Source organism: Liolophura sinensis, chromosome 1 (genome assembly GCF_032854445.1).
Source record: "Liolophura sinensis isolate JHLJ2023 chromosome 1, CUHK_Ljap_v2, whole genome shotgun sequence".
NCBI lineage: Eukaryota > Metazoa > Mollusca > Polyplacophora > Chitonida > Chitonidae > Liolophura > Liolophura sinensis.
In genome coordinates this window covers 44,417,481-44,489,569 of record NC_088295.1, presented here as the reverse complement: position 1 = coordinate 44,489,569, position 72,089 = coordinate 44,417,481, and the positions used below count along the sequence as shown (strand labels likewise).

The following is a 72,089-nucleotide window of genomic DNA, read 5'->3' as shown; positions in this document are numbered from 1 at the left end:
GTCACACAACACGCAGGATCTAACAAATGCTACAAAGCGAGATATGTACACACCATATGCAGGGCCCTTCCAAGTAAGGATAAATCACAATGTCAAACCTGAAACTATCCCTCTTGTCGTAAAGTCTGCGAGAGGCTTACTGTGTTGAGTGATAACGCTATATATACCTTGACACGCGCTGGTTTCAGAATGTGTACCTTTCTGTAACAGGATTCGAGTATTTAATTCGAGGTTGAGCATCTAATTCACTTTAATCACATTCACAGGGCTCAGTACACGGAAATGTTGTTAACTGGATTCCATGATTTGCCTTAACCCTTTGCTGCATGCTGTCCAATTTATTGGACAGTAAAAACAATTCGTGAAATGCCTATCTGTAAGCAAAGTCCTTTTTATCACATGAAGTACTGTTTTCTGGACGTATGTAGTTCTATTTTACCCACCACTCACTAAAAAAACAAGCCCTTATCTTCAAATTTATAGGTTTTATTTAGTAACTAAGTCTTCCTTCATCGTTTAATGCCTTCCTTGTTAGTTCCACACTGTTTCGAGTTAAAATATCATCGATTGTATTGAATGTCCAAAATTTTGAACAGTATGCATTGGCAATGATTCTGGTAAATTTCAGATGTCCAGTATTTGGGACACTGTGAATCACGGGAAGCAATTTTGAAACATGAATTCTAGAATGTATTTTGACTAAAACTCCATGTGTTGCTTAGCCTACTATTATTATTAAAATGTCATTTCGCAGGCCAAGATCACAGTATATGTCTGCTGATGAGGCAATACGTCTTTTGGTGAATGATACCGCGAGTGATATCCCGAGTGGCAGCGAAGATGAAAACCTCTCAGACGTCGATAATAATGACATTTCAACGGAGGGTGGACAGATCGAAACTGACGGGGACAATAGCAGCGAAATGGATGATCGCGAGGATGATGATCAGTCACAGACCATCATCAAGCAACGGAAGTATGTTCATGAAACAATACATTTTTTCCAAATATTTAAATCGTTATTTCATTAAACTTGTTGATGTGCTTATTTGCATGCTGATTTTACCTGTTTCTCTTTGTAGAACGGCTAATCCCATCTGGCATTGGGTTAAAAAGGACTTGCCGGAACACGTTAATCCAAGCAACAGTTTAGTTCCTCAAGGGCCAGCCCTACAAGCTTCCACTCCACTAGAAATGTTTCTGGTGCACTTTGGCGCAGACACATTTGAACTGTTGACACTAGAGAGCAACCGGTACATGCGACAGCTTGAACGGAATAGAAGTAAACCGATAACAGTCCTGGAAATGAAGATTGTGGTGGGAATCTGCTTTTATATGAGCGTTATGTCTCTTCCAAACCGCCGCATGTATTGGTCGAGGAATACCAGGCAGCCAATTGTTGCAGACGCAATGACTGTAAACAGGTTTGAAGAAATTTTGTCCGTTTTTCATACTAATGACAACGAGTTGATGAAGGAACGGGGAGAACCAGGGTACGACAGACTTCACAAGATTCGGCCACTTTTAGACATCATCGAAAACAATTTCCAAAATTGTGCAGAGCCGGAGGTGTTTGTGTCAGTAGACGAACAAATTATTCCATTCAAAGGACGGCACAGTCTTAAGGTTTACATGATGAAAAAACCAAACAAATGGGGCTACAAAGTTTGGGTACAATCTTCGGGATTGGAGTGGCTCGTGTGATATATTCAAAATACGTAGAAAACTCCATGAATGAGTCCAGTGTGTACCATTCTGATCTCTTTTGTGTGATGGGTAAGTGTGTTTATCTGCGAAGGACCCAGTGTGTAATGGGCAAGCATGTTTACCTGTGAAGGTCCCAAAGAGTGATGGGTAAGTGTGTTTCTCACTGCGAAGGACACAGTGTGTGATGAGTAAATGTGTTTACCTGTGAAGGATCCAATGTGTGATGAGTAAGTGTATTTACCTGCGAAGGACCCAATGTGTGATGGGTACATGTGTTTATCTTCGAAGGACCCAGTGTGTGATGGGTAAGTGTGTTTACCTGTGAAGGACCCAATGTGTGATGGGTAAGTGTGTTTACCTGCGAAGGACCTAATGTGTAATGGGTACATGTGTTTATCTGCGAAGGACCCAGTGTGTGATGGGTAAGTGTGTTTACCTGTGAAGGACCCAATGTGTGATGGGTAAGTGTGTTTATCTGTAAAGAACTCAATGTGTGATAGGTAAGTCTATTTATCTGTAAAGAACTCAATGTGTGATGGGTAGATGTGTTTATCTGCGAAGGACCCAGTGTGTGATGGCTAAGTGTGTTTACCTGTGAAGGACCCAATGTGTGATGGGTAAGTGTGTTTACCTGCGAAGAACCCAATGTGTAATGGGTACATGTGTTTATCTGCGAAGGACACAGTGTGTGATGGGTAAGTGTGTTTACTGGTGAAGGACCCAATGTGTGATGGGTAAGTGTGTTTATCTGTGAAAGACCCAATGTGTGACGGATAAGTCTGTTTATCATTGAAGGACCCAATGTGGGATGCGTAAGTGTATTTATCTGTAAAGAACTCAATGTGTGATGGGTGTGTCTATTGTTTCTGTGAAGATCCCAGTGTGTAACGGATAAGTCTGTTTATCATTGAAGGACCCATTGTGTGGTGGGTAAGTGTGTTTAGCATACATCACAAATAAACCATAATCTTCTGGCATAAGGAGTGCATTTCATAGAAGGAAAAATTTAATATTGATCTTCTAAACAAATGTTATTGATAATTCCTGTGCTCATTAAAGTCTGTCTAATGGAACGAGACCATCAGTTTTACTATTTTGTTTGTTTTTCACTTTTGAACAGGGACTATATTTTTGTAGGTGTATTGGCCGAGTTTTAATGGTGCGGCCACAATCGGAGATTACAGTTACAGGGCTATCATCAACACCTACTTTTCAATGGCTGCTTGTGTTGTGGTCACGTGTGCAACATCTGCTCTTGTGACTGAAACAGGAAAGTTAAATATGGTAACTACGCGGCACTTTGTTACTATGCGTACAGCAATGGTTGCGTCCAAGTTGTGAAACGACATAAATGTATAATCAAGAACTCTGTAAGACCACGCGGAAGCTAAAGGTCACGTGATCTCCTCAGCAGCAGAGAGCGTAGGTGAAGGAAATATCCGCGTAACGTTATAGCATAGGGAAATGCACATTTTTGAATCGCTGTCAGCAATAGTGTATTCGTTGGATTTGTATAATTTTCAACTTTTCAGATAGTATGCTAGGGCGATCAAGTGATATGAAATAACCGGATTTTACACTTCAACATACCTTAGGCAAATTTACATGTGTATTTCATTATCTCATAAAATTCAGCATAAACTGCGATGTTACAGGATGTCATATGTGTTAAATGTTACCTTGCTCCAGTGCTGAGAATTTTACAGGTACAGAATAACAGATATCTGAAATGACTACCATTTTATGTACACTGGATTTGCGCAAACGGTTGTATGTAGTAGGTCTACTTTGTAGATAAGATTGGCATTCGTGTCAAACACAGAAACTCAGTACTGGGTAGACTTTGCAGTAATCCGTTACCGCTGCAAGCAAAATTCCGAGGTTCTGGCGAGATTTTCGCGCACGTCGAATACGGCTTATTTTAACCGATAGGCTACACATTACATGTACTCTACTTTGTTTCGTGTCTCACAGGCTCATGTTCAAAATGCCACCCTGGCCGGTGGGGTAGCGATAGGTAACACAGCGGACCTGATGATTCAGCCATGGGGAGCTTTGCTGATTGGGGCAACGGCGGGGAGTGTTTGCACCCTCAGTTTCCAGTACCTGTCTGTAAGTACTGTATAATGTTGTGGGTTCTAATTATGGACAGGAACGCAACACAGAATGACTCGACTGGTAGATCTATATTGTCGCCAGTGTTGGTCACATATAAAATCGTAATCTGTAGGATGACAACATTACATCCCTCCCAACATTTAGAAATAAAGCATGAGATCTTAGTCATCATAGATCTGCTATTATGCATACGATATAAATCGAAATATCAAAAAAAAAAAAAAAAAAACGGAAATATAACTGTCCGTATAGTCAAGCTCTGACTCTTAGGCTTTGAAGAGCAATGAAATGTTAAGCACTTTATATGCTGTACTTTTTAATAATTAAAGGTACAATTAAAACAACTAAAAGTTCAAATTGTTCATTATTGGAGGGCATCAGTCAGAAATGTCAGTCACGAGGTTATATAGTCTCTGAAATGAACCGGTGGCTGTCGTCTACGACTGGACACTCGTGGTTGCACCGATTCATCATGGCTGTGAGCGGGAGTGGCATCATCAGCAAGGTCGTTGTCGTCATCAAGGTCAATGTCACTGATGTGATTGTTGGTGGTAGTATCTGAACATGTGTTATTAGATCTCAACACTTTCATAAATGATGAGTTTCTGGTGATGGAGTGATCTCCATGTTTAACGGTGATCATTGATCCTTTCACTGCGGTGACTTTATACGGGTTGGAGCTGAACAGAGGTTTAAGTTTACCCTTTTTCTGGTTGCGTAGTAGTACGATATCACCAACACGAATGGTGGCTGGCTTAGCCTGTGCGTGAAGATCAGCATAATACTTCTCTGTTTGGCGCTATCGTCTGTAACCTGGATGTCGGATTGAGAGACGGGTTGGGCAAGTTGTGGTAAAGTTGTGCGGTACGGTCTGTTGAGTAGTAGTTCAGCAGGTGGTTTGTCAGTTGAGCTGTGGGGCGTTGCATGGTAATTCCTTAAGAATTTGTATAGTTCCTGTTTCCATGGCTTTCCTTCAGCTTCAGATGCACGCATGGCTTTCTGTAAGGTCTTGATGAACCTTTCTGCATCACCATTAGCTCTTGCCCAGTACGGCGTGATTCTCCGGTGTTTCATAGCTAGGTAATCGAGGAACTGGTGAAACTCTGTACTATTAAATGGAGGTCCATTGTCAGTTTTCAAAACTGATGGTATACCATGTGTGGCAAATATCTTGTCAAAGGCGGGAATGGTGGATCGCGCAGAGGTGCAAAACGCCTTTTCTACTTCAGGGTAACGGGAGTATTCGTCATAGACAATCAGTAAGTAGTCTCCAGAGGGTAATGGTCCAACGAAATCTGCACAGACGTTTTCCCATGGTGCTTGCGGGAGCGCAGTCATCTTGAGCGGTTCTCCACGGGAAGAGTTTTCAGGGGTTACGGCCTGGCACAGGATGCAGTTATGAATGGTTGTCTCCACGAGTTTATCGATACCAGGGAACCAAACCTTTTGACGAAGCAGTTTCTTTGTTTTGACAATACCTTGATGTCCAACGTGGGCGAGGTCGCACACTCGCTGTTGAAGGCAGGCTGGTATCACAATGCGGGAACCAAACAGGAGGATATTTCCGTCAGAGTTTACTGATAAGTCAGTGTGCACTGTAGCAAAGGACTGAAGCTGTCTTGCTGTAGCGCTGTCAAGCTTTGCGTTAACATTTGGTTTGTAGGCAGATTTCCATTTGTTGCCTTTAACTAAGCCCATTACAGTTCGCAATAGTGGATCGGCCTTCGTGGCGTCTTGAATTTCTGCGGGTGTTAGGGCTTTTGGAACTGCATGCTGCGTTAGAAAGTTTGTGTGTTTCTCAGCCATCTTTTCTTCACAGCTTGGAGCGTCTGGTGACTGAACATGGTGCCTGGACAGAAAATCAGCTGGATTGCCATGTCCTGGGCGATATGTTACGTTGTACGAGTATCCTTGAAGCTTTAAGATCCAGCGTTCAATTCTCGCAGGAGGTTTTGAGCTGGCTTTGTTGAACAATGGAATCAAGGGTTTGTGGTCTGTAACAACGGTAAATGTTCGTCCTTAGAGATAGAGATGATTATGCAGTATTCCCCAGGTAATACCAAGTGCTTCACGCTCTGTTTGACTGTAGCGGTGTTCAACAGGCGTGAGGGATCGACTGCCATAGGAGATTATCTTTGTGTGGGAAGAGTCTTTCTGAGTGAGTATCGCTCCGAGTCCTACGGGACTTGCGTCAACTATGAGTTCAACAGGTTTCGATGGATCATAGTAGGCCATAACACTTTGGTCAGTTAGGGCAGCTTTAATGTCCGTAAATGCCTTCTCTTCTGCTTGGGTCCAGGAGAACACTGCTTTTTGTTTTGTTAGATCGCGCAGTGGCTTCGACAAGGATTGGGGATAAAGCGAGCGCAATATTGTACCATGCCGAGGAAGCTTTTAATTTCAGTTGCATTCGCAGGGCGGGTGGTGTTTTTGATGGCTTGCACTTTCTGTGGATCAGGAGAAAGACCATCTTTTGTGAACACATATCCGAAGAATTCAATCCTCGACTTGCTGAATTCACATTTCTCACGGTTCTGAGTGAGGTTGAGTGCTCGTCTGCGCTGTAAAGTTGACTCAAGTCGTTGATCATGTTCTTGTTGGTCACGTCCATGGAGAAAAACATCATCACTAAGGTTAATAACGCCTGCTAGTCCCTGAAGAGCCATTCTGATGTGGTTCTGGAAGACTTCGGCAGCTGAACACACCCCAAAGTTCAAGCGTTTGTATCTGAAGAGACCCATATGTGTAGAGAACGTTGTGAGGCTGCGGGATTCTGGGTGAAGGTCGATTTGGTGGTAACCAGCATTCAAGTAGAGTTTGGAGAATATCTTAGATCCATTCAGTTCAGATATGATATCATCCAGAGTGGGAGTTATGTGTCGTTCTCGCTGAATTGCTTCATTTGGTGCGCGCATGTCAACACAAATTCTGATCTGAGATGGGTTTTTAGGTTTCTCGACTACATGGATAGGGGACACCCATGGTGTTGGGACCATCACCAACTGGTTCGATAATGTCAAGTTCAAGTAGTCGTTTGAGTGCTGCTGTCGAACGTTCACGCAGATTAAACGGTAGACGTCTGTGTTGGTGAGCGACGGGTTGTACGCTGCCGTCCACGTGTAGTTTGGCTTGAACACCTTTCAATTTACCAAGTCCAGTAAAGCAATCCTTGTACTTAGACACGATTTCATTGGTAAGCGATGTAGGACTGTACTGTATTTCACGAATACACTTTGTGATATTAAGAAGTCCAAGATCCACGCATGTGCTGTAGCTGAGTAGAGTGTCGCAATTTCCTGGTGTGATGTAGAAGGTTGTTTGCATAGATATATTTCCGGCTGTGACAGTTGCTGAAAATTTACCTACTATTTCTAATGACTGACTAGTGTTATAGGCAAATATCTGAGGTAATTTGTCCATATCACGTGCAGGCTGTGGAGTAAGCTGTGTGAATGTTGTCTCACTCAACATGTTTACAGTAGCACCTGTATCGATTACAGCTTGGGGTGTTTTTTCGTTGACACCGACAGTTACTATTGGTTGTTTTGTGAAAATTCCATCACTGTGACCGTACACGCTGAATAAATATTCATTATCTGAACTAGAGTCGGCAAGGTGTGCAGCGCTTCTGACTTGCTTGATAGATTTGCCAGTGTCTTGCTGTTGACGTTTTTCTGTCGGCAAACGGATTCAAAGTTATTAAATTTATGGCAAAATCCACACGCCTTTCCCTTAGCTGGACAGGTTTTTCCTTCTGGGTGGGGATATGCATAGCCACAATATCTACAGTATTTACTGTGAGGCTTGTTGCTGGATGGTTTCGCATTTGTACAAATGGGTTTGCGGGCAGGGGTTGTTCTGTTTTGCTGAGACTTGTTTAATACAGTATTTACAGTCTCTGGGATAGGCTGATTGGACTGTTCAATCCTCTTCGCCTGGCGTTCGGACTGCTCCATAGCTCTAGCTAAATTTAGTATGTCCATCAATTTGAGGTCTGGATCACCCAGAATGCGTCGCCGAATTCTGTTGGAGCTACATCCCTGTATAAGCTGGCCTTTGATTTCTGTGTCTTGATCCGAGAATTCACATCCGAGAGTAAGGGCTAACTGGCGCAGACGTGTAGCGTACGTGTCCATTGTTTCGCCTACGTTCTGCTTAGTGCTGCGAAATAGGTATGTTTCATAGTCAATGTTTCGTCTGGGGTTCAAGTGAGCATTTAGTTTCTCTGCAGCTCCTTCTAGGGTCCTCACCTGTGTCCGGTAACGTATCCAGAATATCACTGATTTCTTTGCCGGCGTAATGGATTAACATGGCTCTTTGGCGCTTTTTATCTGCGATATCCATAGCAACTAAAAGATTTTGGAAACGTCGGACATATTTAGTCCATCGTTGAGCTATTGATGAAGGGTCACTGTGCACGTCGAACGAAGGGAATGTCGGCAGTGACTGGGCCATCGTTATGTTGTTGTTGAAGCCGCGTGTGCTGTGCGTGATAACAGCTGAGTGGAACAAAAGTGACGTAAAATTCACTGGTTTAGAGTGATGTTTCAGTAAAAGGTTAATTCCTGCGTGTTTTCTGAGTCACAAAATGTCTTACTGATAACGATGTGTCCATTCTCGTCGCCAAATATAATGTTGTGGGTTCTAATTATGGACAGAATGACTCGACTGGTAGATCTATATTGTCGCCAGTGTCGGTCACATATAAAATCGTAATCTGTAGGATGACAACATTACGTACTGTATGCACTGTAACAAAATAAACTGTACTCTTCTAGTAAAGAAACACATATACTGAGATGGAAATCCACTTGTGAAATATCCCTTAAAAAAAAGATAAAGACCGCGAAACCCTCATGCATGTATGTTTCGTAAATGTTTCGCTTTAAGGTGCAAAATTATAGCAATCGCTTACCGAACTCTCATTTTTTTAGTTCTTGTTTCAAGCAATTTTTTAAGATCACACCATTCTCCAGTAGCTTTCATGCCGTTTTACAAAAATGTGCACCAACCTGTTATATATATGCAAAAGTGTTTTAAAATGGCAGTGTTGTTAACATTGGCAGTTTTGCGCCATATATAAATCATACTTTGACAGAAGTCGAAACAGAACAAGAAGATATTTCACCTGAAAAGAAGAAAATATATGGAACTAGAGAGGACCATTATGTAAATTTCAGTTTTATTTATTTTATACTTCATTGATTTATTTGCTGTGATTTGGGGTTGGGGTTTGTAATTTCAGACTGTTCCTGGCAAATTGAAGCTTCACGATACCTGTGGTGTGGCCTTTCTGCACGGAGTTACAGGTATTCTAGGTGCAATAGCCGGTGCGGCGGCCGCGGCTTTGGCATCTGAGGAAACCTATGGGAGATACGGGCAAGTGATACATCGTGGTGTTTATTTATTCATTCGTTCTGTCATTATTTAGGACTGCTTAACCCGGAAGAGCTTGCACCGTTATCTGAGATAGGTTTGGTCAGCATGTTGTCCTTATTGTTTAAGAGAACCACAAATCTGTATTCTGATTGCAATACATCAAATATTTGATAATTTTTGAAGAACTTTGTCATCTTTATTATATAGTGCATCTATCTTCTTTCATAATATAATTTTGAGTTTATGCCAGTTTTAAACCCACACTCGAGCTCCGATATGTTTTGTACTGAAATCTGATAGGGACCTTAAGACACAGTATTGAAATACTTCGGCATGTAGGGTAATAAATGAACAGTTGCTGTTCATGTGTGACTTCGAGAGATCTTTTGGATCAATCCTAGGTCGAGTCACACCTAAAACTTTAAAAGAGGAAGTTGTAACTTCCTCGCTTGGCGTTCAGCATGAACGGGATAGTGTCACGACTGGTTGACCCGTATCAGTATAATGGCTCGGGCGGGGCTGCTTACATGCCTTGGTTAAGTCGTCTGAGTGAAGCAGCACTGGATAAAAGAGCGGTGGAAATCCGCCTGCAACGAGGAGGCACAATACATACACCCTAAGGATTCCTTCATCGTCATATGACTGAAAAATTGTTGAGTACGACGTTAAACCCCAAGCACTCACTCACTCGAAAGATCTTTTAATATAGATAACATTTATAGTTCTGTTTTTTCTAAGAAATAAATAATTCACTGAATGACATTTGTGTTTATTTTGTATTGCAGTTTGTACAAAACCTTCCCAGCTTTAACCCCAGCCGACAACACAACAGCTCTCAAATTACTTCAACAAGAATTCCCGGAGTTGGAAGCAGGTCTGGGACGGTCTCCCACCACCCAGGGAGGTTTTCAAATCCTCGCTCTTCTGGTAACAATTGCCATTTCTCTTGGAGCTGGACTCATTACTGGTAAATTACTTTTGACTAACTTATCACCGTTTTTGTACACACATGATGTAGATGTTACATGATAACGTGCAAGTTAGAAAAAATATTTCGTTGTCCATATTTGTCTTAAGGCTTGGCTCGATCAATTATATCCACAGATGATCATACGAATACGACGTTTACTGACGTCATCCATCAAAGAAGGAGACGACAATTTGTTTCATCATCTTATGAAGTAGAAGGATCGCTTCTATATTGATTCCTTTCTCTTTTCTTTTTTGACTTCTGATTTACGCCATACTCAATTTTTCACTTATACCGTGGCGGCTGGTGTATTTTACAGAGGTGGAGGCAACCTATGTGTGCCCGGAGTAAACCCGGAAAATGTATGCCTGGAATAAACCACCGGCCTTTGGCATGTTACATTGGCGAACTTTACTATATGTGGAATGTGTCATGTGATGGAAGGCAATGAAGGGATGTAATGAACTAACGCGAAATCGCAGTGATATTACGTATATGATGATGAAAACGACGTAAGTTGATATCGCAGGCGAAGATGCCTGTATATTTATTTGTTTGGTTGTTTAACGCCATACTCAAGAATTTCTATTTTTACGACAAGGATTACTTTCATAGGCGGAGGAATTCGGAGAGCAAGGCGTAAAGCACCGACGTGACCGAGCTTTGGCAAGCTACCCACGAACATTCCAATATATGACGTAAATATATGCAGAGCATATTGGTGGAAGACAAGTTGTCTGCAACACGTGGCCACACGAGCGTCGTGCACCCCACAAGCAATAAGAGCGAGTAAATGCAAATTCCGTGTCGAAGAACCCGCACCTCCAGTGTCCTGACGGTTTGGGCTTCTTTACGTCTTTCAAGCGTAATTATACGCCCTTTAACTGCATTTTTTTGAAAATGAAAATACAAACAATGTATGGAATATTTGTTCCAGTTTACCCGTATAAGCAAATATGTATCTACCCATGTGTTTTGCAGGCTTCATTCTGCGACTGCCGTTCTTTGACAGTCCGAAAGGAGACGGGTGTTTCAGTGACAGTGACTTCTGGGAGATCCCTGAGGACGGATTCCCAAATTCGGGTGACGTCAACAATAAGAAGGATTCCCCCGATGATGTATATCGCATGGCACATAAAGAGCTGTAGACTACGAGGCTCATGGGATTAATATTTCTGTGCAAATGTATAAAGGACTTAGAACTTCTCAAAACACTTCGGCTTGAGGTTCAGTTTACATTAGCACAATATGAATTCTATACGTTCGCTGAGTATAATATTATCCAAATATGCAAGTATTATCCTTTAAGTGGAGCAAATTGCATACTTTTTTGTTATATTTTTTATCCAACCTGTGTAACTATGATGTCGTTATTAACGTCTAATAAAGCACTATGTCATCATGGTGAGTATGAAAAAAGGTTTTTTTTCTCCACTTTAACAAAACAACTACAGTATTGATTTAACTGATTCGATGAAAGGCATGGCATGGTAATCCGGAAAATACTATATAGCGTTCCCTGCAGGTAGTTCCTGATTGGAGATTTCGCACCGTACTCTATAGGTCACTCCCGACGCGTGTAACTATTTCACTTGGCGCGCAGCGGAACTAAGTGTAGTTCGAAGTCACTATGAAGTTAGACAAGAATTTTGTTCAGTCAAGGATGGCCCCAGGCCAACTCCTGAGCTTCTCCATTTAAAAGCATGCAGTTTCCGTGTAGATTTTCACGGCGATTGAGGCAATAATAACCCACCAAATACGTCTCTTAAGTTTTTAAGTCTCTAGTATTTTAAGCTTGCAGGTAGTTATTTTCCTTACCTTTTCCCCTGTGGATTTTTGACAAACTTCAGCTGGTTATTTTCTTATCCGCTTAAGCGTGAGGCAAAGGCAGGTATATACCTGCATCAGGTTTTTAAATGGAGCACACTCTGACGTTAGTTTTGGGCCATCCTTGGCCCAACTGAATTTTGCCAAATTTAACGTCCAAGCAATCTCGGATTATACTAAGTGGGTAGGTGAAATGCATGGCACTCCTTCATTCAACGACAGTACATGTACAAATCGACAAGTTTGCGTTGCGCAATGGGTTGTCACGACGTTAGCCAAAGTTCGGCATTCGAACTAACGTAACCAGTTTACGTTTGTTTGCATGGTATCGATGAACATGGACGTTGACATACAGTGCTTATTTCAACATCGGTGGTCTTTGCACAGCGCAAAGGAAAGCACAATTTACATTGGCACTTGCTATCACGTATGTATATCTGTTGCAAAAGTGAGAGAAGGCGCGCACGCTTAAGTATCTCTTCTTTTGTCTTCAGTTTATACCACGTGACCATGTTTTTAAAGGGAGGGAGCATGGTTTTGTTATACCCGTCCATCATTGGTTGGACAAACGATTTGCAGTTCTGGTCAAGAACCTTCAAACAACAGTGATTGATATATATGTATTCATTTGATTAGTGTTTAAAGTAAAAGAAAGCTAAAATATAAAGTAATGTTCATTATTCAGACAAATGAGAACTATGCGTAAAAATACTTTCATTTATCTTTTCAGATTTTTTTTAAGAGTGTTGAAGGGTATTTAAATATTTTAAAACTATGGAGTGAGTGAGTGAAAGTTTTAACGTCGCTTTCAACAATATTTCAGTTTTATCGCGACAATAAAACGTCAAATAGTCGATCTACTACGGATAATTCATTTACTATTCAGTCAAAAAGGACACCAGAAGTCACATAACAAACACAGACGGTAGTTTAAAATTACAGCTTTCCTGCCATACCAATGGCAGAGAGAAAGTCAAAAATAGTATCACTTTCTACAGAATTGAAAAGTTCTGAAAGAGACCTCACGTGATAAAAGGAATCTCGTACAGGAGCAAAGTCGCCACAGTCAAGCAATATGTGCTTGACTGTGAACCGTTGATCACAAGCAAAGCAATGAGGAGCATCTTCTCCTTTTAACAAATACCCATGCGTAGCACGTGTGTGACCGATACGACACCTCCTCAAAATGCAAGAGCGGAGACGATGCCGTGAAAGGGAAGGCGCTGGACCAACAAACTGACGAATATCATGCAGTTTGTTGGTTGTCTGGCCATCCCATTGAGCCTGAAACAAGCGCTTGATATAGGAGCAAATAAGTGAACGCAAGTCCGAATATGGAACGTCAGTTTGGGTAGTAACGGAATGCAAAGCCGCCTTCGCGGCTTCATCTGCAGCAGTATTCCCAGGGATACCCATATGCCCGGGCACCCAACAAAAGACAATGATAAAATCTTCATTAAGTCGTTTAAACATCTCCCTGATAGACAGAATGTCTGGATGTACAGGCAAACTAGCCCGAATTGCCTGGAGGCAGGAAAGGGAGTCAGAGCAGATGAGAAATCTGCTACCTCCTAGCTCTGGGATGGACCGAAGTGCGCACAAAATTGCCTTGGCTTCCGCAGTAAATACAGAACAGGAATTTGGAAACCGAGTTGAAACGGTTCTGGGTCCAAGGACAGCGGCAGAAGCCACGCCATCATCATTCTTGGAACCGTCAGTGAATATGCGGTGATAAAATGGATACTTTGAACACATATTACTAAACTCCTGCTGGTATACTAAAGGGTTGGTGGAAGATTTCTTCAGGGAGGAGAGCGAGGTATCAACCTGAGGCTCAGGACATAACCACGGTGGATCTTCCTGGATGCGTATGGGTGTGATAGTATCCAGCCCAAGTCCAGCTGCTTGCACATGTTCCTGGATGCGGACACCCAGTGGAGGAACAATGGATGGCTTCTGAGCATATAAGTCTTCAAATTCCGGATGGAAGACACAATCAAAGGCTGGGTTGGATGGATTGGCTCTAAGCTTGGTGATATACTGTAAGGATAGTTTAGTTCTTCGAAGCTCCAGGAGAGGCTCGTTTGCTTCAACATACAGACTCTCCACAGGAGAGGTACGGAAAGCACCTAAGCACAACCGTAGGGCCTGATGATGTACAGTATTGAGTTTCTTCAACTGGGAGCGTGACGCACCTCCATAAACACTGCAGGCATAGTCTAGCTTAGAACGAATCAGTGCTCGATAGAGCTGAAGTAGGGTTTCATGATCCCCTCCCCATCGATCACTAGAGACAACCTTCAAAATATCAAGCGCCTTTAGGTATCTGGCTCTAAGATAATTAATGTGAGATTTAAATGTAAGGTGCTTATCGAAGATCACCCCGAGGAATTTTGCCTCCGACACAACCTTGATGGGGGATCCATCTAAAAATACCTTGGGGTCTTCATGGGGGAAGTACTTCCGACAAAAGTGTACACAGTTAGTCTTCGACTTGGAGAACTTAAATCCGTTCTCCAGTGCCCAGGCATGGATTTTGTTAAGGCAAATCTGCAGCTGTCTCTCAATAGTCTGCATACCTTTGCCTCGACAAGAGATACCAAGATCGTCCACAAAAAGGGACGCATTCATACTAGGAGATAAAACTCTGGCAAGGCTATTAATCTTAATGCTAAAGAGAGTAACTGATAAAATGCTGCCTTGAGGAACCCCCTGGTCTTGTTCAAAGTAGTCAGATAGGGTAGCCCCAACCCGAACTTGGAAGTGACGATGGTCTAAGAATTTACGAATAAAGTCAGGAAGCCGACCTCTAAGTCCAAATCCATGCATATCTTTCATAATGCCATATTTCCAAGTAGTGTCATATACCTTTTCCAGATCAAAAAAGACAGATACGACATGGTCACGATTAACGATACCGTTCTTAATAAAGCATTCTAGACGAACAAGGTGATCAACAGTACTGCGATTCTTTCGAAATCCACATTGAATGTCGCTTATCAACTCATTAGTCTCCAAAAACCAAACCAAGCGATCGTTAATCATCCTCTCCATAGTCTTGCATACACAACTGGTTGAGGAAATAGGACGATAGTTATTTGGATCGGTAGAATCCTTTCCGGGCTTTGGGATGGGGACAATAATAGCGTTTTGCCATGAGGCAGGAAAATTCCCGGAAATCCAAATGGTATTAAAAATTCAAAGAAGCACCCTGAAGGAAGATTCTGGAAGGTGTCGTAAAAGCTGATAGTGGATATCATCTGGCCCTGGAGTTGAGTCATGGGCCTTGCTAAGGGATGCGGATAGTTCATGTATAGAAAATGTAGCATTGTAGGATTCTTCATTTGAGGATGTAAAATCAAGAGGACTTGCCTCGGTCCGTTCCTTGTTACGCTGGAACTGAGGCAAGTAATTATCTGAAGACGAATGGTGCGCAAAAGAAGCGCCCAACCTATTGGCTATGTCAAGTTTTTCTGTCAAAGAATTATTCCCGTCTTTAAGATGATTGACAGTGACATTGGATCCCTTGCCTTTGATGCGTTGGATCATATTCCAGACTTTTGACATAGGGGTACGATGATTAATCTTAGAAACATAACGTTTCATAGAGTCACGTTTGGACTGTTTGATAGTCCTACGAGCTTTAGCTCAAGTACGCCTAACATCGTCTAAATTACCGGGAGATGGTCTACATCGGTACACGCGCTCAGCACGTTTCCTGAAACGCCTAGCTCGTTTACAGTCCTCCGTGAACCACGGTTTCTTAATACGAGGAACCGCACAAGATTTCGGGATACATTTGGAGGCTACATCGATTAGCTGATCCGAGAATAACTGGATAGGATCAACTGCATCAAGAAAAAGGTCGCTAGTAAGTGTTTCACCACACAGAACAGCAAAGCGGGGCCAGTCTGCTTTATCATAATTAAAGCGTGGAAGGGAGGAAGATACCGGCTCCCCAAGGGTAAGTATGGTGGGGAAGTGGTCGCTTCCGCACAGATCATCATGGACGCTCCAGCTGAATTCCGATCTTAGCCCTGCATCAGCCAGAGCTAAATCAAGGACCGAATAAATTCCCTTTACAGGATGAAGGTAAGTATGTGTGCCATCATTTAAGACGCATAGAGAGTTATTAGATATAAAATCCTCCAATACAGAGCCCTTCTGGTTACGTTTAGAGTAACCCCAGAGAACACTATGGGCATTAAAGTCCCCCAAAAGAAGACACGGTTTAGGTAATTGGTCATATAAATTTTGCAGCTCTTGTTGGTGAAGAGTAGAGGAAGGTGGTATATAAATAGAACAGATTGTTAATACTATACCCAGTGTGATACGCACCGCCACCGCCTGCAAATCGGTGTTCAGTGCCATTCTATTGTGTATTACACCCTGCCTAATCAAAAGAGAAGAACCCCCTGATGCCTTTCCATTCGTAGACGTGGCAACAGCGTGATGAGATACATAACCTCGACATTGATAACTAGGATCAGTCATCAGAGTTTCCTGCAAGCTAAAAGCTACAGGATTGAGGTCTTGAGCTAACATCTGGAGCTCTGCGTGTTACACCTCAATCCTCTACAGTTCCACTGTAAGATCTTTGTAGTAGCCATTATTAATATTTATTTATTCTTTTTCTTTTTTCTGGACTTCTTGTACATCGCTGCCCTACGCTCAGCAAAATCCTCCTGTGACAACGTTATCAACTTCCTCTGCTTTTTAACCTTGTCAACTTTAGAGTCTCGTCGCAATGTGCGATAATACGACCCCAGGGATGTTGAGACAGGTACCAAGACCTCACCCTTGCCATTGGTATAGGCAGGCAAGTCTTCGGGTGCATCCATTTCCGAAAGAGATTCCTCCATATTGGATTCTCCACCAGCCCTAAACATATCAGATTGCTGAGAGCTTCCCTGAGGATCAAGGCAATCTGCTATATCTCTAGTGTCTAACTGTGACATTGTAGACGGGTCAGGGCTGAACGTCCTACCCCATAAGGACGGACTCTCACCAAGTGCACCTTTGGAGGGCGTCACGCCACTGGATTGCGTCTCCTTAATGCAGGATGGCGTAGTATTCGAAATTTCTGACGATCTAGGGGGTGAGGAGGAATTCGAGTTTTGATTCATACCGACAACCCACTCCGGGCTATTTGACGTCTGAGATGCCTCGCAAAGGCTCTGGGGCCCACCTACTACTGGCGATTCGCTTAACTTCCTGACCTTATTTGTAGCATCAATGCGCTTATTTCGAATCTTTTTGCTGGAGGACATGGAGTTAGTGACAACTTGCCACTCTCCAGCTTCCTCGTTGTCAGCAGCAGAGTTATCCAAAGTCCCTTTATTTTGTTGACTGGAAGGAACAGACTCGCCAGAAACCCCAATTTCCATATCATTCCCATGTCCCTCACTATAATTACCATCATCATCTCCTCGACCTTCATTCTCATCTTTATTGTCACCTTCAACTTCATAAACATTACTATCTTTATCATCATCATCATTGCAATCGTTATCGTCATTATCGCCATTGTCATTTTCATCGCTCAGCGGGCAGTCCTTTTGAAAGTGGCCTGCCTGTTTACACTTGAGGCATTTATCCTTTAAAGGACAGTCGGCCTTGAAATGTTCTGCGCTATCACAGATGTGACAGGCACGGACCTGACCTCTGTACCACAAAGGAATTCTAAAATTCCCAACCGAAATTGATTGTGGAATGATCTCCGTCACACCACTCATGTAAATACGGCGCATACCATTCTCAAGTGACCTATCAAAAAGGTAATGTTCCCGGCTGACGTGATGGACCGTGCCATACCGGGACATCAAACCTCGAATAGTGTCATCGGGCACCTCGACCGGACATCGAGATCTAACCAGGAGCCTTTGCTCCTCCACATCATATATTGGACAATCTACCCCGTTAAATGAGAAGCCGCTAGCCAACAGCTGTTCCTTCACAGTTTGCGTAGCCACTGTAACATTCCAGACATCTCTAGAGACATTGATTAGTCCCTTTAAGACATTAGGCCCACTCCCCACTAACTCCTTTAGCCGATTGTATACTTCAACCGGTTGTACACCGCCCTGTATTACAAGCTTAAGGCTTAAGGGTCTATTTACTCGCCCTGCCCACAACATTGTGGGCCACTATGGAGGGCTTTATGAGCCATACTGAGGGTATAAAGGAACTCTGACATCACATCGCTTTTTTTCCTGATGTTCACCAGAAGGAAGGAATTTTCGGGATCATTATTTGAGTTATCTTTTGCTTATGGGTAAAAAGTTATTCCAACATTCAGTGTCGTGATTAAAGCTGGATAAACTTCCTGTGACATCAGTGTTCCTAACCTCGGATAGTATGGTACATATAGCCCACCTTTGCATTCAGATGTTTGAGCGATTTTAACTCTTTTCACAAAAATCACAAAAAACAAATGAAAGTATATTTATGCATAGTTTTAAGTGGTCTACTTAGTGATGCCTACTTCGACTTTTAGAGGTCTTTTTCTTTAATGTCTTACTCTTACATTTTTCACTGATGCGACGGTTGTTTGCTTGCAGGTGGAGGAAACTCGAGTGCCCAGAGTAAAACCATCGCCCTCCACTGTGTACTTGCGAGAGCTGGATTTGAAACTGCAACCTTATTAGGCAGGCTTCGATAGGAAACAAGGCTTAATTCGAATGAAGTCCTGATGCCGTGAAAGATCGGAAAATCATCGAATTATAAATAAAAACTGAATTATAATCGCTTCAAACATGTGTTTTCTCTCTCATGTTTTTGAGTTTGGCGTCAAACGACGATAAAAAAAACATATTTGCTCTACTGGATCATAAATTCTTGCATGTAATGGCTGCTTTCAATGGGGGTTGAATTAATTGATACATATTTTGTGACAATATGATCCCGCAGTCACAATGTGTCCAAAATAGTAGAGAATTCTTAATGAGCTTTTCATGGAAAACTGGTTTTCAGACGATAGTTCTGAATACGGCGAAAGAATACCTATCACATAAACTGGCTGACTTTTCTTATCAATTTTTCCGGAAGGGCTGTGTTAGTATAAAAAGTGAATTACCTACTCATCAAAGAACATGTACTGGGCTAATCCAGTACTAGTGCTTACTGCGTGGTTAAAAAATGTCGCAAAGTTTATTTTCTCGTGTATTGTTATCATCATAAAACATGAAACTCTCTGGAATAAGTTTTAATTAAAAAAACACTTATTCTTTTGAAACAGTTGGCTATGGCGTGCGTGTATGTGCGATGTTCCTCTAATGTTGTCAAGTTTACCTTATACCTTGATAAATGGCACGATCTTTTTGAGCATTGTGTTTAAAATAGCTGGTCAGGACAGATCTCTGTACTGTTTTGGGCGGCGTATACACGTACGATATCGGGTATTGACTCCCGGGAGCCAGTTGTGCTAGTTCTCCCCTAGACTGTTCTTCTTTACACGGATGGTTAAGCCAAACAGTAACATACACCAATGTTTTTGTAGATGTCCCCTAGTCATTGATTTACCTTGTCAGGTCAAGGACTCGGCGGGTTCCCCGTATTGCAAGTTGGTTGGTTGATAACTAGGGCTCGGTGATCGCATAGTTCAGGTAACTCGATAAATTGAACAAGGTTCATTGCATGTGGCGCGAGCACTACAAATCAGAAATCGGGTTTCAAAGTATAGTCCTATACCGTGCGGGTTGCGTTTGCGTTTTAAAAAAAAAGAGAGAAAGGCCTCAGAACATTTCTGAAACAAGTGTTCCCTGAAACAAACATTTACCTACTGGCATCATACTCAATAGTATAATAACGTCATACTCAATAGTATAGTAGCGTCATACTCAACAGTTTAATAACGCCATACTCAATAGTATAATAACGTCATACTCAATAGTATAATAACGTCATACTCAATAGTATAGTAGCGTCATACTCAACAGTATAATAACGCCATACTCAATAGTGTAATAACGATAGTATAATGTTATAATGAATAGTATAATAACGTCATACTCATTAGTATAATAGCGTCATACTTATACTGTATGTCAGTTTCATGGGTGGAGAGACAAAACTGAATAATGAATTACTATGCAACTATCTTAATCCAAAGTGATAAACATATGTCATTATATCATAAAAAAGCTGCTGAAGTCATTTACATTAAGACTTGAGGTTTCACTTGTCCGTACATTTTCATGATAGAGGCATTGCTGAATCGACTGCTGGACTGTTGGCAAGGGTGTAATGTTTATTACTTAATATTGTATGTATAACCTGGGATTAAGATCTTAATCCCAGGCATGACTGTACTCCAAGGTGTTTTAGCAAGCTCTTACGAACAGACAAGGGACACAACTGAGGTCGAACCCCTTTCAACACGCCATCATAGCCCTTTGAGGTGATATGGCCGAGATAATAATGAATGCCACGTTAGACCTCAAGCGTATAAACGTAAAAAAAACCTTTTCCATGGTGGAACGTTTTCTCCACGGTTAGAAAAAGTTAAGTACCTCACAGGAGAAAATGATTAAGGTAAAGTTTCAACAAGTATAAGTATATATATATATGGACACTTAACTAACCACACTTATAGTAGCTTGTCGATGAGTATTTCGATACACTGTGCACCAGAATCCATCTGGATTCATGAAACGGTGAGTTTTGTTATGGTTTTCTCTCTGCCTGCGTGTATACGCCTACACTGTCGTTTTAGAGTCCCCTTTTACCGTCGTAAAATAGTTCAATGAAGAACATGGAGATAATCTCATGCCATTACCCCATATTCAGTGGACATGCGTATTGTTTTTGGAAATTCCAAAATTCTTTAATCTAATTTAGAGCCACATTTCATAAACTGTGAGTCATTGAGACTGGTAGCTGGTAATTAAAAAATTAGGTACATTCAATAAAAAGAATCTCACCAAATCATCGAGATGCAATAGGCCTACAATTCACGTGAAAACATGCTTTTTGCATACTTTGTATTGTCCGTTGGGGAAAATAACCAATCTTGCAAAGCACGAGTTAACTTCCCATCAACTTCTGTCGAGTCGCACGAATGTGATATCTTTTCCCGTGCAATGCTTGTTCTATTCTTACATGTGTACTAGTTGAGGAGTGGGGTACCTCTAATTTGGAATACGACAGTTGTGAGTTACGGTGTGAAACAGCGCCAAATGTGTCGGACTTAAGGAAAATAACATTCACAGCTATTCACATGCGCATTAAACCTTCACTAACATAAATCGATGTCAACCGAATGTTCCTATAAATTGACTGTTCTTAGGTTTGCACCAAAAATGGCCCATGGCAATGACACAAACTGACAACTGCCAGAGTCTACATTACTACAGCCAACTGTGCGTCTTAGTCACGTGATCCCCCTCAAAATGTCATTCATTTCATTAATCTCTTGACTTGGCCATACATCTGCCTGCATTTAAGCTGATAAAGGTTATGACCTCACGGTCAGTCTTGTTAAAACAGCATGGTGTGTCGGACTTACAAACTACTCGGAAAGTGTGATTATTTTCATGTGATTACCATGGATCCTTTTGGTTCGGCGAGTTTCGATTAATGCTAGGGATTTGTTTTTGCGTGTGTGAACAGCCGTAAATGTTCCTTACCCTAAGTCCGACACATTACAGGAAATTTTATTTGATTACTAGAATATGGATTTTTGCCAAAAATCTACGGTATAGCCACTTTAATTAAAGAAAACAAAAACCAGGATAGCAATATGCATATATATATAAGTTTAATGACAGTTCTCTAATTCTATGTATAATGATAACGACTTTTTCTAAACTACAAGTCCTTGACCTATTAAGAAAAAAAAAATAGTTAGTAAAAATAAAGAATGTAACTGTTACCAGTAATTGCAAAGAATTACAAAATATATACGACGTCCTTATGAAACATCTGTAGCACTATAGAATAAAATAATCTACACTTTTTCCTGTCCTATAGCTTTGCTAAGTATTTGCATACTCAGAACTCAGAACATAGCCATCTTTTTTAAATAGCAAATTTTATATCAATTTATTGAATATCATGCATTGTGGTTAGCTGTTGTACATAACCAGTGATCTATAATGGTTGTGAATAGGGTAATCATAACATCGATACCATCCACCGTAAGGGGATCTTTAAGTATTGGGAGCAAACACTGGGAAGAAGTGGGTTCGAACTCTCGGCCTCGAAATCCATGAATATCGTTTCCCTTTAACAAACTTAATTAGCAATTTTATCGTCAAATGACGACGGATTACCTGTCCAATCACTGTCATGCACTGAGAGTATATTTGTCACTCGTACCCTGTGTATAATAACGCGCAAGCTACCGTAATCGTAAGCTAAAGAAAATTTTTAAAATGTAACAGATGTTTTCATGTTGCATGTATGGTTGCGTATTGCTGCAAGAATGCATGCCTACAATTGTAGACCACGTGTTAAATACAATCTTAGCAAGCATATGTATGATCTTATAATGCTGTTTTTATAATTCTATTTCAGGTTTTATAAGTTCATATTAAATGCAGTATATCTCCAATTCTCAAAGGCGACGATAGGCATAGGAATACAATACTTAAGCGCTTCCACGATCACAATGCTGTTCTTTTGGATGAAGATAGTTGAAGAATGATATCTGTTATTTATTATACAGAAATGAGAATATGGTAATGAAATTTGAGCAAAGATCTACGTATATAGAAATGCATGAAGAAGGAACTTGACATATAGCAGATGTATTTCCGGTGGACAGTATGCCGGGCATGCGTGGTTACTACAGGCAAAGGCTCAGACTAAGTTTCTGCAATATAAGAGGAAAATAAAATAAATTTGTTAGAACCACATCAAAACTTTTTTATAGGGTTTGAGAAAAAAGGAACCTAATCTACACCATAGGGGTTCGACCATTTGCAACCTCGGGATTTATTTCTTTGAAAAAAACATGGATGTTGTCTAAAGTGGAATATTATGGTTATCGTCTGTCTTTGACAGATTCCCCGAGATAACACCTATTGTAATCAGGATTTCTTGAGTCTAATTGGGGTATAACATTTGGCAAAGCATCCACTTGTATAATTTGTGTTATCCTTAAAAATAATTATAAAGCTAACTTATTTATTTCTACACAGTTGGCATCAGACCAAGGTATGTTTCGGAACAGATGAGGTAATCGCTCTTGGTTTCGTTTAGCCCGAAATTGATTTTAAAGTGTCCTTTGAGTGTAATTAAGATTATTCTGCGAGATTTTGTCCTGATCAGAAATTTAATAGTTCTGGCAATATGTTTGATAAAAAAATCTCATGGCATGAAAAGGATTTCATAATGTATAAAAGGCGATTATTTTGTTTTAAAAAAAAAGATTTCTTCTCCCTTTTAAACCCTATATCAATCTTTCATGTCTCCATGAAACGAATAACAAAACAAACAATAATAATAATAATAATACAAATTGAAAATCGTAGTGAGGTTCCAGATAAGCAATTCCGTTCTTCGTCATTAACATAATTGATCTTTTCAGGCCTGTTCTGTTCAATATTCATTGTTTAAAAACAATATTTTTTGTTTTATTTCTAGTTTTACATTCACGAATTTATAAAGCTATGGAATCAATGACCCAAGTGTCCGCTGAGGTTTGATTAGTAGTCCATGCATGAAAAACAAAGCGATTTGCATGAAGTTTGGTCAGTTGTACAGCTTTCTAAAAGGCACGTTAATTAATAACAGAAGTGTTACTCTATTCAACAGTATAACTCTACGTTAATTTAATGCAATCGATCTTGCAGGTTAGTCATGCACACGAGGGCATTGGTGTTAGTCTGATAAAAAGTCATGAGTTTTAGTGGCAAGAAAGCATTTGTGCGGTATTTTATTGTTGCTGTTCTTTTTTTAATCATCTGTTCAAGTAATAGGATTACTTGAAGTCAAAATGCAACTAAACAGAAACAATCTATAAAATCTGGGAAAACAGCAAAGGTCGTTTATTAATACACATACGGTTTGTTTCATAGTGGTTATGTATAGTGTTTATAAAAGCTTTTGAAAAAGACATTTTGTTACAGTTTGGCTGAAATTGTCACCAAATTTTGTGAAATTGTCACGAGATTTTTTGTGACTTAGTAAAGTGCCTTGTTCTTCACGAGTGTCTTAAAAGTTTTACGATACAGTGTTTAACAAAGGTAACAAGTTTTTTTTTCTTAAGATTAAAACTTTGTGAGCTGTGCCGCTCCCCCACATAAATCTCCATATTTTTTATCTCCATATCGAAATACTAGAAGCTTCTTTGTTTGTGTTACAAAGGAAAGAAAATAAATTCACGTGAGATTCATGTATGAGATTACTCACATTCACTGTTATATTATAACCGGTAATTTGTGTATACATGCCTCTGGTGAGAAAAGGCTGTTTATCCTGAAAGCCAATGTTTATGAGGCGAATGGAATAAGTATCTTTTCTTAATGGCTGCTTGGTTTAAAGAAATATGATGAAAAAGAAATCTCGAAAATAATCTAAAAATATAAGTGTAAAATGTATAAATATTATGCAGAATTTTCAGTAATGCACGGTATGTAAAAATATCAAATCTAAAGTCCTCCAAGAACGTAGTTTGTTCATAACAAAAACATGTCGGAGAGAATCCTTGATGACACAGAATCATTACAAGAATATACTTTTACATAAATTTCGACATGAACTTAGTGTGATGTCTTTTCAGAAACACATCGTGTACTTACCCTGGAGAACTATGACTGAAGTTATTATCGAAAAAAAAAAACAAGTCTTCAACTGGCCAAAACCAATTCCAACTTTTCTTTGACACAACACCTTGGATAAAAGTCCACAATGACATAAAGGCAGTGTCCACCCTAATGGCACCAGGAAACTACCATAGTGTACATTATTGTAGGGTCAAGAAGATATTCAACGTGGAGAGGTCAAAAGTATCCGTCACAATGGGTTCAACAAAATTGTCCATACAGAATGGGTAGAACAAAAGAATACATCACAATGGGTTCAACATAAGTATCCACCACAGTGCGTTGAACAGAAGTATCCACCACAGTGCGTTGAACAAAAGTATCCACCACAGTGCGTTGAACAAAAGTATCCACCACAATGGGTTCAACAAAAGTATCTTCTACAGAAAGGTCAACAGAATCTCCAGTGCAGCCAGGATCAAGAAAAAGGAAGATTGGCGCGAAAGCGGAAAGGCAAGGAAGGTACTTTCACTTGTAATAAATTGTCTGATATTAAACATTTAATCTAATAATAAAACTAAGGGTTACACTATAAGAAAACAAAAAATATTAAGAGTACATACTATTAGAAACCACCGTTAAACAAAAGTTGTTTCATACACAAAAAGTTATGGTCAATATTCAATGTTACATTTATCAGATTGATTAACTTAGGCTATATTCTATGGACACTATATATGGTTTACCCTGGATAAGAAAAAGGAAGCACCGGAGTCGCGCATGCTCGTGAACCCTAAGCCATTATGACATCTGCCACCTAGCGTGCAAAGGTGAGTGCTAATGGTTACCTGTTACGTCTGAATCTAACGGCCGTAACATGACACTTCAAATATAAACAAGGATTTCTCAAACATCCGAAAATATATATAGAATACAAAAAAGGAAATCATATGTAAAATGTTTGTAAAATTCGGGAATGTGTTAGACATGCATAAAAAAGGGGAACAAGATTTAAATTTTGCTTTCATCAGCAATCAAAAATTTGCTGATGGCGTATATTCCACTGTGTTGACAATGGGATGTCGATGGGTTCAAACGTTTCGGTGTGGTGAGAATTTTTACGAATGAAGTCCACCACCATGTGTAAATTGGAGTATTTGTTGACTGATTTCTTCGGATCTGTAAATTCTTGTCCATATCATGTGGGCAAGTATAGCATATGGCAAAAACAATTACACTGTGATAAGTTTCAAGTGCCAACCGATTCCAATGCCCTACAGATCGATCTTTGGGAACCGGGTGGTTCTGGCAAGGACTAATGCGTTAGGGGTAAGGCGTGGGATGCTCGTGGGTGAGAAGGAATGAAGGAAGCTTAACAAGGATCATCCTGTCATCCTTACATTCTTGTATCGGCGTTGTGATCAGGTATGTACACTTTGCCCTTGGGCGTGTCGATGTCTACTCCTGGGAATCCATCGTCGGGAATTTCCCAGTAATCACTGTCATCGAACAACCCGTCTCCTTTAGGATTGTCAAAGAACGGCAACCTCAAAATGAAGCCTGCAACACGAAATCATACTTATATATATATAACAAGCCTATTATTTATTTTACCTTTATTCGCAATACAACCATTTACGTAAGACCATGGCTAACAGCGCCAAAGCGATCTTACACTAATTTGACTGCTGCTGTCATGACAATACACACGAGACAGGCGTTGCCGTAGTAGTTACAACGTACGATCGCAGTTTGGAACTGGGGCCACTTTCACAAAGATGTCGTACTTGTAAGATATCGCACATATAAGACTATGGCACGTTAACAGTGACGCACAAAATATCGCACGACAAATGTATGATAAAAAATGTTGTACGCTGCTTTGTGAAACTGGACACAGAGCCTTAATTTATAATCCTAAAATGCCTCATTCCTTAAATGTCTTGTAGAACAACTATTAAACCTGATAAAATAATACAAAATTCTACATGGAAAAACATGACACGTTAACTTTGTAGAATGCCACTGGATATACTGGCGTACAAAGGTACAATAGTCAACTCCCCTTATCTCATTATTCATGTACTATTTTCAGCAGATATTGACCAAGTAACACTTTTTTGTGAAAAAGTCAGTTGACGTAGCGAATTAAAAATGCGAATCTTCATCAAATTTAATAAGAAGAATCACATATGTACTTAGCAGATTTTCTTCGATCAATAACCATTAAGGGTAACCAGGCACGATATAGGAAAACATCGTCATTGTCACTATGTGTAACCATTGTAAAATTATGGACTCTCCATAACAAAGACTTCTTAATGCGGTTACCCCTAAAGTAAAACACGAAAACCTCTTGCTTAAGTTACCAATGTTCTGACATGAACAACACGCAAGCCACATTGTCGGTCTTCGTGACTAAACACATTTCTATTCTTAAACACAAAGGCAACTGGTCAGATCGTCTTACCAGTAATAAGCCCTCCTCCGATTGCAATGCCAATGGTCACAACGAGCGCGACGATCTGAAAGCCTCCTTGAGTAATGGCCGACCGTCCGAGACCAGGCTCAAATCCCAAGTCACCGGCTGTCACGTTATCCGAGGGGATTCGTGCGGCAAATGTGTTGTACAATCTGAATGGCAAAAGTGAATAAGGATGCACACATTTATCTACAAGTGTGAAATTAGCTTATGGTTGGGTAACACAATGTTAACTTGGGCTGGGAATTTGTAGATTGCTCCACTCTCAATGTTCATGGCCTTGGCGACAATGAACGGTCAACGACGCTTGTGGCCGTTTTGCTCCATCTTAAGTTCATTGATGACCGATCAATATGGTGTCTTTACGTCACGCGTGGGAAAGATGGTCCGTAATTTGACAACGGTCCATGATTTACTCTCGACACCTCGGTGTTTCCCATAAAACTGACCACCATCGTATAACAGAAACATTCTTGAGTGTGGTCGTAATCGACAATCGAATAACTAAATACATATTACTTTCTCTGTTCAGTACAAATTAATTATATTTTTCCCCCTAACTTGTCACAAGTGTATAGGTGTACAAAAGTGTTTACCATTCTACTGCGCTCATATATGAAGTTATCCTTACAGCTACGTATAGATTAAAACACGTGATATTCGAAGTGAATATCAGGTTTGGAATTAGAGGCAAAGTTCATGATATACACTATATTCCAACTATATACACTACTGGGGTATAGGAGATATACAAGTATCGTTGTAACTCGACTGGGACTGGGACACTTCAATAAAAGCGAGAAAGTTAGTCCAGAGATTGAAATTTGATTTGGATTTCCATATTCTTGACGTAACTGAAAAGCGTTGACTTTATTACATGTGTGCTTCTTGTTTGGGAATTGTTGATTGCTTTGATTACTTCTTTTTTTCCCATAGCAAACCATACCAATGTCGCACAAAATGTTGATTCTTTGGTAATATACAGATCAAATAAATGGGCAAATCTACATGTTTCCCTTACCCCGGTACCCCATAGTTATCTTCCATTGCCAAAGCTGCCGCCACAGCCCCTGCCAGACCCGCCAAAATGCCCGGCATTCCATGAAGATTATTCACACCGCAGGTGTCATGAATCTTAAGTTTGGAGCTGAGGAATGGCTGAAAAAGGAAAAATAACACGTTTATTCCTCGGTCTGTATTGAATACGCCTTCGTACACATCGTATTCAGATATATACTTTCATTCGGTATACTTTGTTACATATGATAAGGTGACTTTGCAACAAAGTGTCAAGTTAATGTTGGTTACAGTTAGCAAAGCGTTGGTAAATGGGTTGTTGACAATTAGTGACAAAGTGACCGAGTCTTGATATTTTTAGCTTTGGTGAGCGTTTTAGTCTGATTTTAAATGACAATGTATTAAATTAAATGTATTCTAGTGATGTGCACACCCAACAAAGGCTTAAATTTTTGAACCACCTAATCATGAACCAAATCCTGAATAACATTTACTGTGGTATGAACCATTAACTACACCCTGGATGTCATTTCCTGAAATATGAACCAGCTAACCATGAACCACAAACTGCATGACTTTCCTTCCGCTAAGAACTAACTAACCATAAACTACAACTTACGCGATACTTACTGTGATATACTTGTACCCGACGGTCGACAGACAGCCTGCCACACAACCGATGAGAATGGCCCCCCAGGGTTGTATCATCAGATCCGCCGAGGTACCTACAGCCACGCCTCCCGCTAAAGTCGCGTTCTGAATATGCACCTGCATGATCGGACAAGAAAATTAGGATTTTAGGCCTTACAGAAAAAAGTCGACAAATCTAGGCGTCGTTTCAGATATTCATTTACCAATCGTCAACCATATAATGTACATTTTGGACCAATTTCCAACACAGCGTTTAACATAAACGAGAAGTAGAAAACAGTCGATGCCAGGAAGAGGCAAGAAATGCTCTTTAATCAGTATGCAAGTCGTTTACCATGCAAGGTTATAAGTAGTTTATTATTTCAGGAACGGTTCATACATCCCACGTGGCGATGTTATACCACATGATGCATGCGTAGTTCTTAGCTATATACGCTATGATGTTCACTACAAGTCTAAAGAAGGGTTATATTGAAAATATATTGAAGGCATGATTTCCAGTTTCATGAATGTTTTGAATTCTAGTTCCGATATTAAAACTACATGCGGTACATGACCTTAGCGTACAAGATTAACAACGTAACTGTTGTAAACAGAACATGCACGTACAGTTGGGACGAAGCACAACACTGACCGACAACCTGAAAGTGTTGATTAGGTTCACGTTTGTGGGTTTCTCCTATATCTTACTGTAATACCTAGCAGTGCTTCTGTCCTTTGTGCATTCATTTGTTTAATGGTATTTGTGCATGCTCTGTTTGAATGGAAGCCTTGATACGTACCATGTCCAGCTTGCCCTTCTTGTCGACCAATGAGGAAATAGCAAAGGTCACAACGGTGCAGGCAGCGAGTGAGAAATACGTGTTGAGAATAGCCCGGTGGCGATAGTCTCCGGAAGCTGCTCCGCCATTAAAACTAGGCCAATACATCCACAAAAATATAGTTCCTGTTGGATAAATTTATTTGTTCATTATTGAAAAGGACATAAATTTTGATATATGATTCCATTTAGTCTTCCAGAAAAGTGCATAAATATAAGTATTGGAACATGCGCTCAGATGACTTTCTTTGAGATTAAAACTGACCATTTGGTCATTTTAATTTACCAGTGCCAAAGGGGTGTTATTTACTAGTGAAAATTACAATGAATTTCACTGATACAATTCCAAAATCGAATAGCTCCGTCCGAAATAAAGCAAACCTACCGATCATAGAAAACAGATCAGAATGGTAGACACTGCCTTCCTTTTTCGACCTATCAATATCGTCTGTGTAGAGAACTCGAGCCACAGCCAATCCAAAGTAAGCTCCAAAGGCATGAATAAACATTGACTCACCGACGTCAACAACCTTAAAAGAATAAAAATCCACGATCTGTCTGTTTAAAGTGAGCGCTGAATACCTGAAGAATAGTTGATTGCTCAGTTGAATCTATAATTTTATCACTGTACAGGATCAGTAAGTAGTGAGTGATTACGTCTTGACGCCACCTCGGCAATATGTAGATATCAGATCAATATACACACGAATGTTACATCATTGTTTTTGATAGATACCGATGTTAAACGTCTTATATAACAGTCAAAAAATCCACGGAAAATTACACCTTAGTGATACTTACGCGGAAAATTTCCAGACCAATCTTTTCGTTGACGACAAATAAGGCAACTTCGATAACTGACATGATGATGATCTGAAGAGGACTTGTTTTACCGAGCACAGCTCCGAATGAGATGAGGACAGTAGCGGCGGCAAAATCGGCTGTGAGCATCCTGCAAGGAAAAATAAATTTATTCACTTATTTATTTGACAGAAGTTTTACGCCGTAGTCAACAATATTTCACCTATACGACAGCGGTCAGCATTATTGAAGAAGGAAACCGGGTAGAGTCCGGGGAAAGCCTACGACCATTCGCAGGTTGCTGGAAAACCTTTCCATGTATTACCGGAGAGGAAGCCCGCATGAGCTGGACTTGAACTCACATCAGTGACGGCTTTGGTGAGAGGCTCCTGAGTCAACGCGCATCGCTAGCACGTTAATCACTATAGAAAATAATGATAAGAACAATTTTAGTACCAATGTCATGGTTATTTATTGATGTATTTGATTGGTGTTTCAAGAAATTTTCACTTCAGTGACAGCGGGCAGATTATGAGAGGAGGAAAAACAAATTCTCGAGGTAAACCACTTCCTTTCACCAGCGAGGATTGGATTCGACCACGCGACCTCATAAGTCATTGACCACTGTCGCCGCTAAACCTTTTATAGGCTTTCAAATGATGGCATGTAACGACACCTTATTTGTGACACGTTGCAAAGCTGGGCTTTTATCTACTTTCTTCAATACCATGTATTATCTTTACTGTCTCTCTCTCTATATATACATATACATGTATATTCCATAACTATTCTTATTGCATAAATGTATGGTGTGTGTATAAAGGCTGTCTTATCTTCTCTCCACCAGTTATAGGTGTGATATTTACTATACTGTCTGAATATATCTCTGCACTTGTGAAACATGGCGACAGCCAGGTCGTGTTTGAAGATATAGGCAGCCAACAATAAATGTATAACTGTAAACTAGGTGCAGACTATCCTGCATATGGATTTGACCGGATAGGAGTTTGTAATGTTACTCTGTGCTTCGAACTTTGTTGACCGTGGAAAAGACATTTTTTTATATGCGAATGGTCGAATTGTGTATTTAACCCGCATGTTGATGTACGAATCACGTGAGATCTACTTTCTGTCAGCAACTTGCGGATGATCGTGGTTTCCCCCGGGCTCTGCCCAGTTTCCACCCACCATAATGCTGGCTACTGTCGTATAAGTGAAAGATTCTTGAGTACGGCGTAAAACACCAGTCAGATAAATATATAAATAAATAAATAAATAAATAAATAAATGAGATCTACTTCAGTCAGAATCTCTGAAGACCCATTGGATACTTTTTGATATGAATATTTGTCACTGACGTGCACAAGGCTTGCAATACACGTAATATACATATACGTTTCTCGAACGAAATGACGTAACATACACAGGAAGACTTCCGCATAGGCGTTAAGCAAGGCTATATGACAATGGGAAAGTTGGAAATGTTTTATGTGTCATTATCGAGTTTGCTAGAATACACCATTATCAATATGATAATATCCCTTTCGTATGACCACACAAACTTATTGCCAGCAAAAGTTATGTGTAGATATGCTTTTCCAAATCGCACATTCATTTCAGTGAGCTATTACTCACCCGCCAACGTTGAGATGAAACTTGCCATCATGTGATTTAGGCAAGTGAAGAAGTCCATGGAAAATCGTTCCCCACTGAAGGACAAAGGCAGCCACGAGCAGATTGAGACCAACACTGGTGAAGCCGTAACGTTTAAGGAAGGTCATCAAAAACCCAAATCCAATAAATATCATAACATGTACATCTTGGAACACTGGAAAGTAAGCAAAAACAGATATTGTAGTGCTTTTACATAATACTAAAACACATTATTGGCTGTTGGGATTCAAGACTACAGCTCCCTCTTTAAAAGTGTTTGTCTATGGATGGCCCATGACTAATAGCGTCGCAGGCTCGAATCCAGCTCTCAATTTTATTACTGTGCCTTTAAATCACGAGGTTTCCCAGGGAGCTGACAAAGGTCGCAGATTTATTCTGGTTTTCTTTACCAATAAAGCTGATTACTATATAAACTTCTTGTGTAAGATATTAAACACCAGTACACAATGGTAACAGAAAATGCGTACACGACAATGGAACCTCATAATTTTGTAGTGAATATAAAATATGGCGCATTTTAATATTCTTACGCATAAACAGCTCAAAAATAGCACTATATTATTGTTAGTTTGCACAATATAAGGCACTTAAGGCACCCATGTAAACGTTGTAATGGTTGTATGTATGTATGCTTAGGGTTTTACGTCGTACTTAACAGTTTTAAGTCATATGACGGTAAGAATTCATGAGGTGTTGTGCAAATATAATATGTGTTCTTGTGGCTGGACGAGTTCATGCCGCCAAAGTGCTGCCGAAACTGAAGTATCATGCCAAAGACACCAGACCTGACACCCCACCCAGTCACGTTATACCGACAACGGGTCAACCTCTCAATGTGGGGAGACAAGCTATTCAGCAACATGTAACATTTTAAAGTATTTGCTGTGACCCTACCCGGGTTTGATCTCATGTCTCCAGACTTCACATCCCGACCTATCAATTAGGTCACCCAAGGTGTCACACTGTTTGCAAATATTTATGTAACGGTGATTAGATATGACATATGAGAGTAGATGCGAACGTTTCAACAGTCGGGAATTCACAATAACTGTCAATCAAATTGTATATTTATATCTGTACATTATCATGCTAATTTTGTAAACACAGTTTTGATATCACGCTTTGCGTTGAACGTAATGAAGCTCATATGGAATAGGCTTAATAAGCAAGCCAAATTCTCATTGAGAAGATCCAACTCTTATATTCTATCTTTCATACCAGCATTCCTGATAATTCATATCGTATATTTTGTGTACTTTGCTTCATCCATTACATTTGGCCGTTTGACCTGTTTTACCTATATATATATTATACTGGTTTTATTTTAGAGTATAAACTTTAAATTGTTTTGATGTCACAAAGGTCTGCTTTCCATACATGATAACTTTCCCCCCATGTATTTCGCGAAAAATATGATGATTTAAGTATTGACTGGACAAGTCTATAGTTAGTTGCAAACAGCAGGCTATAAGCCTATATTGTTCACTTACATACAGCCGAGTCTGAAGTAGGGTTGTTAAAAAATACCCACATCAATTATCTTACGTGAAGTAATTTAATACCCCTAGAGATACGGATCTATTCCTTTCACACGTGAGTTCATGGTACGATATACACCTGTGCCCAACGAGCTCTAAAAAAAATCTGTTGATTTAAACAGAAAGTTTGTCCGACTGATGCTAGAATGCAATTTGTTTTTATAACATAATACTGGGTCATATTCAACTTAATATCTTTATGTTAAATTAATAATACATGCGTAGTATATTTAACAGAACACTCTGAATGCATTAAGAATTCAATCCAATAAAATAAATTGACTGAAGCAACAGACTTCTGTTCTATGTAACAGATTCCTGCTTTGTAAGTAATGCAGCGAACATCTGTGAGTGTTCTGTTGTTTTTGTTTTGTTTTTTGTTGTTTTTTTTTTAATTTAACAACTTAACAGAACTTGACAGATTGACAGATGCTGTTCACAACATACATTTATCATACGTGTATTACAGAATTCCATTTCTTACTTAAATCTTCAGTGAGAAGCGGCATGCATTTATTACTGATTAAAACACTGAATGCAGCAATGGGTGCAATGTTAAGTACAACATAAAGTGTATCATTGAATGCATCGTAAAGTACAGGCCTGAGTAAAGAGCATATAGTGCAATTCAACAGCGGTGTGCAATGAAATAGAAGACCACAGAGCTACACAGCAACAGTTTAATCACACGAACGTACTACATAAAACGAGATAAGCTTACATCATCTTTCAAGATGAAAGCTGGAAGCCTATTGTTTTCGCTCAGACGATTAAACAATTATTTTCGGACAGGGGTTTTCGTCCATTTTGTACAAGTACAAATCACAGCTTTTTAAAATTTTGCAGCAACATTCTGAAACTTGTGTCGCTAGACCTGTTAGTTTGGCGAAGTCTCTAAATTACTTGAAGGAGACATCAAAATCCGCTTAAACTTGGTATATTTTGTATACCATAGTGTACATATGGTCTTAAAAAGTTCTGAATTTGGATATAACTATGATGCATTTCAGTGTATTTAGAGCCAGTGATTCTGGGTCTGCTTTCGATTTTTGTCTGTGTTTGTAACTTTTTGACATCAGTCAAATTCGAATTTTTGTGTTTTTTTGAAGTTACGAAAGCTAAAAAAAAAATTAATTTCCACCAGATTGTAGCCCTATATATGCTCTTTCGTAGAGGTTGAACCATCAACAGTTTTCTCTCTACAGGTGTTTAAATGACATGACCATATTTTAGAAACAGAAATTTAAACCTATTTGTTTAACCTAGAGGACCACTTGACAGTCTTATGTTTTTCAGCTTCCTAGTTAACCTTCCTTGGGTTCTGAGAACGAGTCGTGTATCTTTATATATCCGCTTTGTTGTGTTGCTAATTGACTGTTATACCATTGTCATGTCACAGACTGATCTGTACTGAACCAAAGGCTGAAAACCATTCGTGAAGACTGCTTGAAAGCCGTGAAACTGCAGGCAGTTCTAGTTGGCTTTACGTCCTCTATACATATCACCTTGGACCATCCACAAGTATTTCCATCCGGACACTCTTTTTTATATCAGTTTACAGATTTAATGCTGCAGATTTAAAGTTTAATGCTGACACATTTGCTATCTTTATTTTACTTTTTCTCCATCAATTCATGTTTGTTCATGGATTCGCTTTGCAAATACAAATAATCCTGCTCATAGATACATAGCAGTTTGGTAAAGGAACCCAGGACGACGGAGGACAGCCTGCAGTTTAAGCTTCACGGTAAAGGGTGTAACCATGGACACATTCAAATGTAATTGCATACTGCCTTACATATGCCAACCTATTTCAGTCGTTCCCGTCAAGTGTAAGGGCTTTCATTATACATATGGTGTAGTTCTGTAACCCTTTAGTCGTTCCACTGGACTCTTTCCAAATAGGGCAATAGTATGAAGCTCAAAATTTACATTTTCCACCGCCTGTATTCTTCGTGAAAACTATAGGTGAATATAAAGGTTGCAGAGGTACACATTGAAGGCCTACACGTGAATGACCCACATTTTAAGAATGCGAGTGTTATAAAACGATAATTAACATACCAGTCAATGAACAGCCGAATTAACAGCCAATGGAGCATCAGATGTAGCGTCCCGTATCTGTCACATATATATTATATATGGTTTATCTTCCGTCCACTTTGACATTCATTCATTCTGGATTGTGTCCAGCGTGAATACAGGTCTCCTTTCCAATCGGTATTATCAATCATTTTTATATCTGGTTTTTAATCTTGTATTTGTTCGCTTTTTCGTGCCTTATTTGTATAGTGAAAAGCCTAAAGTGCGGAGGATCTCACTTCAAAAAAAGAAGTAAAAGTGAGACCTCAGTTCAGGAATAATGATATAAAAAATGTGCATGATAGATGAGCAATGTGAGGAGTAATTGGTTTAATATACCATCATAGTTGAAGGAATCTTCCTGGGTCAGCTTTCAAAATAGAATCCAGGCCTGTTTGTGATCTATAATGGCCAGTGTATATGTGTTTTGTCCACGGTTTGCCCTGAAGCTTATGGCTGTCGCCTTTCTGGCCTACCACAATGACTTGCAATTTCCCAAAGAACAATGTCCTACAAAGACTTCATTTTCTGTCTCCTATACACCTTCATTATCTAAGAAGATGGTATCACTAGAGAAGATCATTTTCATACATGGAGAAAAAAGGAGGTCGCTTTTATTACATGTAGTCGTCTTATATTGACGTCTTTCATTTTTCATAACTGTCAAACTTGTAAAAGGCCTTCTCCCCTTCAAAACAGCCATCTAAAGTTATGAATTATTCTGTTGTCTTTTTAGGGGTAATCATTGTCACAAAACACAGTGCACATGCACTGCAGCGTAATGGTAGAAAACGATGTATTTTTTGTATTCCACTCGAATCTCTATATGTGTGTCGCCCAGCCTGTCTAATTCAGAGGCAATGATTAGGTATAAACATCACACCCAGTCGTTCCTATATATAATTATCACCTGCATATCCCAGAACCAATTTTCAATATATCCCCGATATTTAATTTAAATATACTCAAAATGAACACTGACATAATGTGCTTAGCTATCAAACAGAGGAGCCATAATTAATGCTCAAAAACATAATGAGAACATAATGTATATATTTATACAAGATTTAACACAAGCACTACAGCAATGACATAAAATGTATGCTTCAGTAAAACTTCGTACATTTGCCCTCCCGAATAACTTTTTCGTAAATGTATCACAAGGTAATCTTATGGACGATCTTCTCACCCAATGACAATTTACTTGACTTGTAACAGCTATGCCTGACTATATAGTACAACGTTCAGGTGCATGGTTGAGATTTATATATGCCATTAACAGTTTTAATAGCTGTTGTTGCAAACAAATTGCACGCTTCTTAGCTCCATTATTTGAAACAAAAAAGTACCTAGCAAGAAGATGAATAGTACTGAGATTTACGCACTACACATGTTACGTACGCAAGTTTCCAAAAACGACAATAGCGGGCTATGCATATACTCCTGGTTATACAATATATGGCCTGTATATAAACTAGACTTGTTGGTATATAAGAGATTATCCAATGAGATGTTGTTTTTATGCAAATAGTGCTTCATTTCTTCAGTGACCTTGCATGATAGTTTCTAAAAGGTTTCTACATGTTTGTGGAATGTGGTATTATAACAGTTTTGATCGTGGGTTTCCCCCAGATTCTATCAGGTTTCCCGCCACCATAATGCTAGCCGCCGTCGTATAGGTGAAATATTCTTGAGTACGGCGTAAAACATCAATCAGATAAATAAACAGACAAATATACCAGTTTAGAAGTTTAATAAAGAGGGAGTGAAAAGCATTCCAAACCAAACTGCTGTATTGTTTTCAACTTACCAATCTCGAACACCTGATACAAATTAATTACATACAGAACACAAAAAATGGGGATGTTTTTATATTTTTCTTTCAACAGCATAGTGACGAGATATGAAGAGATATGCGCTTCAGAAATGGAGGGGAGGTTAGGTCGAGGTTGGGGGGACAGGTGTGTGTTGCGGGTGTGTCGAGGGAGTGAAGTGGGCGTGGTTATGTTTAGCGAATGATCTACCAGTCCTGGGTGCAACGACCTTCATTGTCATGAAATCATCTTTTCTCGTCGGTGTCAGATAACTTTATCTTACTAAGGATCGAGGTATTTTTTACAAGGTCAGTGAGGGTTTCAAATTTCCAGAAAAGTCACCTGATTTCATATCAATGTGTGCAGTCATCCAAACTTTGTGGGTTAACAGCTGAAATGATGTTACTGATGCAGAGCTGCTACAAAGACAGTGACAGCGAATTCATTATCCAGTTTATGATTTTTTGAGGCACAACCGCAATTATTATTTAAGCTTCCACATGATATTTCGTCATGGAAAGCAGTATACTTATATTTTTGGTACAAAAATTATCATGAGTTGAGCTCAAAGATCAGTCTTCTGTGAAAATGCATATTTGTTCCCTGTGGTCATTTAAAAGTAACTGGATAAAAAAACACAGATGCTGAGCTTTAGAACTTGACTCTTGGAACTTATGCTTTCTCGAGTAAAAAAAAAGCGTCTAAACATGGGTGAACTACTGACCGATTTAAGATCACGCCGGACAAAGAAAGAAACGTTTTCTATTCCCTCTGAAACCGTTCTGTTCTTTTCATGAGAACTGATTTTACAATATAGTAGATAATAGTGAACAAGTTTGAACGAGTTTGAGAACTGATCAAACTTTCAATCCCTTAACTCGCTATTATCAGCTTTTTGAGGCACAGACAAAAATCGGTAACTTAATTGCGCTATATTATTCACATTTTAAGTCTTCTTGTTAAGAGCTCCTATATCCACAACATTTTGCAGGGTAAATGGCGAGGCCTAGTGAGTATCTAGGACAAGACCCTTGCCTTACATTCCAGCCATGCATCCTATCAGTCTACAAAGTTTTCGACTAAACGGGGTCAGTTCTTTTTTAGTCATACTCCAATATCTGAAATGAGACTAAAAATGGAAACTAAATTTCCCGTGCAAGATTAAATTGAAGTGACTGAAGTTTGAAGTTTTCATAATTTACATGAAGTGATCTATCATGGAGAAGTACAGCATGTAAACTGTGCATTTTCTTGATGCAGTCAGGCGTGTCCACGCGAGATCGATTTAGCTGACATTTTACATTAGTTTTTTTTTTTTTTAATTTTCTTTCAAAGACGATTCGTGTTCTTCATACTATTACATGCACAATTAAATCTTCTTGCATTTGAGAGACGAACTGTAGCAATAAGAAAATGACATACTTTTCTGAAACAGTCAACTTGGGCCACGATATCCTTAGAGCACTGAGACAAAACCAATAGGTTCGCTTAATGACGTCACTCCCTTAACGCGCATGCTATGTGAGATATTTCTTACGTTAAGGGCCGGCAAGTTAAATAAAGTTATACTCCTTCGAAGAGACATGGCGAAAACTTACTTCTGCGCACCATATAGTCTTCCATTTTCAGGCCCATCATGGCCCCGGTTAAAAGATAGTTAAAAGGTAAAGAATTTGACCGGCGAAGCTACGCCAGTTTATAGTTTTTTACAACTGCATATTATGTTTATGTTACACATAAACACACAATGTGACAGACAAATTGAAAACAACCAAATTAAGCACTTGAGCACAGCCACAGGCCTACACATAAACGCACAACCTGAATCACTGTTCAACACAGTCCTACTACGGCGATATGACTGATTTACTGTAAAACGTATAGCTGGCTTGAAGCTGAGAATGCAGTAAAAACACTCAATGGCTCTTTTCACGTTGGTCTTGTTTTACCGCCTTGAAGTTTAATATAGATACATAAATCACTATACTCTATATGGCATGAATGATCGTAATCCGATTTTCTGATTGAAGCCGGAAAAAGGGGAGTAAATCCTCAAAATATTGTTTGATGATGTCCTGTCGCATATTACAGAGCACATTTCCATTAGTGTGGAGATGTATAGTAGCTACATATCTATATGTCACTATCTGAGCGACGCACTCGTGAACCCTCATCAGAAGGTTTAATCCTTTTGTCTTGAAGGTGAGCACGTATAATTTACCTTTTTAAATGTCAAACTATGTCCTATCTTTCTTTCTTCTTTCATCTGTTAAATGTCACTTAATTCCCTCGTTAGCTCCTTTACCGCCTACTACAATTTGCGCTGGTGATTTTATATACATTTTTTCTAATCATGGTTGCTACAGATGGCGATGAAACTCTTGTCTTTATATGGTATAGACAGGAAAAGCGGTTTGGATGTGGTGTTTTCATTCAATACAATCCGTATGCAGATGTCAGTCAACTGCATTCTTCCGTAATCTGCTTCTTTGAACGTATTTTACATAGGACCTATGCATTGTGATAGACAAAGGGTTCAAAGTACTATGGGGCTACTTGTCATATAAATGAAAGTTTTATTTCTTTTCATCATATATACAGTATGAAAACTGATTTAGAGGTTTACATATGCTAGTTTCTTACAACCTGCTTTTATATTGTCGTGTTAGGCTTATATTGGCACATTCTACAAGCGAAGCATCATTCACAACGTCACAATGTGCGTGAGACTTCTACTATGCAACAGCAATATGCTTCATTTGTATGTGTGTGTATGAAAACTGCTTGCATTTACACTGTAACATTTTGCTGCGAATCAGAGATCCGAGCACGTTTATTAATTATGCTACATATTGCTTGTAAAATTATTGTACATTTATTACAGAATTTTCCACATTTCAAAACAAAAATGTAAAACAAATTCGCAACGAAAAGTCCCGTGGGAGGAAATTTTCAGGTCGCCAGCACATATACCTTGCAGGAACAGTGGAAGGGTGAATTCAAAACATGGTGGGCGTATGTTTGTCTTCTTCGATTCAAAAGTTTACGGCTGAATTACTGTTAAGAGATGGTTTATCGACGCAGGTTTTGATAAGTCACATGTTTACACTTGGTTCAAAAGTATACCAAATATAAGGACGTGTTCGAGTTATTAAAGCAAGTGATTTTCCACGTGGGGCTAGAAGGGACAGGGGCTGAGTGCTATACATATAAAAGAGCGTCTCAGCTGGTTAGAGCTAATAGACTCCTACACTCACTGTTTCACTATATGATGTTCTGACATATATATGATTCCATTTATCTGTACTATACCGTACTCATTTCAGTTTTCCTTGTGTCCCTGTTGAGCTCGGCTTGAGTGATATATTGTGACATTGTATGTGTGACTTTTTAGTTTTAGTCAGCACATGGACGCCATACCGTAACCTTATGCACGGTCAATCCATGCTATATATAAACTGTCACAGCTATTCTACATATGGGGGCTACAGTAGAGCTGGATTAACTTTGCTAACAGCATAGAGCCATGCATTGTTTCGGCCGGCCAGCTGACTTCAAGTTTTCATTGACTTTCTAGAGACGACAACTGTAGACATCACAGTTGGGCAACCTTTTGATATGTGAACAGCAACAAGTATAACGTCACTGAGATTTTTTTTACTTTGATTTGATCGGACTATTCATCTTGGTATACGAAATTTTGAAATTAATTATCACACACTGACAACGATATTAAAATGTGTGGACAACACAGCCGTTTCAGTAATTCTAGACCAGTTATTATCAATGCTCTTGTTTGTTTTTAACCTAATTCTGCTCAAGTTGGGGTCGGGGGGTGGGGGCGTAGAAGTTGGTACTGTTTAAGCATTTACCGGAACGGCTGGAGCCAACCCCCAACTTAGGTAAACTGTTGTCTTTTATATCTGATCCTATTCGACATATACGACATACGAATACACTGACACTTTGATAACTTTGAAATTTGTGTAACAATACAATAGAATCCTCTTGAAAGTGAAACAATTTTACATGTTGGGTGAACGTATGTAATAACAAGGCGTGAATCGGTCAAAACCATATTTGAAAACATCCAAAAGGGCACTAAGAAAGCACCCTCTTCTTTTTCGCTTCTCTACGACCTGACGGGTTTGAAATTAGGAATGACCTCTGACTGTAAAGTGATAAATGTTAATGATGCGTTCATGGTTCATAGTATTTTTGAAGGTCGATGGTTTCACCAGCAATTCGACTACAAAACAAAAATGACCTCTGACTGTATAGTGATAAATGTTAAAGATGAGTTCATGGTTCATAGTATTTTTGAAGGTCGATGGTTTCACCAGCAGTTCGACTACAAAACAAAAAATGACCTCTGACTGTATAGTGAATAAATGTTAAAGATGCGTTCATGGTTCATAGTATTTTTGAAGGTCGATGGTTTCACCCAGCAGTTCGACTACAAAACAAAAATGACCTCTGACTGTATGGCGATAAATGCTGTCAGCGTCCCTAATCCGTAAAGTGGTGTCCACAGTACGTCATCTTTGCATAGAGCGCGGCTCCAGTTTAGACAAAAGGTCAGGAGGCATGCAAACGAATAATGCATTTGGATTTTACTAGCTTTTCACTGGAGCTGCTCGCATATAAACAGAGGGTTAGTGTTTCTCTTCGCTTTCCGAGTCTTATAGGTCAACCAGGAATAGACCGCGAGCAGAAAAAGAAAATACATGCGCAAAGCATATGGCTAACAGTATGGCTGCGTGGATTCCAGTTAAACAACTTTTAGTCAGTGGAGGTAACACTGAAAACTATAAAACTTTTCGATCAATAAACGTACCTTGCATACATAGACATCACTGAACGTATGTATGCTAAGTTATGATTTATGATGTGTTAAGATGAGATGATATGGGGCCCCTGTTGATTCCCAGCCTTTTTTCAGCAAATATATACTTAAAGGCCGAGAGTTACAAATTTGTCAGTTATATATATCTTCTTAGTTAAGAAGTTCTTCAATCAAGGGAGTCCATGGAAGTAAATTACTGAAAGTAAAAGTGTTAACTAGAACATGGTGCGCTTGACTACAAGCGGGTAAAACGGGCTGTTTCTTCACATACCCAAAACTAAAGGTAGAACTGACTTAAATCATTACATGGCGTGACCCGTGACACTTCCGCACCTTACCTGAACTTTGCTAATGAAAAGTTTATTCATGTATTCAGTAGTAGGCCTACAAAGTTGTTGTTTATGAAAGAGCCGAGTGCATACAAGTAGGAGAGATGTTCTGGGTGATCACGGAGGCAGATCTGTATGATAAATTACACCGGCCGAAATTAGTATATCAAAAAATGAACATTTAATGGGTGAAAATCCCAATTCTATGTGTGTTGTCAAGTGAAGCGACACTCCAGCATGCTAGAGTAAGCTTTACGACTTATAACTTCTTAAGTATACATTACTACGTTGAGATACTAATATAAGACGTCTAAAGAACGTATAAGCCCAATACGTATACGCTAGATATTGCACGGACCTATGTGAAGTCAGGCGTGCAGCTGTTACAAATGAGGTTTATATTCGATTGATGTTTAGGATTAAATGTGCTGTTTTACTATGATACGATACAAAGCTATAGCATGTTAAAATCGGGACGAGTAAAGCAGTATCTTTTCTTGTTATAGCTTATATGCAGACTAAAACTAAACCTGAAGACTAAGCTTTTTACGTTTTCGTACGCTTGCACGTTAACGGCTTTGGAATCTAGTATGCACGCAGGCATACGTATGGTCATCTTTGTTGATGTTGTCAGTATGGCTACGGTCGACAATATACATTGTTAAATATTGTATAACATAAATACAAATAAACACATCCAGATGCGCCATCTTTATAATGGAAGTCTATTGCATGAAGAGTGTTGAAAAGTAGCTTGACTTGCAGCAAGAACTAATCTTACAACAAGAACTGTATAAATAAAGTGAATACAAGGTGTGGGCTAGATATAATGACTTACATGGGTATGTCTCCAAGACGCCGGTTTTTCCATTAAGAGCTTTGCTGACATTGTTAAACTTGATGATATGAGCAGTGGTATCATAATCTGCCCAGATTGCAAATATGACGACAAATATTGCCTGCAAAATGAGGAGAACTACGGAAAGTTTGCCACGTCGAACTGCCATTTTTCTCGACCTCACTATATATATCCACCATCCGCCGTACAACCTTTGTATTATCTGTTGCTTATGTCTTCAAACAGCTGTTTGACCGCAACACGGATGAAACAGGCGATTGTCTCCAGCCTGCAGCGTTAACCCAGCTGTCCGTATATATACACATGCTGAGATTCCCAGTGACTCGCTTTTAGTACATGTAGGCGGGGCTTGTCATGTCAATCAAACTTGCCAGCTTGATGATACATTGCAGGATAAAGTATATGATATTGAATTTCTGTCTTATACTGCATGTATCTTGTTTTATCCTTCGTAGAATATTATTTTAACCATTTTTTACAGTTATGAAATATAATGCCTGGGGACACTCATGTAGGACAATATTTTTGGAATGCATGACGAGCTATGGTAAAGAAAATAGGAGATGACAAGACAAAGGAAGACTTGGGGAAAAGACAGAAGGAAAGCATCAAAACCAAGAGCCAGGCGAAAGTGCTATGTCTAATTTTCCTTTCGGTTTTTGTCTAGCACTTTAGCACTTCGCGCACTTTCGCCTCGTTCTTTCATGAACGAAATGGTCAGCGGAAACGCTCAGTCAGCTTCAATATTTATACATGTTCTTTGCCTAAAGTACAGTAGCAAATCTACACAAACAGGCATACCTCATGACATAGCTTTCCTTGGAATATCCTTGGTTTTCAGGGCCCTTTTTCATGAAGCTCACTTTACTAAGTAAGCCCTTCACTGCCATGGCAACTTATGTTGTAGAGATATAAAGTGCACTTAGCTAAGGGCAACTTAACATTAAGTAAGCTTCATGAAACCGGCCCCAGCGCCTTTTGGTTAGGACGTTCCCTATTGCCTAGTGCGCGAAAGTGTTTGAAGGATGCGCTTCATTTTTATTTCTTAACATCCTAGTTCTTCAACCCTTTCAACCGCGTTAGTTGGATAGAGAAGTGATGCTGACTAAAATCGTGGAACAATGTGCTATTGCTTGTTTAAAAGGTATGTGATGCGTTCAAGATGCCCCATCAAAAGCCTCTGCTCTAATTTTTTCATGTTTTATATACAAGAAATAAAAGTGTAATGACTTTACCTTAATAAAAACTTTCTTTTCTGTTCAGACTCTGAGGAAGCACAAAGATTATATCAGTCTTTGGCATGATGTTACTAAAAATAGGTTTGTGCTACTTTAAACAGAGAGATTATAATTTGTCTTTGATATGAATATTAAAAAGACATAGAAATAACTGCTAGGGGGCCACTCAAGATCTAGGTGAGAGCCTTCACAGTTCGTTCTATGTAATTTTCTTAAATACATCTAGGTGAAGGTGTCAATCTGTTACCGGTTCCGTGTATATGAAAAAGTATTGTGCCCCTTTACGAAAATTACATTCAAGAAAGATTGTGACCACAGATAGGAATAGAGAAACATCATAAAAACTTTACTTAGTTAATTTGACAAGAGACCATACTGTCTTCAATAACTTTTATATTGTATTCTTGCATAAATCACGATTCTGTTGGTAAAATAAGCATCTCCGTGTCCTGGGGTAGATTCTATAATTTAAAACCTCTTCAAAATGCTAGATTTTTGTTTTGAAAATTTGAAGACATTTGCCTCAAACAATCATTCATTAAAATGTTTGCATTGTTTTAATGTTATTGTCTGTTAAATGTGATGACAAAACAGCATTTGGAGTATTTCTAGACCTGTGACGTCTAATAATTACAATCAACCTCACGGCATTTTTGTTTTATTTTTTTATTTTTTTTTTTGCTAAAGCCATAGGCAGGGGGGTAATTTGCTATTTTTTAAGCATTTACATGAACAGTGGGAAAAGAACTCTCCGTATGGGGGGTAAACTGACAAGACACATGGTCGTCACTGCTCTGGTTTTCACCTTTATGCTTCCTCGAAACCTGGTCCCTTTACTTTGTTTTAATGTTAACACCTATTAGAAATTAACATCACTGCATTTTTTTTAAACCTAATTCTACTTAAGCCATGGCGCTAGTGGGCACGTAAATTGTTGCTATTTAACCATACGCTTATTAAGCCCTTTAAACCCAACTGAATCTAGGTAAATTGACAAGAGGCCGTATTTCACCGGTTACGTGTGACCACTTGCCAGATATCACATTGTCGTCGCTGCTCTGGTTTTGCTCTCCGTATGCTGTACGTCTTTAATTATATCTCATGTGAGCGTGACCAGGAGGGTGATAAGATTATCATCTTCCAGAAGTCAGGAATTCAGGTCGCGGGGCCCATTCTCTAGATTCGGTGTGCAATTTTGCCTAGGGCATAACCTGGCCCCATAAGAGCGTTTTTCACCTAGACACTTTGCAAAACCATCATTATTATACAGATGACCTGTAACCTGAGATGTGCATTCCCATAACGCACCGGGACATTACCCGCTAGTCGCAGACAGCCATTGAAAACAGATATAACATTTCCTTTAGTGATACGTCTGACACAGTAACTATTTGACAGCCGGATAAATATTAACTGACCTGTGGGTCTTCAGCATCTGGTTAGAGTATAACATCCCCTTTGTATGTTTGAATTGAAGTTTGACCTTGAGGCGAAGGTGTTGTAACATTAATGTAGACATTGACATATACGACATTAATAAAAGTTTCTGAATTTTCAATGACATTTTTTGCCATGCCAAAACATGGGCACAGCTGTCACTATTAAAAAATAGCAATCAATTCGTTGCATGGAGTCAAAAATTAACTGAAAAGAAAGATTTATGCATCTAATCTGGTACATCTCTGTAATTCTAGATAAATTGCAACATCACTGCAAACGCAGCATATCTTTATTTTTTACCTAATTAGCTAGGAGGGGGGAGGCGTGTAAATGCTGCTATTTATGCATTTACATGAACAGTTTTTATAAAACCGTGATACATAAATTGACAAGAGGCTGTATTTCACTGATGTGTGGACCATTTGTCAGCTATTACTCTGTCGTCGCTGCTCTGGTCGTATTCCCTATGCTGTGCGTCTTAATTATAAGTAAGAACAAGAAAGTTTCGTAAAATATAAGCTTCCACTGCTGGATACAGTTTGAGGTAACAAACTACCAGTATGCCAATATATTCCCATGGTAACGTCTATATTACTTCCTGCACAGTCATATATATATATATATATATATATATATATATATATATATATATATATATATATATAATATATATATATATATATATATATATATTATATATATATATATTATTACCCTGCATCAAACTGTGATTAGTGATGTATCCGTGTTATATCCCACATTGTACATTTACACATTCAGATATATTTGACCTAATAAATGGTATTATGAAATTGAAAAATGATATTAACACCATGCACTACCGTGTAAACACTTAATCATCAGAAGTGAAATTTTGTTCCTCACATTTCGCTTCTTGCTTGGCATACAAGTACTTCATTTACTTACACTTTTACACCTATTTATCCGAAAACCCTTACTTTTATATCTATTTATCTCCAAAATCCTACTTTTACACCTATATATCTCGGGAATCTTACTTTTACACCTATTTATCCCGCATCAGAAGAATCCTACTTTTACACCTATATGTGTCCCGCATCCGAAGAATCCTTCTTTTTCTCTTTCATATATATTTATATATCTGTTTCCTTACATATTGCTTTGGAAACTGGTATTATAGGTTGCTTTGGATATGGGTCTTGTGATTATCATCTTGGGTCGCCCGTTTATGGTTTACGAGTGTTGTACGAATGTAAGACTTCAGACTTTAATTTAGAAGCGATGCAGTGAAGTACATTGGCGGATTATGCATGCTATTACATCGAGTATCGGACAAGCATGGCATTTTAGTGAAACAGCGCATTTAAGTTGTTGGCTTTGGTACCGACCATGCAGCAAGGAGAAACTGTCTAGAAATGCTGTAGAATTGCCATGGGCCATGATGGCTTTATTTATTTATTTATTTATATTTCACTTATACGGCGGGGCCAGCATTATGGTAGGAGACAACTAGGCAGAGTCCGGGGGAAACCCACGACAATCCGAAGGTTGATGCAAGACCTTGACACGTACGGTCGGAGAGGAATACAGCATGAGTTGGACGAGGCTCCTGGGTCCTTGCGCCACGCTGGCGTGCTAAACCCATCGGCCACGGAGGCCCTCATGATGGCTTTATATCTGGTTTCTATATATATATACATATGCATGTAAATGTTTAACACGCATATAACACGAAGACTTGTCATTGTTTCTCATATCTATATTCAATTACCCTATACACACTTTGATTTTACTCCCTGAGATATCATTACTTCTGAATGATATTTCAAAACCTACCGATAGTATATTATGCACAGTCGCTTTACAGTCTGCTGCATTTGCTAAACATTTTCTTATTTGTTATTAGGGAGCATTGCACCCTACGGTGTTCCATGTGATGCAGCATTAAAACACATTATTTTTGACTGTGTATGCATAGGCATCGTAGATATTCAGTGAAGGGAACCAAGCGCCTCCGCTCTATATACCGGTAAGTTCATTAATTGCTGTTGTGATTATACATATTAACACCTTTGATGGCAAATATAATATGGCCTATGACAATCTGTTTCATAATTGCCATAACTCCATCTAATTCCGTTAAATCCGGAAATGGGGATGTATAAGCATCCATGTTTTCTGCTTTATATCAACGTAGGTCCTACAGGTGCTTTTATGAATGTAGTTGACATAAATACCGTTGCATGAGATATACTCAGTTCTGTATTGAATCTGGAAATTATTACCGGACGGGATTGAAATATGAGGTGGATTTCATGCTCAGAACATCACTGAAAGCTGATGACTGCTGCTCTCTTACATTTTACAATCTTTATTTACTATTTATATAACGATTTCTTACATACATGTATATTCCATTGCATGGAACTGTGTTTTAGGTTGTTTTGGAAATAAGTCGTGTGGTTATCGAACTTTCCTGGATTCGAGTGGTGTATATGAATGTGAGGACCTGACAGTTAGATTATAAATAAACAAACAAACACAAAAGGCCTATATGATAATAAAGAAAATAAATAAAAGCTTTTGAAAAAAGATGTTGCTTTATTCCAGTTGACATATGTATACTTTATTTAATAGCCTACATTTGAGGGGTTTTTCATTTGTAATTTTCACTCGATTTGCACTTGAAATCTTTCCACAGAGTGATTCATTCAACATTCACAATGCCATAATTTATTTTATAATAACTAGTCCATATTTGTCAGTGACAACTGTCTTGTTCTGCATGCAAACCCATACATAGCGATTAGGGCATATAGACCCCTAAAGCTTATACTGAGTTTAGGCCTATGTGCACGAAATGAATTTGTCAGAACTTCATCGCTTTTATATTATAAATGCCGGGGTATATTGGTTGTCAAGGAAGCCTTGTGCATGCATGCTCTGGCTGATTCATCTGTTCTTGTTGGAATCGATGCTGACCAGTTGGCCAATGTGCTACTGTGGATTTGGCATCTTGTCAATCGATACTCTTGGAGAGAGGTGTCATGGCGGACTGGTGGAAACAGGGCCTGAGTTAGAGATCTGCCAATCGCTGTTCTGCCAAAGCTCTTGTTCACGTGCCGACCAAAATGAGATATTTACAGGGACATTTACAAAGGGCGCTATAAGATATAGGAGTGGATGCAAAAGTTGTACATCAGTCCGTTTTTTTCTCTCCCATCTTAACCACGGAATTCAGGAATGATATTTAGCGTTGTTTAATTCTGCCCATTCAGCACCATGGATGGTTTCACGGAATCGTTTAGCGACGGTGCAGGATGTTCTCTTTCTCTAAGAGCCGGTTTGTCTCAGTTCTCGGATGTCTTCAGTGCTTTTGGAAATTACATCGCACCGACATACCACCACGACAGATGTGAGAGGTAAACGCATCACCTACCACTACTAGCTGCGCAATGTAATGAAATAGCCTACATAGAAAATTTAGTTACATGCTGTAGTTTTTCGTGGTTTGACTTCTTTCTTAGAACCATACACGCCTTTTTCTTGTGTCTTTGAGTTTTCCGTTTTCTGATCCGCAAACCTGAGAATTTGGGCGCTCAGAATGCGTTTGGGCTGTCACTGCTGTGACATGTCCAGAGGGTGGTTCCCGACTGTTTGTTATAGGACACCCTGAGAGCAGCCGCCATATTCGACAACAGCGCGCTGCTGTAACGTCACCAAAATGCCCCGAGAGATCGAGTCGTAAGTACCGTGTCAGATTCAACAGCTGTGTAGAAATAATTTTGAACACATTTCTGGTAGCGTTTTATGTTTACTTTGTTAATATTGCTTCGGTTCTTTGGGTAATAAAGTTGTACTCCTTTGGCAGTCACACCGCAATCGGAATCACACGTGGTCCAGTTTTCGACACACAAGCGGCTGCACGAACATATCACTCTGGTTTAAGTTCCTAGTGATTCATACTGTTATCAGGCTATTACACAAGTCAGTGTCAAACTGACAGAAAAATTCCGCCTGTCCATGCCATTTTTTTAAATGGATTTCCCAGTTTAATATTTAGGCTACAGGCTATTTAATATGAATTCGAAGTGCATCTGATACCAGTGAAACAACCTCTGATGAATTTCAATGTACGAAGAAATGTAGCTGCTGTAAGCACACTGGACTACTGAATGTACATCCTGTCGGTCTTCTGAAATCAGGATGTACCTGTTCTTGCCTATTCTTGCCTATTCTCTTAGTATTTAACTCTAGATGGGTTATGTTCATCAAATGACACTGCCTGAAAATGAAAATCTCTCAGTAAGCCTAATCGGTGTTTAAGGGGCCTCGCAAGTTCGCGCAGATATCGGCGAGACAGGCAGGGCCTCTCGTAAACTAACGTAGGTAAAAGTCATTATTTTACTATAGTTGCTAGATTGCATACACATCTGTCTGTCAACTTGGCGGCACCGTGTGCACCTAACGTAAAATCATGTCTTTTAGCTGCGGTAGTTTTTGAGAGCCTCCACTTGTCTCGCCGATAGCTGTGTGAATTCACAAGACCCCTTAAATGCCGATTGGGCTCATTCAAGACTGCAGACAAAAAGGGAGGTGCAGTTTTATGTACTGTACTCTTGCAGACACGGAGGTGAATTTATTGCCAAAATAACAGGACAGTTAATACCTTGTGATGTCAGTTATAAGTTTAAAAGTACGCTTTGTTAATAGTCACAATTCATGTACTGTGCAGATTGATCCTTTGTCTGACATTGCAGGTTTTCATCACAAAATCCTCATCTCATTTACATACACCTTCCCATGTTATCTTTCACACAATCATTTGCCATCCACTGCTGCAAAGTGTCCATATACAGTACACCAGATCGTGAATTAATTAACAAACATGGCTCAGGCTTCAAACTGTTCTATCCTTACACTCGCTTACATCCAGCAGAACTCATATCTATGTCATTTCTCAGTTCAATCTTGAAGACTATCCTCTAACCCTCTTCACTAACTAAATATGTGGTCACGTAGTATTTTCTTTATTCAATGAAAAGTATTGATGACCCTTGGCTGATATAAGGTTAAAACATCTTGACAAGCATGATGTCATTCAGCAGGTTTTTTAACAATGGCATCGTTTAAGATAATCACTGATAAACAAAACTTTATGCCCAGACTGAGCATCTGGCTAGGACAAATCCAAACAATGGAATGAATGTCACGTAGTACTAAATAAGAAGAGAACATGAGAAAATTAATAGTATTAGAATTCAAACACATGAGCATGGGACAGGGATTCATTGTGACTTAATGTAAGATAATTTCATAACTGCGCTACATGTATATAGTTAACATTTGTTAGTCCACATGTACTTGGATGACATAATGCATGTTTCTGTCATTGTGATGATTGTCTTGAACACGTTAAGAGATTTCAGAAGCTAAAAGGAGTAAATCTGAAAATCGGTCTGCCTAAATATAAGAATATTAATGTATGTTGTCATTTAGGGTTATGCCAAGACTTTAAGGCCCTAGGGTATTAAAATCTTAATAATAATGATGTCGAGGCATATCACCCAGTAAATGTAAAAGGTTGAACAAGCTTTTACATTTATGTGGTGATGCCTCAACTTCATTATTATTATTATTATTATTGAACGTATTGAACCGACGTGCCAACTTAAGCAGTATGTTTTGATCTCGCTGTCAGCGTATGTACATGTATATACATATATGTACACTGCAGGATCTAAAAGAACCCAGATTAAGCAGTCAGGCCATCATTCAAAATCTGTTTGTTAGGGGTAACCCCTCTGACCATCTAAAAAGTGCACAGCCCTATTTTGCCTGATAGGGTTGGACCACCCTCCAAAAAGTGTTTTTAAAGATGGCCTTACTGTAAAAGGAATATTGACTAAGTATCAAGTTCCCCTAATATTGATAGCTTTTTGAAGTAATGAGCCGTCAGATGCAAATGTTGCAGTTGACCTGATTTGCAGCCATTTTAAGTTGCACTTGTTGCATTAAATATTCTTACATTGCAAGTACTTTCTTAAATATATTTTTGGCATTTTATCAGGTAGATACATGTATACAGTCCTTGTATTCTTTTCCAGGAGATTTTGAGCTTGTAATTGTGTGTAGACTTGAGAGTTTTTGGTGTTGTAATGTAGGATACTAACATTTCAGCATTACTGCTATAAATAGGGCTTACAGAGGTGACCAACACATTACGCAAGTCTTGGTCATTTTCATATGCTAAAACACCATAAAAATGCTTTCTAAACATAACACTCATCCCTGACATGAATTCAGTTTTTATGCACATATAAGCTCATTGCCCTTGACTAATTTTGCGCTGATGTTTAAATTTATAAACCCTGTATCATTTTCATGTTTAATGTGCCTACATACTGTGTATAAATGAATTGGTGGCTCTACATACCCATGTGCATTTCCATTGCTCCACTTCATAACTGATAATAACCACTGTCATTATTAACTATTAACCATGTGGTAGTGTTTGTGGCAGATGGTTGGTTGTGAACCAAGGTAACTGTTCAGGGGCTGTACATGTCAGTTACCTCAAGTCATTTCTGACCAGGACCTGCCATTTTTACACTATTTTAGCCAGAGAAATGCTGGTATTAGATAGATGTGTTCAAAATTTTGGGGGGTTACTTACTCATGGTTATTTCTTTTGCAAGGGAAATTATAATTGATTTCGATAGCATTTACATTGTGTGTGCTAAAAGCTACTTAGTTTGGATGAGTTCATCCATTCAAATCAGAAGTCACAAATTCTGTAATATGTTGTGTTATTGCATTGTTATTACGTGTGTATTGATATATCAAAGCTCATATACCTTATTTCTTCTGACTTTGAGGACAGATGTTAGTAGTGCTGAAAGCAAAGAATTACATTTGTCTCCAGTTTTGGGGAAAAGTAAATATATGAATATGTTGTTCATCAGATGGACTAAACATGTGAAAAAACCCTAAATATTCCTGCTACAATTATATTTATATGTGGTTAAAAAGAGCAAGCCAGGTGCCCCAAAATCGGGAGAATTGGCAGAGAGTTGAGGCTTCTGCCAAAAATTCTTAGTCCCTTGGCTAACAAGGTTACAACTTTTCCTCAAGAGGTTTGTCTGGTATGTTTGGGAAAGGGTGATGGTTTCCCCTACTGGCTGGGCTCTAGCCATTTGTCATAAACCTGACCACCCTCATGTAAGTGAGAGTCCAATACCTGTAACTAAATAAATATAGCTTGCGCATACCTTAACAGTTTTATCATATGAGATAAATATCCTTGCTACCAGGAGACACCATGGCATGACTAAAATAATGTAATAAGAGATATGAAATTCTCAACAAGAAGATATTAGTATTTCCTGTACGTTTACATCAATGTAAGATTCATTTGAACACATTTTTGAGACATATGTTAACCAGCCCTGAAGCCTTCAATTAAGCAGTCTTAATTCTTGTGTAGATACTGTGGATATGAGTGGTTCATGAATGAGGATGATATTGATAGTATAGAACTTGAAATTACAACTGGTCTGATGGTCCAAGGCCATTGCAGTTTTGGTCACTCTAGTAGTTTGCAGAATTAAGGAAACACTGGTCCCACTGACCTTTGATTATCAATGTTTTTTTCTAGTTCCTAGTGATCAAACCAGTCTGACATTTGAAAATATTTTGTCTTCTAGAATGTTATACATGTACATTGTGATAATGTAAGTCATGGAAGAGTTTGATCATGTTTTGATCGGCTTGAAGTGCTACTTCAGTTTCAAGACAAACAATGTGTAAATATTAAATATAAAGGATATCCTAAAAAGATAACACCGTGTTTTAAAAGGATTTGCAGTGAGTAACACTTTAATCCTTATTACTGAAGAAAAACAAAATCCCCTATAGTTTCTTACATGACCTCACCCCAGACAACAGTGGAAACGCCAGGAAATTTTTGCTTCCATATGGTTTCCTAAACCTTACAACAGCAGTTTTAATACACTGCAGTTTGTTTTACAATTTAGTAAGACAACTCAAACTATCTCAATCTTCGTCATTTATCCAAAATGGCCTAAAATTTCTTCCATGCCCAATTTGCTCATTTTTTCAGATATTGCTTTTAGAAAAGTGCTTTGAGAGTTGTTTGGAGGGTAGGATGGGGAAAATGTAAATTTTAGCACCAGAAGTAATATCTTTTGACATTTATTTCCCTCCAAAGATGGTGTCTTGTTGTCAAAGTTTTAGATCATTTAGGGTATTCCTGCTTTTAAGATTTATTTATTTATTTGATTGATGCTTTACACAATACTCAAAAATATTTCACTAATAGGACGGCCACCAACATTATGAAGGGAGGAAACCGAGCAGAGCTCGGGGGGGAAGCCCACAACCATGCGCAGGTGGTTGGCAGACCTTCCCACTTACGGCCGGAGAGGAAGACAGCATGAACTGGACTTGAACTCGCAGCAACCGCTTTGATAGGAGGCTCCTAGTTCATTGCGCCGTGCTGGCATGCCAACCATTTTAACCACAGAGGGCCCTCTGCTTTTAAGAGGCAAAGGTTTTGACAGAGGTGTAATTCTTTGACTGAAAGAGCAGATAATGTAAGAGGGCTAGTAGATGTCATTTATGTTATTTTGTAGTGACTTTTAACCCATGTAGTAACTGATTTTATTATCTATTTTGATTTCAGGTCTGTACAGATGAGGCTGTATGCCTTGAACAAACGACACTTTGTGGTGGTATTTGCAGCCTTTTTCATTTCCTTTGGAATAAGTGTTCTGATTGGCTTAGCAGGTGGGTCTGCAAATTATGTATGATTATTACGAGAAAAAGCCTAAAGCTCGTCAAGATGTGGGAAAATGATTGGAAATTCTCGTAGAAAGTTGGAAAAAGAGGAGGTTGGAAAAGTATATATCAATTTGTCTTTTAAACAGTTTTTAATCTGAAGGCGCTAAATACTCTTTTTAAAGATAGTATACATGGTCACTGTACAGAGAAGTAAAGAGCAAACTGTGAATAGTTGTTTTGAAGGTGTACAGGTGATACATTGTGGAAGTGACAGCTGTGATGTATCTATGTCTTCATGCTTAGAAGAAATTTTTGTTTTCATAGTTGTAAAACACAACCGTCAGTTCTCATAAATCATTATTTTTTTCATTTTAAGATACATGTAATTAATTATAAAGCACTCATGCTGTCATCACATAGAGTTATTTTGTGTTTTTATTTCTTTTTTAAAGGTCCACCAATCATAACAACAGTGTCAAAAAATGTTTCTGGTATTGTTAAAAATTACAAGGTAAGAAAACATATTTCACATACAAAGTGACAAGGAGATTGATATCTTAAAAAAAAAAATGGATTATTCACTTAGAAAAAAAAATTACCTAATATCTTAAAGAGGTTGATTGCTCATTTAGAAGCACTGAAAAAAAAACAGGTATATGGTGCCCTTTGCTGCTTTCAGTCACTATGTGTTTTGATTGTATCTCCGAGGATGGGTTGATGAAGTAATGTAATCACCAGTAGAAGTAATCAGCAGTGTTGCCAGATTTCTTTTGTCACCAGTGCTCTGTTGTTTCTGTGACAAAATGAAGTGTGATTGTTATCACTTAGTACCTGGGTGGCTATATGGCTCTTTCCATCACATTGTATTAATTGCGCATATTGGAATTAATGCTTTCCCTAAACATCTAAATGATTTTCATGTATAATGTTGGTCTTGCTGCATCTGACATTAAGATACAACAGTCTGTTTTAACAGACGACCTGCCAGTGACACGAATGACTATAAATGAGATAGCAGACTGGAATTGAGCAGCTGTTAGAACTGTGTCTGGTACCTGGTAAGGGCGGTTACTTATGCGTACTTATTCTGATAGCTGTCATACAACTGTAAAATTCATGAGCACTGCCAATACACCAATAAAACAAAAACATGTCAACTTTTGTGTCATTCCAGACAGGGCCATTTGAACTGAAATCCCCATCTCTGTCTCGCTTCCATCAGCAGCTTTGGCTCATTGCTCATGTTGATGCAGATATCAGCGCAGGTATATGTATTCTCTTTTTTAAAGCCCCGTTATATGAAACTGTTCATATTTTATGAACCAAGTTTTTCTGTACCAATATAACATAAGGGTTGCACTTCATAACCCTGTTGTTGTGACATTATTTATAGGTGTACAACAGAAACTTGTTATTCAAGGACTAGTAGTAATATCTTTTGAAGTTCACTCATAAGTTATATTAAGTTTTTTTTTTCAACTCTGTTATTCTACATATCTAGATCTTTGTACCATACACTTTTAGCTATTCCAATTCTTAATAGATTGCATTATATTGTTCTGGAGTGTGTTTTTGTGTTGACTAAAATGGCTGGCTTTTCTTAAATAAAAAACTGCTTGTTTCTAGATAGATATAAAAATGAATGAAAAAATCCCCCCTCCCCCCCCCCCCCCAAAAAAATAATAAAATTTTTGATAACTCAGGCTGAGCGTTCCAAATTTGGTCATTTGCATATGGTAACTACATGTGGCTTGTTTCTTTTTGCATTCAGGTACAAAATTTGAGCACAAGTTTGACATTAGCATGCTGGTACGTGGAGTGAACGGTGAAGAGGAGCCTAGCTTTAGCACAACTTACATGACACAGACGTACCACAACAGAAGCAGGATATTACGTTGTGAAAAGGTGACAACAGAAAACTGAAGTTTCCTTTAATTTTATAAACTGATATTTATCTCAAGTTTTTTTTTATTTCTCTTTTGGTGTGTCTGTATTTATAATATATCTCAAAAAGATCTACTATCAGCAATGTTTGTGGAGTACAGTTAAAGTGAATGTATGCCATTTAGTTGCCATAAAACTGTAAATATAATGATTTTAGTAAAATTGTGATTGAAGAAAAAATTACAAAGAGAAGCAATTAATGTGATCCCAGTCCTCTGAGTGGTTCGAGAAAGGCACTACTTTTTGTTCAGTAGAATGCATGTATATTAGAAAAACAGCCTGCCTTGTGTCAATCCTTACCAGTTAACATTCTTAAACACATGGGCTCACTGCAACAGCGGGGCGCTAAATTGATTTAATACGGCCCATGTTCGGTTTTCATTGTTGTAACAGCAGCTGGGGCTTTGTCAGGATGTTTTGTATGCTACAGTGTTTTATTCTAGTCACTCTGGTCTTCTTCATATTCACCTGAATGTTGTCATATGACAGAAGACTTCTTGGATTTGGCATTGATCACCAGTCCCAAAAATAAAACAACGTAGGTATTTTTGTTATTTGAACTGTGATCTTTGTATTTCATGAACAGACCTGTGATGATCTGATCCTGTTACACCTGGGATACCTAGACTACACTAACTACATCATCAACATCCACTTTTATGGCCTGGAAAACATCAGATTTGACATAAAGAATGTACAGTTTTCTGTAAGTTTTTTACATACTTTACATTTGTTTGCAGCAGTTGATGTAGACAAGTGGGACCCTTACTGGTTTGTAGCCTGTATGGATTCCTGCTTAAAGCTTCAGTGCAGTTCGTCCTTATGTGCACACAAATTTATGATATAGTATTAGCACTGGGATGGATTCCACGATTTTTTCACTGAATTCAAAATATTAGAGCCCCAGTGTAATTTGTATTTATTTATGTATGTGATAAGGATTTTTACTACGCAAGAATATTTCACTTATATGATGGTGGCCAGCATTATGGTGGGAAGAAATCAGGAAAGCAGGATAAGAATAAGCCATTGCGACCTGGAGGTAAATCAGGATTGCCTGTACCCTGGAATAGGCATGACAGATATTGACCTGGCCATGCTTTGGAATCAGGAAGTCTTAAAGATGAAGCATCAGCCAATCAATAGAGACCTGTATGATCATCTGCTTCTTTCAGCTTGTGTCATCCTCTGCCAGAGGATCTATAACCCACTACCTCCCCCCCACCCCCTCCCCAAAAGGGCCTTACTCCAATATTTTATTGGGAGTTGTATAGAAGTTTTTTAAAATATGTTTTTCTCTGCATCTTAATTTCTTTAAAATCCCATCTTTTTCAAGAGTGCAAAGAAGAAAAAAAATGTCCTACCAACCTACCCTATTTTTTCTGATACTGTCTGATTGTACCTCACAAAGAATATATTTTTTAGCATTATGGCCTATATGTTTTGTATGTAACAAGGCTTCTTATTTTGTGTATTTAAACAATGTCACCAGTCATTTCTGTATTGATATCTGACAATTATTGTCATGAGCATCTAGGCGCGGTAAGTTTGTATTTATTTTCTTTTCTTTCCAGTTCAAGAGCTACAACACAGGTTTTACACAGCTGGAGATCTGGATGCGCTTTGTGTTCCTGGTATTGACTTTCCTGGCCACAGTATGTACATTGTCGACTGTTCTTGATTCCTTGGCTGTTATCTGTGTTGCAGTCAGTTTGACCTCCTTGTGTATTAGCTTAACAAGGTCATCCAGTCAAAGCTCACAGCAAATACCTTAAGTGACCTCAAATTTTGACCAAAAACATACATCTTTAGAGGCAAATAAATGTCATAAAATGTTACCTTTGGTGCTAAAACTTACGCTTTGTGGTAGGACATCATCAAAAAAAAAACAACAAACACCTTTATGAAACAAAAAGAACTATGAGAACCAGTAAAAATGTTGTGGATGAAAATTTAGGTCATTTAGGGTATCAGCAGTCACTTGAGCACATTGGCCATGATTATATGTTTGTGTGATGATATAGCGTCTGCCTCGCATACATAGGACAGACTGACACTCTGATTGGTCACAACATCTCCTTCACTTTGGCACTTCATTGGTAGAAACTTGCAACTCAGATTACGCATCAAAGGTGCTACAGTAGAGTTAGCCCTGAGGGGATAACCTCTGGTTTAGGAGTAGTGTTCATCTGTAAATATTATTGTCACAGCATGAAGTTTAAAAGTTCACAGTTATTCCATAACTAAAGGCTAACATTGAGGAGTTTTATTTTCCTCTTGCGAGATAAAATCAGTATCCCACTTTTAACAAACCAAATTGAAAATTAAACTGCCTTCTACCAATAGCTAAAATGGTGGTGGTGTAAGTTTTACATCCAGGTATTATGTGGGGCCGGTTGTTATATGTTATGCAGGGCTTAAATATTGAGTCTTGTCCTAATACAAATCTATAAATAGGACTTTCAGTCCAGACTTAAGTTAATACAAGGCTTAACAGCTAATAGGCTTTTTAACAACTGAGCCCTGATATTATGTATGCAGGAAAAATTTAGAAATTGTCACGGTTGTAAATTACGGATAAAAGTTTTAGAGTTTTCTCAGGAACACAGGGCTACAAGAACAGTTTGCTTGTTGCTCATCAGTCATCAGTAATACTGTGTTACGATTATTTTGACTGTTTCTTTTCAGTGTATATTTGCCCACTCCCTCAGGAAGTTCTCTGTACGGGATTGGTCTATAGAACAAAAGTGGATGTCAGTGTTACTACCTCTACTCCTACTCTATAATGGTAACCCTCCTATAATGTTATTTTCTCATAATTAAAAGTATGAGTACACCATACAATTATTATTCAGAATTATTAGGATGAAACATACTGTTTTAAACATTTAAAGGAATGCTGATGTTCAGTACATTCAGTTTCAGATGAACGTTATGCTTTGTTTCTGTGTCTTGTGTGCAGGCCTATGGTTTCAATCCCTCACTGCCGCATATTTTATGATTGCCCTTTATAGATGTGTAACTTACAATCTTCATAATTAGGATAGACTTTGGAGGAATCTTGATTGTTTGTTGATAGATCCCATCTTCCCGCTGACTTTCCTCATAAACAGCTGGGTGCCTGGCATACTGGATGCGATCTTCCAAGCCACCTTCCTCTGCGCTCTGCTGCTCTTCTGGCTCTGTATATACCATGGAGTCAGGCAGGTAATGTCATCTAGCTGTCTGTTGAAAAGCCTGTTTAGATGGCCAATCGGTCAGCCATCAGTACCTACCTCAATGATGTATAGTAGTGTTCATTATTCTTTGGGAATTCTCGTGCGTAATTTAATCGGAAGAAGATATTTGTGTTATGTTCTTATGTGACTTTATTTCTAAGTGTTCATAATTGCACCTTGAAACCTCTTTGTCAGTGAATTGCTTCATAGGTCAAATTGTATATTACTTTTGTGCGGCTGTCAAAGCAGTGGCATGAAGTACCTATACAACTTCTCTGATACAACGGCTAGTGTTGTGCACTGAATTGATGGAGTTTCTGACGATAAATTAGCTAAATGATTACTCAGTAGCATTTTTTTTTTTTTTTGATTGGTGTTTTACGCCGTACTCAAGAATATTTCACTTATACGACAGCGGCCAGCATTATGGTGGGTGGAAACCGGGCACAGCCCGGGGGAAACCCACGACCATCCACAGGTTGCTGGCAGACCTTCCCACTTACGGCCGGAGAGGAAGCCAGCGTGAGCTGGACTTGTACTCACAGCGACCGCATTGGTGAGAGGCTCCTGGGTCATTACGCTGCGCTAGCGCGCTAACCGACTGAGCCACGGAGGCCCCCCACTCAGTAACATGGTATAGATTATATGGGATCAGTAATTCTGGTATTGGGCTTGGCTGACTCCTCTCACCATCGCCCAAGCTGAGGTTTCCTGATTGCATGCATTTCTGTATCTTTTCATTGAATAATCAACCATGTAACAAATATCAAAATATTTCAGAAACGAGGTGAATTGTATGTAATTGAATTTAAAAAAAAAAAAAAATGACCTGTATTTTGTTTTTGCAGACTGAGCGTAGATTTGTGGTGTTTTATTTACCCAAGTTGTGCATTGTGGGTCTGATATGGCTGTGTGCTGTAACACTGTCATCCTGGCAGGAGTACAATGAGCTGAGAGACCCTACCTACTACTACAGACTCGACACAGCCAATTTTATGGTAAATTCATAGACCATGTAGTTGGACAAAATGTTTGCTAGGACACATAATCTGCGGGTTCAAACCTGGCCTGTCAGGGAATTAGTAAATTCACTTGCTCTCATTGTTTGAGGGGCCTTAGTGACAATAAATAGTCGTATGGCCGTTTGTACAGTCTAATGTTCCTTGAAGACAATTAATATGATGTACATATCTGTGGCAGCAATCAGATAGACAAAGTATAAGCTGACTGATAAGGTAGTTTTCACATGTCGTAGATACTCAGTTTCAATTTAGTTTGTACTTTATTTGTATCAGTAGATAAATTTTGATATAAACCATCCAGTTCCATACATGTGCCTATAAGATAGAGTAGTTTGATAACTTTCATATTTAAGAAGGTTTTGATAATAGGTGCTTAATTCATCTTTTTATAACTTGTCATCTTTGTGTTATCTTTATTAAACTATGTGTCAGTTTGACAGCAAACACACTGTAGCTGTTAATCTTGAAAATGCGTGATGTGGTGTAACATGGTAAAGTTGCCTCCCCTTATTGTGACGTGTCACATTTTCTGGAACACATCTAATGATGACTCCGATAAGTCACCATTTTACAAGTTACAGCAGAAAAAAAAGTAAAGAGTCAAGATTTTATTATACCGAGTACTTTTAAAATTGTTCTGTTTGAACAATTTCAAAATGCGATTCAGTTTGCCTGTGTATGATGTTTCAGGGTTTCAAGGTGTTTTTCTTCATTATTGGTGGTCTCTACCTGCTATATCTGGTTTACCTCTTAGTGAGAGCTTATGCTGAATTGCGGTCGATGCCTTACTTTGGTAAGTTCCTGGAAATGTGTGGCTTGAAGCGGAGATTGCTCTTGTTCTGCCCTACAGTTTGTACAGATCAATAGCTTGTCCAGTAAGCTTATTGCACTCCTAGAAATCTTCTATTGCGGCTTCCATGGCTGAGGGGGTTAGCACTCAGCACGGCGCAATGACCCAGGAGCGTCTCACCAATGTGGTGGCTGTGAGTTTCAATTTTGAGCTCATGCTGGCTTCCTCTTCCGCCATAAGTGAAAAGGTCTGTCAACAACCTGAGGATGGTCGTGGATTTCCCCAGGGCTCTGCCCAGTTTCCTCCCACCATAATGCTGGCTGCCATCGTATACATGAAATATTCTTGAGTGTAGCGTAAAGAACCAATCAAGTAAATAAATAATTAAATCTATTGATTTTTTGGGAAATCATGGATCATGTGTTGAAAATTCCTTGTTCAGTATGATGAAAATTTTGAATTTGAAAATTTGATTAAATTATTCTTTTTTACCTGAATCTGTTCATTTTGGATGAAATCTGGATAATATCCTACTGGAAGAATGTGAGTTTCAGCATCAAAAGTAATGTTTTAGGAGGTTTTGTTGCCTCTGAAAGTGTATCTTTTCCGCGATTTTGGGGCAAATACAATATATTTTCACCTGGCTCCCCTTTAACCAGTGGCCATTCTTTCAGTGCACATATTCATGTTTTCAGATTTGCGCCTCAAGTTTCTGACAGCACTCATGTTGATAGTGTTGTCCATCAGTATAGCGATAACTGTGATCAGATTTGGAGGGGCCATGCTGGAGGATAACTTTGTCTCAGAGATCTCCACAAATTACCAGAACTCTGTGGAGTTTGTCTCATTCTACGGACTGCTCAACTTTTATCTCTACACCATGGCATTTGTCTACTCTCCTTCGAGAAATGCCTTATATGGTAAGGGCAGTTATACTGACATCATTGCAGATTATGCTGGAAGAATGTCAGGGTGGGCTGATTTATTAAGGAATTGTCTGTAAGATTTAAGTGAAGAAATTAAGTGACCTGTCACATTTATTTATGTACTTAGTATAAACAAGATAAATCAGCCTGCGTGAAAATATTTTTGCGTTAATCCATTGGTAGGGGCTAACACCTTTTGCCCAAGTTCCCAAAATTCCATCATGTTTTGTAATAAAGTATTAACATGGTAGTTGTGATTCAAATCTGTTTGAGCGATCAACCAAAATATACTTTTAAAATTCGAAAATCTGTAACAAAGGCATGCTATGTTAGAACACCCATGATTGTTTGATGTAACTTTGGGCCAATGAGTTTAACGCTTTGAATATGACTGTGGCGATGGTTTAGTGTTTAGCTTTGTTTTCAACTGCTGAAGCAAGTGCCCATACTTTTTGTGACCATTTTTCTGTGTTTTTAAACTGCAGCAATGTTTGCTTGATGATAAGTGATACCGTTTGTTTCAGAATCTCACTTCAAAGACAATCCTGCTCTGTCCATGCTGAATGATTCTGATGAAGAAGTGCATTATGGGTAAGTGGATTTAGACTGGGTGTTCATTGTTGCTCCTGGATTTCATCCTGGCAGCATGTAGAGACACACAAATGAGAACAACAGTGTGAATATTTTGTTTATTTATTTATTTGATTGGTGTTTTACGCCGCACTACAGAATTTTTCACCTATACGACGATGGCCAGCATTATGGCGCATGAATGTTTTGTTGTTTCATCTTGCAACCATCAAAGTGAATAACAAAGCAATCAGTAAGACACGATATGACTGAAATATTATTGATGTAGTGTTAAACCGTGATCATTCATTCGTTCATGCATTCATTCAGTAAGACCTTGAGAGATCTAAATTCGAAAGACCTAACATGAACTTTTTAATTTAAGGCCTGGTAATGTTACTGTTACAGTTTGAACAAAGCTGTTCAAGAAAAAGTAACGATCAATCCATTCTGATTTTGATAAAACTTGTGTGAAGCAATTGTCTGGCATGCCTGGTTCTGCATGGTGTTGTAAAATGATCTGCGTTACCTAAGAAGGTCATACGTTTGCCAGCATTTATTTGTCAGTCTGTCTGTCAGTCAGCAGCTTTATGGGTAAAAGTTACGTATGGATTCAGATGAAATTTTGTGCACATGTTGGCAGTGGCAAGATAAGAAGGAAATGAAGAGTACTCTCCCTTTGTCCTGTAGCAAAGGTTTTTCTATATTTAGAATTTGTTTAGTGACTTCGACCTATGTGATTTCAGGTCTGACCATGAGGAGACAGCCCTAACAAGCACACAGATCCACAGGTATGAGAGTGACTAAAGTGTGGAGGAGCTACAAAACAAACCTGAAGTCATCATCAACACTCTTCCTGTTACAGCCATCATTGCACTGTACAAATGTCCCAGGCATCAGTCATTTTCTTATATTACAGTCGCTTTTTTTTGTTCAGAGCTTGGGTAAAACAAAACATAATTTTTTTTAAGTGACGTTCATAAATTATACCACTACTGACCGTGTCATACCTGTATGTGGATGTTGACAAACATACCCTGCTTTACATGTACTCAATCTTATTGTACATGTATACATTGTATTTGATCCATTCTAGAAAATCTGATAGCTGTTACTTCCAGAATCACAGTTTAGATGCATTTGTATTCAGCTATATCCTTGTACTGGTAAAAAAAAAAGTCTGCCCTGGAGATTTTGTAAATGATCAATACTATAGAAATTGAATTAACCCTTTTCAGTCTGTCCTGTAAATTTAAACTTTTTATTGCATATGTATAAAACAGTTGCTGAGGTTATCAAGCATAGTTTGTAAAACTAGGTTGAAAGCCCTCTTCTCTGTACAGTCAGATGTTTCTGATGTACCTCAGATAAGTATGTGTACCAATTACTGTAAATGACCATAAATTTCGCCCATGACTAACTTTCCCATTTTGCCTGATTCTGAGAGTTCCATTGATCTTAGAAAGGTGTTTTGAGGTTTGCTTGGAACATTGAATTATATTCTTGTGGAAAACTGTGATTTTTAGCTCCAAAAATAATATTTTGTGACATTTATTTGTCTCTAAAAATGCACTTTTGTGGGCGAAATTTATGGTTGTTTAAGGTAACTGCAAACATGCAGTTCTTCTTACCTAGGACATCTTTGACATTTCATTATGATCTTTATTTATGAAAAGAAATTGTCAATGAAATATAGAAGACGTAACTGTCCTTGTCTCATTATGTATACATTGTAGCTCAAATTTTTCTTCTGTTTTAGTCATGATTTGTTTTTATTTATAGTAGCACCTTTACCTTGCTGATATGGGTTTTTTGGCCCAGCCTCCATAAGGTTTAACTATTGTTTATTTGTCATAAGTTCACTTTTGACTGTTTTTGCTGTAAATATACATTTGTGGTATCCAGAAGAAAATTAATATTGTATGTACTTTTGTGATATTTGCCACTTATGTAGTCTGGTCTATATTTTATGATCAGCCATTTGTTTTGTTGAGAGTGAAATAGTTTGGTCTGTTTTCATCTTGTTATTTCCCTTTTAACTCTGTACATTCTGTAAGTCATCTGTTACGGAATAAGTCGCGCACATTTTAAGCTTTATCTGATGTGATTTTTACATTGACAGAAACTTAACATCATTCACTACTTTATATTAGTACATGTATTTGTATGAAAATCCCCCATATAAATGCAACCAAAGGATATGTGCAATAATTTTGCGTGATTGAAAATGCATATATTTTAAACAGAGAACTGTGTTTATTGCTGCTAGGAGCCGATTTGGTTGTAAGCTTGTTCTTTTTGATTATTTTATTGTCAATGACAATTGTTCAATTCCAAATGTAAGTCACACCTGTATACTTGTATATAGAAATATGTATGTTGCGGTTCTTGTATAGCAATGCTATGTGACCTAAGATAAGGAATACGTGTTCCTTAAGTTTGAACGGTGTACCGAAGTTATAAGCTCATGTTCACCCCTGACCACCACCAAGTGAACCGAAGTTGATAATAAGTCCTGGTATTGAAAGTTCTGAACAAGGGTTCAGTGTAAATATCCGTAAACAATATATATGTATACATGTACTGTATTGTTTGCCTGGCATAATAACAAGAGTAAGATCTATTTATATGAGGATACATGTGGCTGAATGTTGCTAAACTGTCGTACTGGGTAACTGCATGCATGTCTCTAATATGTGTTCCTGGTGAAAAATCTCAACAGTTCATGGTTTAGATACAAGCCTAAAGTTACATTATTCACCAGAGTTTTCGTTCATCATGTATTTCATTCGCATGGATACATCACAGGCAAAGACATGTTTTTTTCCTTTCTGTAATATGTACCTGATACATGTATACTGTTTTCGTCATGTTGCAAATGGACTTTTTCCAGGGGTATAAGTGAAAAACACTTGCATGAATACATGTGGACTTTTAAAACAGATCACAAGAATGTGCATACAGTCTAGCAGCATTTGGCATTCTCGATCATTATTTAAATTATTATCCAAAATAAACGTTTTCGTATTTCAATTACGCATATGCTTATGATAACCTGAATTTTGTATTCCTGTTGGACACATCTTTTTTTCACACTGAATGATGTTAACTACATCTGTAGGCCTATACATATATGGTTGTGATTCATGCTGGCCCTCTGAAATATGTACATGTACCTTTCATCCTGCTCAAGGCATTGCCTTCAAAAGTTATCTTCAGAACTAAACTTTACTCTTATTCTGTATGACTGAGTAGTGGGTCTTACACAATTGTCTTAGCATACAGATCATTTTGACTACTGTAACCAGTCATCATTTTAAACTTACGATTGTCTTCCTGCTGAAACATTGCATCTGATGCCCTGTTTGGTTGAGTCGTTAAATCTGTGTATACATAAACATATACAAGTATGTCATTGTAATTTAGGGTCATGGTTTCCACACATTATTTATATTAAGCTTTTCATTTACTATTTCAAGTTCGTCATTACAACATAACATTTTGCTCCAACCATTCAGTTTGGTATTGTCAAAATAATTGTGAATAATGAGAAATGAGTAAGTGGAAGTTATTAAAACTGGTGTAAGCAGTGAGGAAAAAAATGATGAGTTAATTGTTTTGCCATGTTGGTTTTGAAATAAACGTTTTTGATTTGATCTTGGCCACTTTAATCTGTTTGGTATACACGAATATGCTATGTATATCTGCTTTCCAAAGATGAAATGTGGACTGTGTATAGGCACATGCAACCTGTGAAATACAAACCAGAATAATTTTCATTCATTACAAAAATAACCTTTTTGAAGTTAAAGATAAACTATATTGAACCAAGTAAAACTGTTAAACAAATGTTGAAGTGAGGTTTAGCTGCTGCCTACATATGAAACTGACAGCTTTATTTCTCTTAAGAGACTAGCGTGTTATCCTGATTAGGTTTAATTGTTAGAAACTTCATGTAACTCTACATGAACATATATAGTTGCTGTACATTGTGTTATTTGTGTAAATGCTAATGTAGAAATATTTACCTGTATATGAAATGAAGAGAGTACCGTAGCCATCATGCAAGAAATGTATTTTATGTTAGCGTACATGTAAATGTTCAAATGAGAAAAATTGTCTGAATAAAATTATTTATTATAAACATCCAAATATTTATGTATTGATTTTTTTTTCTTTAGAAAAAGGCTCTCTGTTGATCCCTTCTCTGCAATGTTATGGACCCACCAACAGTTTTTTTGCCAATAACATGCCATTGCCTCATAATGCATTCTGGGTCATACCAAAGACTTTTAAAATGGTACTTGCTGCCACCTTGCTTGGTGATCACCATGGAGAGGTCAGAGCAAGGAAACAGGACTGGTTGGCCTGGTGTCAGTATAATGTGTGTGGGTGGAGTGTCCTGTTTAGTGTCTTCCGCATGATACTTCGGTGGTGGCAGAACATTGGTGCCGTGGACTCACCCTGCCGCAAGAAGACACAGTATATATAAACACACATCTAAAGACTCCATGTTATCATATGACTGAAAATTGTTCAGTACAATGTACCCAAGCATACATCTATACATAATGCACTCCACATGCTGCATACTTTTATAATGTGTGTGGCGAGTATACAATCTTATGTAACAGTAAATTCTTCCTGATACATAAACATTGTGAAAAAGTAGTCTTATGGAATGATAATTGGTTTCAAAATGCAAAGATAAACATAGGTAATTAAAGAATGATTTCTAACTATGAGTTGAAAAAAAATAATAATAATAACCAAAGGCAAAGAAGATATGGCTGCAGAAGATATATGCGGCTATGAATAGGTAAATCTCTGAATCTCTTGAAGGGACTCAGATTTGAAAAAGGCACCCAATGGGTGGCGCAGGGTATTTTTTATTCTAGGGTAGCTGCTTCAACATTTTCTGGCTCAAAACACTCTACTGACGTAATACAACTGCAACGTAACTGCTGACTGAATCAGTAGTAAAAGTATTTGGCCTAATATCAATAGGGGAGAAATTGTCCTGATCTGCTAACAGACCGGAAGATAGCATCCCCAACTACATGGGGACACCTTCCACGTGCTTTGCTTGCAGCTAATAATCGAGTAGGGGCCCTAATAATCTATTATCGCAGAAATGTACGAGTCAATATAGCACTTCGTTTATCCGGGCACTTGGCGTTACTAACAACAATGTATGGCGGCGGCAAGATCAGTTCGTACATTAGTCCCAGGGGAATCAAGAGACTGATTGTTTGTGGTTACGTGAAGTCACAACACCGCCTGGAAGAGTGTGTGGTTTTTCACAGTTGATAACAAGTAACCCTCAGTCAATAATGGATGAAAGGCATTGGTGGATAGCAGGGAAAATTCAAGAGAGTTTCCATGTTGGAGGAGAAGCCAATCCAGCTTTATTGGAAGAATTTATGACAGATGAGTCAAATAGTGCAAAATTAGACGAGTTCTTTAAAGCAGGGGGGCCTTGCCGGCTGTTTATTTACTGTGAAAAACCAGAATATGGCAATGTCAGTGTATCTCAGTTACATGTTACAGGAACACTGGCCTCCCTGAAAGATGTAAGCTTGGAAAATCTGTCAATTTTGTACTTTTTACGCAATCGAATTGAGAAAGATGTCGACCCAAGCAGGATGGAAAGAGACGTTTTCTGTGGGGTTCTCAAGCACAATGCCATTGACAGTCTTACGAACTTGTTGTCAGAGATATACATACCTCTAATCAAGGCTCAAAAGGACTGGGGACTGAGTCAGGGGGACGATGGTTCACACAACACATTGACAAACAGTCTGGATAGGTTTATGACAGCTTTGGTTGAGTCATCAACGTCAGTCCACACATCGAAACAATTGGTAATACATGTAATACTCAATAGCCCCATAACATAACTATGTCACTGAATGTTCGTCTCTCTGCAGTAATTATATAAGGCTTGCGGTACCCACATACATTCAAGCTGAATTCATGTATTGCATAATGTGACCGTCACGACTTGTAAACAAAAAAAAAATTAAATAACATAAGCAATGGTAACCTCTTTCAAACATATACTTTCTACTGATGTGTTAAATGATACATAGATTGGATTATTCGATAATTAACATATACTTTCCACTGATGTGTTAAATGATACATAGATTGGATTATTTGATAATTAATATAAATATCCCCGTTCTTGTTAAAATGGTCTGTTTAGTGTTGACCTTTATCAAAGTTCTTGCTTACCGAATTAAACTGCACTCCTCTTCTCCACCACTCTCTCTAAGTCTTGCAGTGAAGTAAACAGACATACTGTACATGAAGGTATAAACTATGTGGGTATTGTAATATATTTATTGCATCCCCAAATATGCAGTTGTGCAGTGTGACAATTTAATTATAAATTCAGTTCTTCAGTAACTCACACCCCACAGTAATAATTAAAGCCAACTAACCTTAAATTCACAAATTCAAGTTTTGTAATCATGGTAAATGACCTAAAATCTCGCCAAAAAGTGCAGTTTTAGAGGTAAGGAAATGACGCAAAATATTTCTTTTGGTAGTGAAACAATTTACATCATCCTTTTTGAGTCACACCTGAAAAAACCTTAATCCTTTCTTAGACCAGTAAACTCTCAAAATCAAAAAAAAAAATAAGTTAGTGGCTACATTTTATGTCATTTACCAATTTCTCTTTTAATTATAATTGCATTTAACTTGTCTCTATTTTATATATGCAGTTGTGATGTCCACTATATATTAAAATTCATCACATTATGAACGTTCACAGGTGTTGAAGCAGCCAGAAAATGTGATTGTCAATGACTTCAAGCAGCAAAGAGCTGCTGTGCTGGATCCTCAGTTGATAGGAGAGTATGAAGATTTAGTGGCCAGCTGGATAAATACCATTGAAGGTATTCTGTTGGAAGAGGCTGATGATAGGTGAGTAAACTCTGAACTCACAAAATACCAACCATTGTAAATGTAATGTTGAGTCATGCCTTGTTATGACAACTAATATGTATGGCAGAATCCATTTTTGGCCCTACTGGTCTATTTCACATCATATTTTATCTTTTCATTTGATGGTTTTAGGTTTATTGATCACAATGCTGGACCACTCTCTGAACTGGACAGATGGAGGCGGCGTCAGCGGTTACTTACCAGCATAACAGAACAGCTGAAAAGTAAAGAGTGCAAGGCTGTTATCAGCACATTGATAACAGCCAAATCTCGACTGCTCAAGAAATGGAAGATTATTGATGCTGGGTGGGTTGTAGATCATACTAACAAACAAATTAATTCTGCTTGCACCAGATTGACAATCTGATTTATTTATTAAATATCCTTTAGCAATGGCTAATGAACAGTTAAGTTACTCCATCATGCCACAGCATACAGATGCCATGCTACAGTGGTACTTACTGCATTCCGTTATGATATTGTAACCTTACATATTAACAGGAATCACATATTCCTGTAAACAAGGTGATGTGCTGGTACATATACAGGCAATGCAGATAATGTTTTTTAAACTGAGAAGTTTTAACCTAAAGGCAGTTTGTCACAGCTTGAGACACTCATTTAATTGATTTGGGTCTCTGTTGTCATCTTTTTTTTTAAATTATCATTTACATGTAGTTAGTCTATTTTTCATAGCCAGAGCTATGAAGAAAGGCCAAAACCCCAAACAGTTTTGCTCCACCGACTCCAGTATATGAATACTTTCATGTGAAATGTATACATCTTGAATAGGGCATATTTAAACACTGTAAGTCTGAAAAGAGAAACACAAAAAAACAGGAATTTATATATCAGAATTTGATATACATGTACAATATTAAGTCAGATTAATGAAAACACTACATGAATTCCAAACATTGAATCGCATGTATTTTTGCATCCTAGAATCACTGATGCAATGAATGAAACCAAAGACAAAGTGAAGTATCTGGAGTCTCTGCGTCGGTACTTAATCCAGCTGTACCAAAATGCCAGTCCATCTCAAATTATCAATACAGCTATTCCAGGACTGATAACATGTGTGAAGCAGATGGACTCAATCTCCAGGTTTTATAACAGGACTGGATTTCTTGGCTTGTTGTTTACTAAGGTAAGCATGGCTCTATATCTAAGTATTTGTGAGAGTATGGTCATTTGTACATTTCACTCATTCATTGCATTTCTTGACAAATTTGCTGAACAGCTCTCTGTGCATGGAATTCTGCACTCTTTACATACCTTTTAATTTTTATTGTCTCAATAATGAAATTTTATACTTGCTCTTCATTTCAAGTATTGGGCCTGCTTCTTTTAGGGCTGTATTGGTTTTAATCAAAACACAATAAAACATGAAGGCCTTTTATTTCTAGGATCTACTATATCCATGATTGGCTTTTCATGATTGGAGATGTCAGCCACTCTGGTACATGTAGACTTGACTTGAAATATGATTGTGAAAACATTTTAAAGTTGATTTTCAGGGGTATATTATTTACTTGCCTGAAAGATGTCTAAAAGTCAGAGCTTTCTTGAAAGAAAAAAG

At 38.5% G+C, this 72,089-nt stretch overlaps 4 protein-coding genes across 4 annotated transcripts in view; 2 read left to right on the top strand and 2 right to left on the bottom strand.

Moving 5' to 3' along the window:
* Window positions 1-4,476: 4,476 nt before the first annotated feature.
* Window positions 4,477-7,961, bottom strand: LOC135461303 (uncharacterized protein K02A2.6-like). The gene is made up of 3 exons (XM_064738329.1): window positions 7,719-7,961; window positions 6,356-6,962; window positions 4,477-5,819 (listed from the first exon to the last, which is right to left on the bottom strand). The coding sequence occupies exons 1-3, from the start codon at window positions 7,959-7,961 to the stop codon at window positions 4,477-4,479; spliced, it is 2,193 nt and encodes a 730-aa protein (XP_064594399.1).
* A 13,780-nt stretch (window positions 7,962-21,741) lies between these two features.
* LOC135474956 (ammonium transporter Rh type A-like) lies at window positions 21,742-43,878 on the bottom strand. The gene is made up of 10 exons (XM_064754663.1): window positions 43,601-43,878; window positions 32,115-32,307; window positions 30,480-30,630; window positions 30,064-30,208; window positions 29,641-29,804; window positions 28,838-28,975; window positions 28,212-28,348; window positions 27,179-27,342; window positions 26,109-26,268; window positions 21,742-22,814 (listed from the first exon to the last, which is right to left on the bottom strand). The coding sequence occupies exons 1-10, from the start codon at window positions 43,767-43,769 to the stop codon at window positions 22,802-22,804; spliced, it is 1,434 nt and encodes a 477-aa protein (XP_064610733.1). The 5' UTR covers window positions 43,770-43,878; the 3' UTR covers window positions 21,742-22,801.
* Window positions 43,879-49,333: 5,455 nt separating this feature from the next.
* Window positions 49,334-66,577, top strand: LOC135469276 (transmembrane protein 181-like). The gene is made up of 14 exons (XM_064747894.1): window positions 49,334-49,703; window positions 54,986-55,089; window positions 55,536-55,594; window positions 56,258-56,348; window positions 56,855-56,988; window positions 57,614-57,733; window positions 58,602-58,682; window positions 59,716-59,815; window positions 60,107-60,234; window positions 61,094-61,243; window positions 61,958-62,060; window positions 62,753-62,977; window positions 63,508-63,574; window positions 64,300-66,577. Exons 1-14 carry the CDS (start codon window positions 49,564-49,566, stop codon window positions 64,358-64,360), a joined length of 1,563 nt encoding a protein of 520 aa, XP_064603964.1. The 5' UTR covers window positions 49,334-49,563; the 3' UTR covers window positions 64,361-66,577.
* Window positions 66,578-68,744: 2,167 nt separating this feature from the next.
* The window catches only part of LOC135461295 (dynein axonemal heavy chain 5-like), a 78,558-nt gene continuing 75,213 nt past the window's right edge, over window positions 68,745-72,089 (top strand). The window contains 4 exon segments of the mRNA XM_064738316.1: window positions 68,745-69,417; window positions 70,335-70,486; window positions 70,640-70,813; window positions 71,453-71,657. Coding sequence (XP_064594386.1) covers window positions 68,887-69,417; window positions 70,335-70,486; window positions 70,640-70,813; window positions 71,453-71,657 — 1,062 coding nt within the window. The 5' untranslated portion in view covers window positions 68,745-68,886.

Bases quoted from the DNA above. Each gene is read 5' to 3' on its own strand.
- LOC135461303 (XM_064738329.1), bottom strand. From the start codon at position 7,961: ATGGACACGTACGCTACACGTCTGCGCCAGTTAGCCCTTACTCTCGGA. The intron at 6,963-7,718 runs GTAAATACTGTA...GTAAATTGAAAG, and splicing joins ATCAGCCTATCCCAGAGACT to GTGTTCAAGCCAAACTACAC. The intron at 5,820-6,355 runs GTGAGAAATGTG...CCGTTGTTACAG, and splicing joins ACTCAACCTCACTCAGAACC to ACCACAAACCCTTGATTCCA.
- LOC135474956 (XM_064754663.1), bottom strand. From the start codon at position 43,769: ATGGCAGTTCGACGTGGCAAACTTTCCGTAGTTCTCCTCATTTTGCAG. The intron at 30,631-32,114 runs GTGAGTAATAGC...TTTTCCTTGCAG, and splicing joins TTTCATCTCAACGTTGGCGG to GATGCTCACAGCCGATTTTG. The intron at 29,805-30,063 runs GTAGGTTTGCTT...TTTATCCAACAG, and splicing joins TGATCTGTTTTCTATGATCG to GAACTATATTTTTGTGGATG.
- LOC135469276 (XM_064747894.1), top strand. From the start codon at position 49,564: ATGGATGGTTTCACGGAATCGTTTAGCGACGGTGCAGGATGTTCTCTT. The intron at 55,595-56,257 runs GTAAGAAAACAT...GTGTCATTCCAG, and splicing joins GTATTGTTAAAAATTACAAG to ACAGGGCCATTTGAACTGAA. The intron at 60,235-61,093 runs GTAATGTCATCT...TTGTTTTTGCAG, and splicing joins TATACCATGGAGTCAGGCAG to ACTGAGCGTAGATTTGTGGT.